The sequence below is a fragment of the Armigeres subalbatus genome, chromosome 2, assembly GCF_024139115.2.
Source record: "Armigeres subalbatus isolate Guangzhou_Male chromosome 2, GZ_Asu_2, whole genome shotgun sequence".
NCBI classification, from domain to species: domain Eukaryota; kingdom Metazoa; phylum Arthropoda; class Insecta; order Diptera; family Culicidae; genus Armigeres; species Armigeres subalbatus.
The window spans coordinates 420,906,179-420,978,267 of record NC_085140.1 but is presented as its reverse complement, the minus strand read 5'-3'; the positions used below and the strand labels follow the sequence as shown (position 1 = coordinate 420,978,267).

Sequence of the window (72,089 nt, the reverse complement as noted above, 5' to 3'; positions counted from 1 at the left end):
ACTGCCGAAAATGACACCAGCAGAGAAATTCGGAGACGCATAGTGGCTGGAAATCGTACGTACTTTGGACTCCGCAAGACGCTCCGATCGAATAGAGTTCGCCGCCGTACCAAACTGACAATCTACAAAACGCTAATTAGACCGGTAGTCCTCTACGGACACGAGACCTGGACGATGCTCGCGCACTTGGAGTTTTCGAAAGGAAAGTGCTGCGTACCATCTATGGTGGGGTGCAGATGGCGGACGGTACGTGGAGGAGGCGAATGAACCACGAATTGCATCAGCTGTTGGGAGAACCATCCATCGTTCACACCGCGAAAATCGGACGACTGCGATGGGCCGGGCACGTAGCCAGAATGTCGGACAGTAACCCGGTGAAAATGGTTCTCGACAACGATCCGACGGGCACAAGAAGGCGAGGTGCGCAGCGGGCAAGGTGGATCGATCAGGTGGAAGATGACTTGCGGACCCTCCGTAGACTGCGTGGTTGGCGACGTGTAGCCATGGACCGAGCCGAATGGAGAAGACTCTTATATACCGCACAGGCCACTTCGGCCTTAGTCTGAATAAATAATAATAATCAAATCGAGTAGACGCGGAATACTTGTAGTCGTCTTCTCCCAATTCCATATTACGGGTACGGCTTGATTTGGTTCTACGCGTTTGTACCTGTCGGTAGATTTCCAAAACCGACAGGTACAAACGCGGTTGTTGAATAAAGATCAAGGAAATGGTAGCTCCTGGCTTTTCAAGTTTATACCTAAGCATTAAGCGCATCAAGCGAGTAGAAATAAGCACCGTAGTAAGATAAGTACCTAGATAAATTATTATACCTACGCATAGTATAAATAGTGTAAGCTGCGATCATTTTCTTCAAGTCGAGTCAAGTACGAGACACTGAAGACGGCCTTACTTTTAAGGTCGAAATACGTATCTGTCAAGATACAATTAAGTGGTGGAATTCAATGGGATTGTATAAACTCGTCTTATAACAGGTGAAAACATTCCACTAAAAAAGCTCAAAATAATTTTCTTATCAATAGTGATTATTTTAATATATTTACGTATACTTACATTAAAATATTCCAGTTGCATTTTCTCAAAACTTTTTTTGTTGACTCGAATAGCAAAGTATTTTTTGACAGTTGAGCTTTACCGAAATTCAGTCAAGAAGTAAGTTTACCGGTTACTATGGCAAATTTTATTGCCGAATATTTGCAATCAATATGAAATACCAATTCTCGTCGATCATGTTCAAATTTTTAACGAGATTTCAGTAAACGTAAGCTTTGCTGACCGTTTCGTTATTTTATTTCACCGAAATAAAACCAGGCGTTTAAGTGTGTATGTAGCTGTAATTGATTCGATAATAATGTTCATATTAAGCAGAAATCGTAGAACCGCGAAAAAGCATAACAGATGCATTCGAACCACCCCCCCTACAGAGAGCTACGAGAAGATTAAAGTGCTGCGCTGCTAGGGATTAGAAAGACTAGAGAACAGAGATATCCAAAGTGAAAGCTATCAACAACTTTTTAAGGTTATTAATTTGCACAAGTTGTGAATGTAAGTAGGATGTACCCAAATTACTTAATGTATGTAATTATTGCCGGTGGAAACTAGTCTAGGTCTCAAAGCTGAAAAATTCCAAATAGAAATTTGGCAATTGATCACATATGAAAATGATTCTACTCAACATTAATCATGGGCAGACTGAAATCCATCATCCAAAAACTAATATTTTAAATTGATTTTTTTATTTAAAAATATAGTTTGATCAAATTGTGTGGGATAACTACCAATTGAGAAATACTATTTTTAGAAGAATGCCGGTCAGTTGCAGCCTGTTTCAATACCGCGTTTACTCAGCAGCATAAATGGTTAATGATAAGCAAACAATCGCGGCTGCGGGGTATATTCGCCGAACGGACTACAATAGGCTTGACGGGGGAAAATTTTAGTCGGCGGATTAGTGGAATGGTTTTGTGTTAGTTTAACCTTGGGGATGTGATTGTTGGCTTTTAGCGCAAATATTGAGCCAGTGCAGAGGGATCATATCGCAATGTTTGTGTTTCCTCAGTTGTAATGTGTACTCACAATTCGCATTGACGGTCTGCCAAATAGAAAGTTTATTATGTTTATTGTGGGTGTTGGCTTACTAATTTACAGCCTGATTTTTTGACAGGGTTGAGGTGATTGATAAGCTACTTTGCGATGTTTGTGGAAAACTGCATAATATTTACCTCGTTTGTTCAGTATGCTACGAGATGTAATACCATGGAAACTTATGATTTCAATCTGAAGGTGGGAATCATTAGGCTCACAATCTTTTTTACTTTGCATTCTTTTCAGCAATAGTTAATTCATATTTGCTAATAGTTCTCTCTGCTCTTCCTATTTAAATATCGGTTACACTTGGAAATTTAGCCACTGGAGTAATCATTAATTATCTTCGTAACATTGCTGTATCAAATGAACTTGTGGAAATAATACTTTATTGGCGATTCAAATCAATTAGTTTCGAATTAACTCATTTTCCCCGAAGTGCATCATCGCATCTGATTCCGTTTAAGCTATTATGATGATGCTAAACAAGTTACATTATTGGCTACTTACGCTAATATTGCAACTAATTGCAACAATACCGGTTCATTAGTCGCTCTGCTGAATCATCATCATGTTTGCTCACCCAATTTCCTACGCATGACTAGGTCGATGAATAACGCGTACACTAAATATGTGTTCTAATACAAACATGCGATTCAGTGCCCATTTCCCACCGTGGGGAAGATGCATTTTCAGTCTGTATCATCGTTTAAATTAGATCCGCTCCGGAAATTATCCGTACCTATGGAAAAATGCGGGAAATTTTGTTTGGTCATCTGCAGTAGGAGTCATGAACAGATGGTAATCTGGTTTCTAATGTTTTAGTATGAATGTCCGATTTTGGGTTTCTAGACTGCCGTTCTGCGCATACTTTAATGCCATTCAAAATAGGGAATTGATAAAATGGCATTTGAAATTAACCCCAAAAATAGGAACATTATTTCACAGTAATACTGGTAATAGCTATGGAAATGTCAATATACTAAGCTGAAACAGAACAAGTTCCAGTTCGAATCTAGAGCCATTGAAGAAGATAAAGAAAATGACTTACAGGACCATTCAGAAAACACATTTTCGTTGAAATCATTCTAATTTTCTATTCACTAATAGAATTGGCTATTTAAGACCTGGAAAATAGTGGTGCGTTAATGAATAAAGCTTCAAATGAATAATTAAATTTCTTATGATTAAATCATTCAACTCTATGATTAAACATCACAGTTAAAGAATAACTCTTTTTAGAGAATGCTTTATGATTATGATTAATGAATAAATTTATTTAGAAAAAGCTATTTTCTTCAGATCTGTGCTGAAAAATCCAATGATAATGTTAATATGGCTTTGTAATAATCGAAAGAGAAAGTAAACAAAGAGAGGCTCTCTTTTGGACATACGACGTTTTCAAAAATCATATTATGTGTATGATTAATGATTATTAAAAATTATTAAGGAATGAAATTTATATGAATATGATATAAAATAATGAATAAAAGCGATGTATGCAATGAAATGAAATGCAGTAAGTACAAATATTGAGTTCTTTGCAAAATAATATTGATCGTTGAACAGTCGATAACAGAACACTGAACAAGTTTTCAAGTAGGAAACGAACTAGGGGAACTGTTCCGTTTTCCATCTTACTGAACATAAATATTATATATTCATCTCATCGCAAAACAAAGAAATGCAGCGCCAATCTCATCGCTTCTGTTTGCTAACATGCGTGCTCACTGCTGCAAAAAATCACAAAAATAAGAAACAAATCAAATTCCATTTTCATTGCTTTGTTTTTGATGGGAAGAACATGGGAGCTATGAGATGAAATGCCGAACAGTTCCCCTACGTATGATATAAACTTTTGATACCATGTATAATGGAAGCGTATAATAATCTTGTAGATTTGTAAAGACGCTTTAAAGTAATTAATTATGTTTGCAATATATTTATATTTACTAATGACGCAAGTTACAGTCAGTACATGGGAAATAATTGTTTGAATAATTATAATAATTACTTGAACAGTTAAAATAATTGCTTGAGCAGTTATTTCATTTTATTGAAATCAACTAATCTGAAATTCATATTTCAAGCAAATGGATCGTAAAGTTAAACCACAGATAACAGACATTGAAGCTAGAACAAATTTTATTGAAAATCCTGTGTAAACTTTTGAATTGATATACGTTAGCCCACTACTGCCATCTACTCAACTGATTGCGGCAGTACCTAAGGATGCAGCTGATTAACAACCGTCGAACGCAGCCAATGCATTTGACAGCCGCAATCGGGCTGCGTTTTCAATAACAATGATCCTTGCGCCATCTCCAATCGATTGCCAAACGCGGTCCCAATTTAAAATACATTTGAATTAACGGTTGCGGATGTTTACACACGTATAGGATGCCAGCCTCAACATCTGTTATCTGTGGTTAAACAAATGTTGAGCGCGTTTGGGATTTTTTTTCATGATAGCGCTGCTAGTGACATAAGCTATTCACTATCTTAGGGTCTACGCATACATAATTATCGCTGTTATTTTCATATGAATAGTAAAATGAACTCTCAACATAGATATGTTCCAGAGAGAAAGGTCGCAACAGTACTTTAGCTAGATGGATGCAATCATTTACATCAATTTACATTTGAACCATTTGTTTGAGAAACTGCAGCATATGTGACATTTTTAACCAAAATGAGAATTTTATTTATTCTAAATCCTCGTCTAAAAATACGTATTCTGACGAAAGATACGAAATTTTATTTTTGTTCAGGGATGTATGGAATTTGTTTCGTTCGTTTGAGAAACTGCATATGTGCTCGTACTGCTTGCAGTTTTTGCACTGGTAGTGTCCCAAGGTGTTGAGAAACTATTGATCTTTTTCGAAAAAATTGGAAGATTCGGTGCCAATTTGTTCAGAAACAGTTTTTTGTTGTTTTCTCGAAATTGTGTAAAATGGATATATCCAGTTTCTCAAACAAATAATTCATTTATGTGCATTAAAGCAATTTCTGTGAAAATCAAACATTTTCTCATGATATTTGCCTTTCTCGTATACATACAAACTATATGTTCGCTCCAAAAACGAACTTTTTATAGGAGGCCCATAGTGTTATATACCGATCGACTCAGCTCGACGAATTGAAGTGATGTCTGTGTGTGTATGTGTGTGCGTAAAACCAGCCAAAAAACTCACTAATCTTTAGGCAGTTATCCTTAATCGATTTGCTCGCAACAAGTGGCATTCAACGCAGAATCCAGTCCTATTGAAAATTGGCCAGATCGGACTATGGGCTCATTTTTTTGGCATTTATTCTTAACCGGTTTGCTCGTAATAGAATCGGAATTCTTTCCCATTGTTTCCTATTAAAAATCAGCCATATCGGACTATGGGCTCAAATGTTATGGCCTATTTACTATTTTCATAACACACGAGAAAGGCTCCATCATCGCTAGGTGGATTAATCTCGTCTTTTTTTTGTGTTGCTTTTAATACGTTGTTTATGAAATTCTACAGAAATGAAAAATGAGTTAAGGTTTTCTTTCTTTATTACTTTACACTTTACAGGCTACTACTAGACCTTTTTGGTTTTCCAACATGTCCTGAAGCTCAGAACATACGATCTACCTGACCAATCAAGTTCTGAATGTTAATTCCGAACTTCGCATCGCTAAACATACTAGAAGCCCCATCGATTTTGATCCAGTCTGCGGTCAAGACTGAAATATCGGCGCTCAGATATGGATCTGGATTCTCCGAGCACAACATCTGAATTGTTTGTTCTGGGAAGGCTAACCACATAACGCCCAGTATTGTTCCGTTCGGTAGTAGTGTTGTGCACGTTGTACACTTCTTCGCAACGCTTTTCAGTCTCAGAGTAGAAAATTTCGTATGGGATGGTCTCAATTTTCCAAAACCTTTGGATTCGGTGGTAGATATCATACAGGTTCTGGGAGTGGAGGCAAGGTCGTGGGGTGTCGTACCAGTAGCTGTCCAACCGAAACACGTTTCGACTGATTGTGGCAGACCTTCACCGAGTGACATCTTATTTCCCGTGTGGAATTCCCAATACGCTTCGGCCCCGATCACCAAATCATTTTTCCTGGGTTTTAGAAACTGCGGATCGGCGGATCGTAGCAGTGAAGGTTTGCTTCAACTTCTTGAGGGGCTGACCGATACCAGCAACATCAACATTTGGCTTGAGGATAGATGAGGAGCTTGACAAAATTCGTAGACATAAAATTTGTCATGGACCCTGAGTCTAACAAGACCCGAGCTTGGAAAACCTTTCCATCATCTTTGACGACATTGAGAGCTACTGTCTCTAGAAGCACCTTGCTTACTTGCGTTTGGGCCGACAAACTAACCAGGTGGGAAGACGTTGATGGCCCATGATGGGGAACTGCGGTCGTCACAGCAGGTGGTCTTGACGGAGGTTCTTGGAAATTCGAGAAGATGGCTGGAGTTGACGAACTTGGCGTTGATTGATATTGGAAAATGTTTCACACTGGAAAGGAAATGTTTCTCGGAGCACGCATAACAGGACGGTTTGCTGGAATTGCTTTCGGATACAGCTGCATTGACTGCTAATCTCGGTGGAAACTGCTTCTTTGAACTTATGCCGGCCACCTTTGATAGGGCCTATTGGAAATGATGGACATTAGACGCCACTGACTTAAGTATTCACGTGTGCGAACAAGAACTCTTCATATTTGACTTCCTCTTCATAGGCACGTAGAGTCAGCGAGACAAACTTATAGGACAGTAAGTTGAAGAGTGCGGTATCCCAGTACTCGATGGAATCATCCAATTTACCTAATGCTCTTACATGACGTTGGAACTCACCAACAAGGTCGTTCTTGTGCCGACTCTTTCTCAATCGCTGGCAGGTCGTACCGTTTTGGCTCAAATTCCAAATCAGACTCATATTCCGAACACTCGCTTTTAAACGGCCATTTTGACTTTATTGGTGTAATTTTCTCCACAGGGGCTTGAATTCGTTTGTAATCTTGATCCTCAGTACGGAAAACCAATGAAAGTTACTGTTTTACGGCGCTAAAACGCCGGTGTTCGAAATATGAGTCTGCTTAAGCTAGTCTTTTTCGGCTGTATGTCGCTTTCGGCCAAACTACATTTGCGGACAAACCAATTTCGACCTGATAACAGTTTCGGATATACGTTCAATTCGGTTTGATGGGATTTAGTTTCATGGCTTTTGGCTTAAATTGACTTACAAAGTAGAGAGGTTACGAAATTACGTTCAATGATTGTTTGACAATAAGGCCATTTCGCCGTAAATGTCATTCGGCCAAACGGGTGGATATTTTTGACCATATTATCCGTTCAGTAATTGATATTTACCATACCCGTTTGGCCAAATAACATTTTCGGCCAAATGGCCAATTCTGTCAAACGACCATTTCGGCCAAAGACCTGTTAGAGAAAACAACTTTTTCGGCCTAACTACCAGTTCGGCCGTATTTTTCTTTCAGTCAATGGAATTTCTCAAGTATTTCTTATGGACAATACAATAGTCGTTTGATAACTGCAGCATGTTTACGTTTCAGTTAGCGAATGCCGTTCTAGACATCGAACGGTTGTCAGTCGACGTCAGATGCAATAGAAATGAACCTGATTGTGCAATGCAATGAAACTATCATCGACTTTGACATCGTTTTGAAGGTCAGCTGTTGCAAAACTGTTGCAACTATCGAATTGCAGTTAAGTGACTTGCAGTTATCGAACGTCTACTGTACAAATAATCTCTTTTAGAAATTTAAAGAAATTCTTTAAAAATTCCGAGCAATTTTCCGTCCAAAGATTCCATAATTGAAATCTACATTTTGAACAACCTTCGGCGGAAATTTTAAAGAATTTTTGGTTGAAATTTTAGAGAATTTCCCTCCATAGAGTCTCCCACGGATATTCTGAAAAAGAAAATCTGTTTTAACGCTGGCCATGGCAAACTAGCTGTCTTAATTATTCTAGAATGAGCAAGCCAAAGTTGAAACACCCATTCTACTAGCCACTCGTCTACACAAGCTCTCAAAACTGCAAAGTAGTTTCCGTGGAAAATCCGAAAATGATTTCCAAATGAATGTTTCAGAAAAACATTAGATTTTTCAGGAGAAATTCGAAAGATTATTCCGTTAATTTCTTGAAAATATCCCGAAAAAAACAGCAACAAAAATAAAGGTTAAAGAAATGTAGTAAAAAAATCGTCGCCGTCGGCTAAAATGGCTTCCAGTGTGACGCTGAAAACGCCGCTGCTGCCGCCGAATATCGGACCAACGCACGCCTCTAGTTGCGGTTATTTGCATGCTCCAAATATGTGCATGAAAACACATTTAAAATCATAACATATTTTTATCTGTGTACGTTTCAGTGAAACGGAATGAATCATGGCAACTTATGCTAGAACATGGTTTTCCGACGAAACTGATACGGCTGATTCGTGTAACATTCAACGGATGGAAATCAAGTGTAAGGGTTGCGGATGAAATATGGGTACCGCACTCTCGAATCTACTGTTCAATATAGCGCTCGAAGGAGCAATTAGGAGAGCTGGTGTGCAAAGCGGTACCATTATCACAAGATCGCATATACTCCTGGCCTTTGCGGACGATATCGATATTATCGGGATTGATCGCCGTGCCGTGTAGAGGCTTTTGTACCTCTTAAGAGGAAGACAGCCAAACAGCCACCATCGGAAAGATTCGGTTTTAAGCTAGCGAATGCACAGTGTTTTGTTTTGTTCCGCCTTGTTCCACTATTAGTTTGGATCAATTTAAAATAGTCCTCAATGTTCGTTTTTCAGTACAAATGTTACGTAAACAATTAAAAAGTGGCTAACTTGATTGGTTATTTATTGCATAGTAACAATCCCGATCAAGACAAACAGCTTCCACATTTAAGACGAACGGCAGTCATTTGAAGAAGAAGAAGAAGAACATCAACATTTCTTTTCCTATCCCTAGTTACGGTAAAGATGGGCGTGGCCGGGAGTAGTAATCCTCAAGCTTATGCCATTTTTATCTTAGTTTTTAATCAAGGGTAACTCCCCACCTTGATTTCCGATAGCAATCTGGATAAGGATTCAAGGTGTTCAATCTACGAAGTATACCGTAACAACGTAACAAGTGACAGCTGCGGTAGTTTAAAAATTCAACCGGAGATTCAACATTGTGATTTATATACATAGGGGGAAAGACGGCTTTGGCAGGTTTTGTTCTATTATTGGCAGGGGGGTTTTTGTCGACCGAATTTTATGAAATTTGGTTACAATATTCTTTGATATGCAAAGAATGTTTAGGCCAAATTTGAGCCTAGTCAGTCATAAAAAATCCCCCTGCCAATAATAGAACAAAACCTGCCAAAGCCGTCATTCCCCCTAGATAGATAACATTATTTTGCGATATTTATTGTATTTTCATACACATATGTGGAACATGAAAATAAACACAACTTCAAGAGAATTTTCTGCTATTTGAATCGAAATTAATTTAAATTATGCGAGCTTGTAAAATTCATTCTCAGCAAGTTAACTATAAAATGTTTATTTGTTTGGATTCCCAGTTACTTTTTTACATGTTGTTGAATTTCGATTTTTTTCTGAAATAATGATATCCCAAGCAGCACAAGTTGAGCAAATCTGGTTGCAATATCCATATTGTGACGGAATCATATATAAGTTATTGTGATCGATGTGCAATATGTGTGTTACTCGGGATGTCATATGCATAATTACCAGTAAAAGTTAAATACGCCATAATATTTTACTCTATATCAATTGATGTAGCTCATAGTCTATTAAGCATGTCATTCTTATTTGTAGGAAGTTAGGTATGTAGAAAGGAACCTCGTTGTATTATGAGATCTGGAATACAAAAGCGAATGCAAAATTTTATACAAGGGAGGAGAGTCGATATTTGCATAGGAAGGCTATGCTCCGTTGATTTTGAACCGGTTCGCTCGAAATCTCAATTTGTTTCACCAGTTCAGCTATAAATATTGTGCTGTGAAAAAGGAATAAAAAGTTTTCGGGCAAAACAGCTGAGATCTGGTGGTGCAAAATTGCCGAAACAACATTGCTCAAAAGATCATAACTGTCACATATAGAATGGGTTCATGCAGAGAGAAGACAGTTAGGACATGATGAAGATAAGATATTTGTCCCCCCCGTTTAATGAAGGTCAATCCCTGACTTGTGAGTAAATGAGGCTCATAAACTGCTTTTCAGAGGCTCACAATCATTTGGACTAAATCGTGGTGTGTCAAGAATATCGAAATAGTTAGCAAAATTGGAAGATGTTATTCGCTGTTATTTTAGAAAACCTTGACATATTTTGGTGCAATACGAATATAATTTGACCCAGCAATAAAGGGTGTAACTGGCACGTTGTTCGTTGTTTCTAAGCTAGGTATGTTTAGTTTCATAATGGAATATTTCGTTGGATAAGAATGGAACATATTCTATAATCCAGATAAATAGACGATCAATCGCAGGTTATTATCATTTTCCATAACGGGGGAGATCATTTATCAGCACCACATAGACTGTGTAGTTCTAAATCATTGACCTGTTGGAGTTTTTTGTGTGCATTTCGAATGATGTGATTCAGAAGGATGGGAATATTTTCGACTGTCGACCGGTTGCAAGCTATCTGAGCGTGACCACCACAATGTGAAGATGCTAATGAAGACATGCCGCGCAAATTCGCGTGGTGCTAGATCAGTGGGTGTTGTCCATATTTTTGGAGATGTAATGATTGTGTATAAGGGGGTGAGTGATGGTACAGTGGCCTATAGGAAATCAATCGCTTATGCCTTTTAGCGTTCAAACATGAATTTTATGCAGAATAATTGTAATTCACTGATCTGAAAAATAGGTGTGAAGAAATAATCATGTTTGTTTGATTAATTCCATCTAAAGACCGTCTGAAAACATTACCCGTAAATAACTTTCCATGAGTGATAATTTACATTGAGTCACTTCACGTTCTGTGTAGGAAAATTCTACTCAACAACCCTTAGCGAGTTGTACTCGAATGGAACCTAGGATATGCAAAAATCGTTTTTCTGAGCAATCGCGCGTCAATAGCACAACGATTTACCTCTACTGGTAGTGAATTTCGAGAATTCGCGTTGCGTCGCGATCACATCTACGTATAGGTACTGACGGTTGCGACCAGCGGGCTGTGGGAGGCTGCAACAGCGGAGACAAACAAAACGATAACAACGCCGACAGCGAGGGAGAGTGAGAAAAACGAATCCACCGATGGCGTTTTCGTGGCGGCGTTGTTTATCTCGGAACAAAGACGTGTCTAGGAGGGGGCTTGACTTATTCGGTTTATTTTAAGCATAGATATGCAATATGATCATCAAAATTTTCATTTTGAAAAAATAATCTATGAATCTATGAATTTCTTACACACATGATTGGGACAAAATATTGAGAAAAATGTTTAGAAACGAAATTGAGATCACTACATGTTCCACAGGTTTCACATTGCCGCCTCGCTGCTTAGTGTTCATTTAGCACTTCCACAGTTGTTAATCGCGAGGTTTCCATTTTTGCATTCGTATACCATGAGGCTAACACGATGATACTTTTATGCCTAGGGAAGTCGGGACAATTTCCAAATCGAAAATTGCCTAGACCGGCACCGGGAATCGAACCCAGCCACCCTCAGCATGGTCTCGCTTTATAGCCGCGCATCTTACCGCTAGGCTAAGGAGGGCCCCAATGGGTAGTTCTTTGATTTATCCACAGTTTTGCTTCGTTTAGTTCTCTAGTCTATGTCTACAGTAAAACCTCCATGAGTCGATATTGAAGGGACCATCGACTCAAGGAAATATCGAGATGTGGAATACACAAACCATGTGATGCTGTTTGAAGGGACCATCGTAGTAACCCAGAAAATATTTTTTAATATGGAATATTTTGCTTCTATGAGTCGATATCGAGTCATAGAACATCGACTCATGGAGGTTTAACTGTATAAATTTTTACAGAAGTTTTATATTTTTCTCAGAGCCTTTCCACCATCTGTCTCCTTTACATTTTGTACTTTTCGACATTTTGTTATTCGGCTTTTAGTCGCCTTGAATGCTCGTATTTTTGACAAGGAATATTCGCACCCCGTAAAGATTACAGTCGGGGGTTGCCATGCCGGTAACTAAACCTGCCTACGCCAGTGTTTCTGGTGCGGGTCCTGACGATCGACGTCGGCGGGCGACCCGGGCAAGGGCCATGCCCTAGTGAGAGCGGACCGATTAAACAGCGCGACAGAGAGCGAGAAATGTTGGGAAACTTTCCGGCCGAAGCGCACCGGAGCCGGAGCGGTTTTTTAATGCATATATAAGCTCCGCGCCGATTCGGTGCTAATCACAGTTTGTCGCTTGCTCTTGCGTTAAGTTCGACACCGAGTGGGTTCGATCCGAGAGTTCTGTTGTCGAGGAAATTGTAACACCAATCACATAACCGGTAAGTGCTGAAAAGTTTCAGAACTCGATAAGTGGAACGTGGATTGATTAGGAAATCCTATGGTGATAACTGCCTCGTGTTGTGAAAGCCAGTGCGTGGGGATCGGTTCAGTGGCCGGGTGAAGATTGCGATCTGGCTTGAAGTGGAAATTCCTTGTGATGCTGAAAGAGTTTTAAGTGATTTAAGAAGTCGCGGTTGGGACATGTTTTGTTCTAGGAATTTGAATATTTGGTAAAATATATTTTTCTAATATTCAACATTGCTTCCAAATACACATTCGAACATTTGCCAGTGATTCAAGATCGCAAATATTGAAGGTAAATTTTTTAACATAGTTACCATACACCAAAACATGTGTCAATATACTTCTGCAAAGCTTCGAAGTTTAAGAACCAATGAGCAATGCTTAATGAGCATGCCTTATAACATTTTCAACGTAAGCTTTACATGAGAGGTATGCGTAAGCCTCTGTGCAAATCAAATTCCAATCAGCAAACGAAGACTTCAATGATAAAAAAATGTCGGCTGGAAAAATAAATATTAACATCAACCAAATTGAAACTCATATATGTATGCTTTTTGTTTAATGATAATGAAGAACGTTGAATTTAAGGTCTAGAAAATTTGCTTGCAATTTTCTCTTAGCTCGTCTAAAATTTGCGAAGAAACAACAACCCAAACGATTGGATTAGAATGGCCCCAAAAAATGAAAAAATGGCCTTATATCTTTTGGATTTGAGTGAATCCATGGAAAGTGCTGGGTTCGTCTCTCTCTTGATTTTACTTCCAAACCTCAATAGATGATATAAAACAATTGAACCCGTGTGGGGTTGTTGCTCTAGCCTTCTATTCAATTAGATGATGAATAAGTATCTTAATGCAAAGTGCATGTTAAACGAGATGCTAGAAAAAAATATCACTGGAGTAACAGTTTGTATGGAATAGTGAGTCTAAACATAGGGGAAGGTGGGTGACTTGATCCCCCCTGTTCTACCGAGAACTAAAGTAGCTTTGTTGTAGAGTATTTTTTTAGAATAGATCATCTAGACAAATGATCGTTATATGGTGAGTTATATTTTGGATTGACAAATGTATTGATTCTGCGAGACGATTTGATTGATTTGACCCTTTAAAAGATTTTTTAGTGGCCACGTAAAATTCGAACAACTTATCCTAACAATGCCCAAATGCTATATTTTTTCACAGCTCAAAGCCATAAATATGCTAAAAGATCTGTATTGGTCAAAATATCAACATTCCATTACAATATTAGGAAATGTGGAATTCAAATTGCTGTGTCAATATGGGGACACTTGATCCCTCATTTGTCACCCATACAAAAAATTGACAAAAAAAAAATAAAAAAAAAATATTTTTTTTTCTCTGGCGACTATTTTTGTGTAGATTTGACAGATTTAATGGAGGGTTGGCTCGAAAAAATATTTATTTAGTAGATATCATTTTTTTATTCCTTATTACAGTGATTTTTTCAATGTGAGAAGTTCATCACTAGTAGATATCATAGAAAGGGGATCAAGTCTCCCCAAATTCTAAGATTGCATGCGCTGTCGACATCCATTTCAATAATCGTTAATGAATATGCACAGCAAGTCATTAAATCTGCGCACTTTGGAGGAAAATTATTTTTTTTTAAATTAGAGAGCACCTTTCTACTCTCTCAAAGGAAGTTCTTGAAGAGGGATCAATTCCTTCCGAATATTTTTGAATTCGTTTTTTGACACCACTTAAACATACGATTGTGTATCAATAACAACAACAATTTACAGACTGTCACACATCAGCGAAGTTAAATTATACATTTCTTGAAGAGTCTGTGCGACAACCGCGTAAGTTTATTTATTTTTGGCTGTGATATATCGGAAATCAGAAAAGGGGATCAAGTCTCTCTAGTCTCCTCTATAGGCTTAAGAATTAGTAAATGGTTTGATGATAATGAAATTGACGTGATGTGGTGGTTATCAGAAAAACTCGATTTCAATCCTTTCGAAAACCACTAAGAACCACCAAGAAAACCAAACCAAGAAAAAACGAACAGTGGTTATTGTCTGTGACATAATCGCGAACAGCCCAGCCCAATAATTATAATTACAATTTTTGTGACCAATTAGGTCCTAAAATGAAGAATCGTTATTCGATTTTCTTTCAGGGAACGATGAAGCTAATCATCCTGAATGCGTCAGTTTTTCTTCCGAATCAAAAGTTGAAAGGAACATTCTTCAATTTGAAATTTAAATATTGATGGAAAATGCTTTCTCGACAGTTTCGGTCTTGTTTGACGTACGGAATAATATGATTCAAACTCACTAGAAAAACACCGCAGGGCACTTGACTCAACCTTTGACAGTCACTTTTTCAGATTACGGCAGTTTAGGACCCAATTGGGTCCTAAAATGAAGAATCGATATTCGATTTTCTTTCAGGGAACGATGAAGGTAATCATTCTAAACGTGTCAGTTTTTCTTTAGACTCAAAAATCGAAAAGAACATTGTTTAATTTGAAATTGAAAAATAGATGTAAAATGCTTCCTCGACATTTTCGGTCTTGTTTGACGTACGGATTCAAACGCAGTAGCAAAACACCGCAGGGCACTTGACTCAACCTTTGATAGTTAATATATGGGGCTAACGTTTTGGGCTGATGGTTCATTCGTTCTGAAATGTTGCACAGCCCAAAATTTGCCTTAAAATGTCTTAAACACAAAAATATTATTTTTACTGATTTAGAATTTTACCAGAATTTTTATAACAACGGTACAAGTATTCTTGACCGATGCACTATTGTTTGCAACCATAAACGAAGTAGGGCTTTAGGACCCAATTAAAAAAAAAATAACTCTAAAAAAGTTATCAATCGATTTTCTTTCAAATGTTGGATTTTTTGTCATTGATAAAAAATTGGTAGAAAAACATTGTTTGATACTGGTCGTATAGAAAGCGAACGTGATTGAATGATCGTCCCAAGTTACCAATCCTTAATTTTTAACCCGAAATCCCATATCCCACCCTACTAACCTCGAGTCAACCGCGGGTGTTTCAGTCCCCCTACTACTAATTGTAATTCTTAGTTCGCCTGCCTTGCTTGTGGGCCTGTACCGAAAAGTCTCGTTAGGAAGTAGACGCCAGCAGCGAGCAACAAGAGTAAAAATGAAAAGACCATCACTAACGCGTCGATGATGATGACGCTTTGGATGACAAAGGAGTATTTGTAAAAGCATGGTCTGGTCAAGTAAAGTACTACGTCCGCTTCGCGGTTATGTCACAGACACTACTCATAGTTCGTTTTTTGAGGGATAATAACCCAGAAGGTCAAGGCAGGCACTGTTTCTTGTAGGAATGGGCGATACCGATACGATATATCGGGAATCGATATTTTCGCTCCGAATAATCGATATTTCGTATCGATTTTTTTAAGTTCGATATTTGACCGTATCGATTTTTTCTAGCGGATATCGGATTTCGATTTTTTAAATTCCAAAAATATAGCACATTAGGCTCAATCTGTTAAAAACAGCGAAACAGCGAAACTTTGATGTGCACATGCGGTTCGATGACCTGAAATGAAAAATCTAAACTATCCTTGGTTTTATTTTGCTCGTGATTTTAATTTTTCTGGCGTATCGATATATCAGAATATCGATGTTTCAACGCCGATATTTTTCGGCATCGATATTTCGACAATAAAAACATCGATTCGGCAGTATCGATATTTTCCCGTAAAACGCCCATTCCTAGTTTCTTGTAGTGGACACTCGAAAGCCCGTGACTTACATCATTCTGATGTCCGTGTTAGGGATACATGAACGGCATTGGCTACATCTGAAATTTTTACTGGCTTTGACAAGAATTGAAAATTTTAATAGCTTATCGTTAATAATCTTAAGTTTCAATTAAATTGAACGAGTCGATTGATATATACATTTTTTAAATCCATTGAAAGATAAAGGCGCTAGTAACGTTCGAAATCTTCCCTTTCAGCGTAACGCTCTCGATTTCCAAAAATTTAAATGACACACGAGGAATTTTGGCGTTGAATCCAGGAAGCCTTGGTATCAGTCGGTCAATAGCACTTAGAGTTCGAGAAGTAATTGAAAGTGAAATAATGATAGCTGAAGCTGGTGGAACCGATTTTCTCAATATTTGGATGGGGGATCAATTTTATTGGCGCTGAGTATTTGAACTTCAAAACATTTGAAGGATAGATTAAAATTTTAAAATGTTTTCGTATCTTCAACAATGCAGAATTTCTCCGAATATGATACTAAGCTTCATTTTAAGTGAAAAAAGCACATTTTCCGATGCATCTTTTCCTCGATATGACAACCGAATTCAATTCAAAACACGCTGTTCTTATTGCTATTTTTGTCACGGTAACACTTACATACTATCACAGCCAAACAGACATAACACATAGAAGATTTACTCATTAAATTCATCATCGTCCAGAAACTAGTGATATCTGTTGACAATGATATCTACTTGGGCAAACCATGAACCAGATGGCGGAACTGAGTGAACGTCGAAAAAACTGTCGTAGTACACAAGTGATCGTTTGACTAACTAATGATTATTTAAATTGATTGGTAAACCACCCGAGCAGATCAAAATAGCTTAATATTATCAAATCTTGATAAGATAACAAAAAGAGATATGAGATAAAAGATCAGGCAACAATATCAATATTTTGTACAAAAATATCAGGAGGAAATCAAGTTATGTTATTTGTAAGAAGTGATATTGGCTTGTTCTTATACATAACATATTTTGATATTTGAATCATATTTCGGTGCAAATTTTTGATATTGTTGTCTGTGCTTTTATCTCTTATATCAGTGGTCCCCAGCATGCTTCCTATCAAGGGCCGCACAGCAGTTTTGAGCTGTTGAAGCGGGCCGCCGTATATACAACATTGGTTTATCGATTCATATCGCATATAACAGAATATTTTATATTTAAACAAAATATTTTCTTCCGTTGAATCTTTTTCACACGTACTTTTATAAGGACATTTTATTCTATAGATTTTATCGCCGTAATTGACTTTTAGTCAATAGTACCGTTTTTAGTACCGTTTTTCGCCATAGCATATTTTCAGCAATGTTGGCAGAAAATATTCTAAGCGATTTCACTTAAATTATCATACGATTCTGAACAAAATTCGTTCGAGATTCTAAACAGAATCCGCCTGGAATTTGGATCATAATTTGTTTGGGATTCTAGACACAAGTCATTCAAGATTCTGAAATGAATCCGTTCGAAATTTCAAACAGAATCCGTTTGTGATTCTGAACAGAATTCCGACTGTTATATGCAACAGAATCTTTTCGGAATTCGTTTGAAATTTCGAATAGAGTCCTTTTAGAATTCTGTTTGAGATTCTGGACAGAATCCGTTTGAAGTTTGAACTGTCTGTGTTTCTGAAAAGAATTCGAATAATATTCTGAACAAAACATATTGTTGGCAGGGTTGTAAATTTTCGGCAGCACTGGATGAAGGTGATGTTTTTTTATATCATGTTTTTATTTTCTTCCTGCTTTGAAATCAACCTCACATTCCCGGAGAGGCAGAAAAGTAAACAACAGAACTCACATCACCCACTGCGCCGCGAAGATGAAATTTACCACAGCAAAATATACACATTCACCAAGCAAATTGAAAAAAATCACCACGCGTTTAAATGGGCCACTCACAGTAAGGCGCGAACTGAGCAGCCAGTCAAAGTGACTTGTGAGTGGCTGAATGCGAAATTGAACAATCGGTGTTGGAAATGATTTTTCGGCTGCACCCAGTCGCACTCACCACGGCGGCGATGAAGGCGACTGCAGATTATACTGAGATCCATGTTTTTCACTGCATTGACTGTGAAATATTTCTACCCTGATTGTTGGTCAACGTATTTTCTGGAGGTTGTAATCCAGCAAAATTTCAGTTCAATTTCGCCGAGACCTAACTTATTTTGAAAAATTAAAGTATTCTCATTACAGAGCTGGGATTAAATACAAATTTGTTATTATCATAGTCCGGGGCGATATCATCAAAGTACATTTGCCTTTCGGCCTGCATAACATCTATGTATGAAGTTATGAATTTCATGAATATAATGATGACACTATTCACGATAAATAAATCGTGCTTCAACATCATTGTGATATGAATTTGACAAACTCGGGAGCATACCGAGATATTGGAAGTGATGAAAAATATTTCCTTTAATATAATATATAATGCTTATTAATGGGCCACGTGTAGTGTATTCTCAGAAAACCTTCGCGGGCCGCAGGAAGAGGCTTAGAGGGCCGAACTTTGGGGATCACTGTCTTATATCAATCAAGTCCATATCATGTTTTGTTATGCTGTTCATGGCTTCTGCTCAGGCAGTGTAAACGATGAAAAAAATCCTTATTGTTTTGTCCATTTGTCTGTGATACTCTTCTTACTTTTAATCGTAGATGTCGGCTAAACAATAAATGAGAAGCGATTAATCATTGCGAATTGATGCTCACATGCATGTCAATAGATTTAGTTGATGAATATTCCATATAATATGTAATGGAACGTACACACGGTCAAGCAGTTTGACTAACATTGACTTCACCTCTCGTTTATCCAAACATCCATCAAGTTTTACCAACAGCGACACGAACAATCAATTTATTCGACCAACAATATCACACACGAACGACCGAAGCACGAACTCGAGCACCAACCATCAAAAAAATATATGGGGGTTTGTGCAACTTCACTACAAATGCTCAAACATGTTCGGCGAACCTTGACTCCACCCCCGACAACTCAAACCAAAATCAAACCGTTTTAATTTTTTTCCAACCGAGCCGGCAACTGTCAAATGGTTATTCGAACAACTTCACACACGTTCAAACAAAGCAGCAACCGAAGCGTTTACGTGGGGGCGGAGTCAATGTTCGTCGAACTGGTTGACTGGTGTGTACGTTGCATAAAGGGTGTCTAGACCACAGTTAATCTGCATTACTTTTGGAGTTGTGCGTCGATGTCATAATTTTTGTTGGCGTTTCAGCCGGCGCTTATAGGGGTATTTCACCATTCTAGCCGGAATAAAGTTAAATTTTCAAAATTGTCCTAGAGCAGTCCAAATATGCCTCAAACTTCTCTGAATAGTAGACGAGTGACTCCTAGTACTAGATTTTCTATTTAGATTTAAAGTTTTACCACTACACGTCTAGAAAGTTAGAGGTTTTTCGTTGAGGAAATTAACGGTTTTCTCTGTTGAATTTGATTACGTTCGGTATGTTCTATTGTGGTCAAATATTTGTCACAGCAATCCACAGTTCAGTACATACCATGAAAAAGTAGACAAAATAGTATCCTGTAAACATATTTTTGACAAGAATGAATGGTTCTAAACAGAAATACAAAAGAGTAATTCGAAGTCCATTTTCGAGCTGAAACTAGTTAATGTTACTCATATTTTCAATAAGCATAAAACACTTATTCGATGATATTCGGTAATATTTCGGTATAGAGAGGACGCATTTATGTATATATTTTAGGATCCCGAAGAAAACTCTTGCGCAAATTTGCGCCATTCTGAAAGCGGATGTTTTTAGTTTGGTACAGTATTTAAGGCATTTACCGTGCACGCACCCAACTTTGCGCTGCTCCTAACTTTGCGCATTTTGCGATAATTTTTGTAATAGAATGCGTTTAAATCGAATTTCGAAATATAATTATTACTTGTCAGCACAATATACATGTTATCATAACAGTGCATGCATTTTTTCGCTGTTAAATGACATATTTTTCATTTTAATAGTCGAAACTTGTACTGAAAACAGTGAAAATGACCAAAATGGCGTGTTCTTAGCACAAATAACAAGTGACGGTTTACCCGAAAAACTGTATTTTTTGTAAATTTTTACAATCGCTGACAACTGATTACACATGGACCCAATAATTATAATATTGTAGATGCCATCTCATGAGAATTTAGTTAGTTATTTACATTTTTCTTTAAAATATATGATGCGCAATGTTAGGAACAATTTTTCAATACAGTGTACCTAATTTTGCGCACAACTCGTATTTCTTCGATATTTTCAACATTTATTATATACCTCGTCGGAATAGAGTTTACGCAAAAAAGTACTTTTGTTAGCTGTGGCCAATGTACATAAATGAGGCTGTACATACACCAACAGACGTGTAAACATACTAAGTATGTCTAATCATAAGAAAATAATTCCGGGCATCCTCATATTCTCAAATATGCTCAAATATGCCTGCAAATGGAATGAACATAAATTGTAATAGTAGTTTTAGCTGAAAAAATAAAATTTGGTCGAAAAATTGTATGATAGACGCTTGCTTTGTGTTAGAAATTTTCCAAGTTATGTGGGCAAAGTTAGGCATATAATAAGGGGTCTGCTTTGAAGTTCAATTTACTATTTATTTTAAATTTTTGTACCAAATTTAGTTCTCAAACAATAATATAATAATAATACTACAGCATGGAAACTATTTCAGGCAGATAGCTACTTTCTGTAAGTTGTACAAGTTGATTCAATTTTGCATTTCCTTAACTGCGCAAAGTATGGTGCGTGCACGGTATGGCCTATACCATACATTCAACCTCCCTATGAAAAGAGGAAGAGTCATAGAGCAATTTCCATGACACCATCTTTCAGCTCTATGTTTCTCCTTGCAAACACATAGAGTTGAACTGATTTCGGAAGAAGGGATGACGAGAACGAATTAATTGAAATTATCAAAGTTTTTTAAGGTTTTAAAGGGTATAGCACATGGGTCAAAAAGTGAAAATTAAGAAAACTGATATTTCAGCTAAATTATCATCACAGTATCATAAAATAAGGTGAAATATAGCATTTTGAGAGATGAAATAATTTATTCCGGCTAGATTGCTAAAATACCCCTATGTGCGGCGGCAGCGTGAATCGGCCTGGTAATTATTTATTGCGTTCGTTTCTGAAAATTTTAACTTTGGACTTTTTCGGAATATTTCCCAAAATATTCATTTAAAAATTTATTTTGGATTATCCACAATTTTTTTTTAAATTTTCATGGGAATTTTAAAGCAAAGCTCTTCCAAATACCTAAGGAAAAATGTTTGAATTTTCCGAATGGAAACGTTTGGATTTTTCATGATTCCCAGTTTGTTTTTTTCCAAGGATTTACAGATTCTTCGGAATTTCAAAGGGGTTGTTCAAATTCAAATTGTTCCAAATTTTTAGTGGAATTTGTTAATGTTCTGCAGAAAATCCACGGGAAACTCTTAGGAGCTTTCACGGGAAACTGTCTAAAATTTTTCGCGGGATGTTTCTCGGGATTTCTGAAGAAAATCTATGGGGAATGTGGCTTTTATGTTGTGGACGGGAACATTTTTGAACTTCAACGGGGAATATCCCAGATTGCTAAGGACATTTTTGGTTTGCACGAGATTTTTATTAATTACTGTGGGAAATTCTTCGGAATTTTCACAAAATTTCTATAAAATTCCACAGAACTGTTCGAAGTTTCAATGGAACTTTTTTTTCGAAATATTAAAGGAATTTATTTTGATTTTTATGCGAAATTCTTTGTATTATTCAAAAAGTCCACGAGAAATTGTTCAAAAATGGGAAGGGTCGTTAGACGAAAGTCATCTAGTCGAATTCCATTTGGACGAATTAAACGTTTGGCTTCAAACGGATATTAGGTCGAAAATGGTTCGGCCTATGTCATTTGGCCAAAAACGACATACGGTCGACCTGGTAATTTGACCGAACAAGTCGATTGCCCTAACAGGTCGATAGGCTGAATAGGTCATGTGACTGAAATGATCGTTTGGTCGAAAATGTCGTTTGGCCGAACAGTTCCTCTTTGGCTGAAAAAGTCGAACGGGTAATATGCCCGACAATGGCATTTGCTGAACGGATCAAATGGCCAAAAATATCGACCCGTTCGGCCAAACGGCCTTTTCTTCTAAACAAATATTTCGAGAATGATTTTTGGCGAGCAGTTCTGGTGACAATTTAAGGTGATGACAATATGACTGTACGCAAAGTTCGATAGAATCTATTCTATTTTTCAATCACAATGTATTGAATTCTTTGCATTGATTTCACATTTTCGTTGTGAATGTTTTGTGCACATTTTTAGAGATATGAGTGATGCGCAATACAGCCAATCCGGAGAGGCGAGTTAATTCTTGATGAAATTTATATACTCGATACCCTGTGCATAGTGTATCTATTGTGCTTGCCACATATTTATTCAACGGCAGACATAGATCAGCTGTCAGTTAATGACTAAAATACAAACTTCCCCCAAAAAAATTGAAATTCTTCATAAAAAACTAAAAAAATTCCATACAAAATTTGAGAAGTTGTCAATAAAGTTAATTTGGGTTCAAGCAACAAATAAATATAAAGTTTTAATGAATAAAATGCAAAATTTTCATAAACAATGAGAAACTTCCAATGAAACGAAAATTTATTGGCACATCTTCAAACGCATAAATTGCAATTATAAAAGGCGAATTTTCCATAACTAAATCAAAATGGTCAATTGAATAAAAAAACAACAAAATTTCCACGAATAGATCAATATTAGCAATAAATACTTTGTATACGAGAAAGGCAAAAATTACAAAATTTGATTTTTTGTGAGATATTTTCGATTTTATGTGGAATAATAAAATATTTTGTGGAAAATTTTGTAATTGTTTATTGCTAATATTGATTTATTTATGTAAATTTTGTATTTTTTTCAATTATTGCAATTTTTGCTTTCAAAAATGTTAATAAATTCTTGTTTCGTGAAAAATTATTTATTATCCATGGAAATTTTGCATTATCCATGGAAGTTTTATATTTAATTGATGCTTATACCCTTATTTCATTATTGACAATTTTCTTTTTTCATGGAAATTTTCTACTGCTGCCGTCAGCTTATAACCAGTTCCGGTTGGAATGTAGAACCGTTGAAGAGAAAAAGATCGAATACAAAGGTTTTTTAGGGCACCCTAAATGGAAAAATGTTTGTGAATGTACCACGTGGAGGGTGGGATTGTACAATTCGACAACTCACTATCTAAACACATAACTCTTTACAGAACGAATAGATTCTGGCCATTAATACAACATTCTGCGGAATTATCGTGAATAGTTCCCATTATGTGAAGTTTGTTCGCTTCAAAAGATGCAAATGATCTTAACATTGAAGATATTTTGAACGCTCAAGTAACACAGCTGCCACGTATGAGTCATGAGTGTCTCCTCATGGCCGGTTGTGGTCATTTAAACGCTTTTCCCACGCCCCACCAACGTTGCAATGTTCCATGCATGTAAGTGTAGTTGCGGTGGCGTTCACCTCGCCACCTACTGAAAATGTTGCTGTTCTATGCTGCAGTTTCAAATTTATCTGATTGAGTTCATTGCGCCCCCGATGGTCATTGTGGCTGTCCTGTGTTAAATTGCATTCACTAAGAAGTAGCATTTCAGCATACCACATCTATACCACACTCGGGCAGCTGGGGACTGTGCTATTACTATTATGCGTAAATTTTCTTGAAAGTCGAAATCCACTCCTTGCCACTTTTATTAAAAAGAGGGGAAGTCGGCGAAGAGAATTCTCTCTTGCGACATTCACCCTTATTCCAGATTGAGCTTAAAATAAGCTTCTTCAGCTGGAAAACAGCTTTTTCAGCTTGAATTGTTTGATGGGGACATTTCGTCAAAAGGTCGTTTAGTCAAAGAAACATTTAGTCGAATGGATGTTTAATCGAAAGTAAAGTGCAGCATAGGTTTTATTATTCTTTTTATGGAAACGCTTTCTTTCACTTAATATTCATACAATAATTATAAACTGAAAGTAAATTTGAAGAAACAAATGAAAAAAGTTGAAAAATATAATAATTAGTTCAGCATAAAATTCACTTCCGAACATAATTCGGTAATGGTTAGCCGAAAACTTAATTTCGACCAAATGGCCATACGACCTATTGTCTATGCGACGAAATGTCATTTCAATCAAGTGTTATTCGACTCAATGTCTTTGACCAGGTGGTATAGATCTATCGTAGTTGGTTCGCCGAAGTCATATTCTGTTTTCCTATTATTTATTCTTTTTATGAACCCATCGCAAAAAATCATTTGGCTTTTAATTATTCTAAATTAATGATTTCGTGTGTGTTACTTCTACGTGAAGTTAAACGAGAGCCAGTGGAGATGTATCAGCTTCCACACTGATATTCTTCCCTCCCCCTTCATACGGGAGCTTGGCAGAAGGAAGGTCGTGTGATATGTGCCATCACAAATATTGCCCTCCGTTCGCTTTCAAATCGACTTCTATAAAAAACATTCTTCATGCCTGCCGTATCCTAACGGAATCAATTCTATACTTTCGCCTCTAATTCTATCATGAACATGTACGTCCAAGTTTGGAAGATGGTATTAGCATTTCCATATCATTTTTAATTATTATTGACTGAAGTTTCTTTCTTTCAAATATCCATTCGACGAAACGTCAAACGTCAAACGTTTCAGTATTATTCATTGGAAAATCTGTTTTCAACTAATTGTCCGTTCGACCAAAGGGGTTTGGACTAAATGTCTTTCGACGAAATGGTATAGATTCAGGTTCAGAACTAATTTTCTTTCTCGAAAAGTTTACGCCCGCAATCAATTTGTAGCTGCTACCAGATCGTCAAAAAATCAATCGTTTTTGGTGAAGCCTTCTTGCTTCGTAACATATTCAGCTATGCAATTACCGAAATTATCAGTGAGTGCCCAACAAACAATTTAAGCTGAATGAGCTAGTTTTTCTGCCGAAAAAGCATATTTTTGGCTGTATAAGCGCTTCATTTGTCACCAATGTTTGTGTGAGTGTTTAGATAGATTTCGTAAACTAATTTATTTCTGTAAAACTGAATATTTTCTGCTCCGGTTATTGCACTCTGAGCTACAGGACATCATAGTGACATGATCGCGGTGGTGTTGTATGCATAATCGTAGCTCGTAAAGTAGAGCCGATTATCACCCTAATCACTGCTTGCGGCAACCCATACCGGTTGTGCGTAACTTCTACCTCCGTCTTCTAGTGAGCTAATGCCAGCTGTTTGAGCTAGTTTTTTACTGTGCTTGTTATTTATGTTGTTTCTAGGTTTATCTCCTAGATCAGTTGCATGTTGACGTCAAACTCGCACAACATCTTCTTTCTTAAAGTATGAGTTTGACGTCAGATCTCTTTTAGTCACAATTGATCCTAGAATCAAGTCTCCCATGGAAAAAAAAATTATTGATTAATTTATTGAAGATTTCACCAATTTTCGTGCAGATTTTATTTGGTCTGTTTTTTTTCACACACTCACTTTTATTTCGGATGGTTTCATTTTTGTTAATCAAATATACTTAATTATAATTAATTACTTGACGTTACACGTGAACGTGTACACTGATTTTAGCATTGAATTCGAATTTTTAATCTTAAACATGTTGAAAGTCTCTGTTTCCTCATTTCCTCCGGAATATCAAACTTGGTGAAGGAGCGTAGCTCCGGCAGCTGTTGGAAGTCTGCCTTGACCTAAGTCTCATCATCCATGATGAGACAGAGAGGTTTCGTCAGCATCTGGGTGTACAGATTCCGGGCTCGTGACTTACGACACCGTATTTTGCCGTTCGTCTTCTGCACTTTGTACATATGCAGTCCCTCCCGAATCTTAGCTGGTAGGAAACCAGCCACTGTATTTGATTCATTTGAAATTAACGTGGTTTCAAAATATTCACCATGCGGGAAGAGAAACGAAAAATAATTACGCACAGTCCTACAAAATCCATCTGTGTCAAAAGCCGGATTCTACTCTTCATTCAGTCCCATTGATTCACGTTTTGGGCTGTGTTTGAATATAAAAAAGCAATAAATTTTCCCGGGGATAGTTGAAAAATCATCAAAATGCATAAAGTTGTTTAATAGTAAAGAAATTCAGGAGATTGAACATAAATCGAAGTAGAGTGCGGTGCTGCACTATTTGACATTTAAAAAGAAAAAGTGCCGATCCCGTGCAATGTCGAGTCCGATCTGCTAGTTTATTATCAAATCATGAATATAAAGTAGCCTTAGCTACGCGAGATAAATGGGCCGGGAAATATATCTGTTTTAAATCAAAAATGTGTAGAAGAAACAACATGAGCTCCATTTGCCATATGAGCAGAACCCATTGCCAAATGATGAATTTCTTCGCAAACTTTGAAAGTCTCTGTTTCCTCATTTCCTCCGGAATATCAAACTTAGTGAAGGAGCGTAGCTCCGATAGCTGTTGGAAGTCTGCCTTGACCTAAGTCTCATCATCCATGATGAGACAGAGAGGTTTCGTCAGCATCTGGGTGTACAGTTTCCGGGCCCGTGACATACGGCACCGTATTTTACCGTTCGTCTTCTGCACTTTGTACATATGCAGTCCCTCCCGAATCTTAGCTCTCTGACCGAAACACTTGGACACATTTGAAAATCAAGTCGTTTTCGGCCGTTGCAGTCTTGTAAAGCAGCAAAAACAGGTTTACTTCTGCATCCGACGGTTTCGGTAATTTATTTTACCTTTTTCAAGGATTCTAAAAATGTTTGCAATTAGTTTTAATTTAACAGTTTGTTTTTAGCCCATCCCTAGTTTTACTCACTGAAGCTTGTTTCGTTGTTAGAATGGTAGTGTTACACACTAATGTAGTCCATTCAATAGAAAAATGGCGCCCGCTTCGGCTACAAACAGTTGAAAATTTTAAATAATGTTAACAAATATTAACTATTCTACTCACTGCATAGGCTGCAGTTATTTTGCGCGGCACTGTATCGTGGGTGGCTTTTTTTGCTATAAACCTACCGAAACCGTCGGATGCAGAAGTAAACCTGTTTTTGCTGCTTTACAAGACTGCAACGGCCGAAAACGACTTGATTTTCAAATAAGTTTTCCACAGTCGCCAAGAGTTATTTCACTTGGACACAGATTCAACTTTTTGGCCACATCCCTGGCCAAAGCATTAAGGACGAACTTTTCGGAATTCAATGTTGTTATACCTCGCGTTTTCAAGGACACAACTTTGAATACTGAAGCAACGAGCAGCTGTCATCTTTTTATTCTGCGACGCATCAAAGCTAAAATAAAAAGATGACAGTAATGCGTTACTTCTTCGTTGAGACCTCCGGTGCCTCGGAAGACGCAAGAAGAAAATTATTTGGATTCTGGACAGTTTCACCTTAAGATTCCACATTCCACTTAAACACTTCGACACGCTCAATATGGAGGCTCAATAAGAATGTTCAATATGCGCCTCCTAAGTAAATCTTTGAATTTAATAGTGATTTTATGGGAAACAATGTAGTTTCGAAGCATACTACAAGAGAATGATTTTATCCCAAAATAGTGTATGTCCATTTAGGATTAACGACGCTGGGCAATAGCTTAGCTTAGACCGACTGTACATATCAATGGTTGGTACTCCGTGATTGATCAGAACTGGTGCAACTTGCACTTCGATCCACGTGAATAGTGGTTGGGATTTACCATATATTCTCGAAGTGCACGTTTCAGCAGCTCGCAAATGTTGATCAATAACAGCGCCGGCCAAGTCCTTACAGTCAGTTGAGAAAGGAAGGGAATGTTAATGTGTGGTTATTGTTGCTACTAGAAACCGAGAATACCTCTGCATCTCCACAATTACCACGGGAAGGAAGTTTTGTTAGTTGGGTGGGGTAATCAGTAACATAGATCGGGATTCACCATGGAAAGTGATGTGACCTATGCAACTTCTATACAACAGTATCAGCATTTCTTTATCTTGTTCAATTGTTCATCCTGCGCGAGGATAAACAATCAATCGCTCAAAGTGAGCGATTGTTCATTTGAGTTTTGGAGTAAGCGCCCGCATCATCATTAACGTAAGGAAAGTAGAAAAGAAGCGGGATTGAAATTAAAAATAAGGAAATATTCACGGCTGTTCAACCACATTGAAAGTAATCGGAAAGCTAATGTCATTCAGCAACCCTTATTTTATCTCAATTTGAGCTTAAATAAGAATGCACAGCCAGACAAATTTTGTTAATTTACGTTTATTTTACATGTAGTTTATTTTTCATTGTTTTCTTTGGTGTGGGTTATGAGTATGTTTTTATTTAGTTTTTTTTAACTATTGTTCACTCTTATGGGTTCCATTATTGCAGTTGTCTAAAAATCATGAACAAGATTTATTTCCGTTTACATAAAAGTAGAAGTGTGTTGAAGCAAAAACATGACTACAGCAACAGAAAGTTTTGTAAAGACAGCAGTTCGTAGATTGCTAAAAAAAACTATACGAATTGAGTGGCACAATTTGAGTAAAAATGGATTGAAAATTACTGTCAGGCCAAAAGTTTAATGTTGTGACTGGTCACCATAATGGCTTAAGGTTCGAGTTTGATGTTTTCGTGGAAAGTCGTTTGGAAAAAGAAATTGAGTTGTCAACTGACAGTGACACCGAAGTTGTACAGGGATGAATGTTGCAAGATACGGGCTTTGTATAATATTCGTAAGCTCGCTTTGTATAATATTATTAGCTGCAAACCAAAAACTATCCAAAAATATAGAGCAGCTGAAGCGAGCCACAACAAAACCTTACTTCTTGCTCGCTTCAGCTGCCCCATATCTCTAGCTATTCCAGTCCTAGCTAGTTTCCCAGTTTGCAGCTAATAACACCGTCCTAATGGTTTAAAAGCATTTGAAGCTGATAATTGTCTTGGATTTTTTAATTGAAATATTTTCGGTAATTTTGGTGAAGAGAGTAATCCAAATAAATAAAAAAAAAATTAGATACAGTATCATATAAAACAATAATTGCGCGACAATAATTGCTACGGCATTCCAAACAGTGACATGTATATTACATGAGTAAAAGCTGAACTCCTTTAAATTGAAATCAATCAAAAATTGTGCCTCGTGTTGAATTAGTTATATGTGGTGGAAAATAATTGTAATGGTTATATTGGATGGACCTTACTTGTATAAGACTTGAACGAAGGTGTTTAGAAATGGGGAATCTGGCCGTTCGCTTCACGATGGTTCAAATGTGAGGCGTTCTTGAAAAAAGCCAATTCTAATCCAGATCGCAAAACTCCGGCACTTCCTCTCCATCTCCTCTTATATATCTGTAGCTTCTTCAATATCGTCGAGCTCGGTTTTGAGTAAGGGCCTGCGGAATGGAATTATACTGGGACGATCCTTGAGATTTTGAGACAATATGTGGGTTTACAACCACGCAAACGTGGTGGCGCATTTAACAGAACCGGCGCATTTTACACTTATTTCCCCAAGAACATCCGTTCTGACTGCATTCTTGACTGCATCGAACGGAAGATGCTCAGAATTTCGAAGTAACGTTTATCACACGATTCACCATTGACTCCACGATTCCGGTTTGTTTTCCGATGTCCCGATGAGAGAGTTGAGGATTTTGCAGGTGCTTGCGAAAAATCAATTTGCGACGTAGCTTTTCGGGTGATGCCATTCAATTATCGAGAAACTGACTGCGATAAAAATACAGTGTAAACAATACACTCTAAGTTATTTCTATCCAAATTTTTAAGAGAAAACACCCAATGGGTAAGCGTTTTTCCGTGATGCAAATCGATGTGGTACACCCTTCAGCACATTATTAGACGTCAATTTTGTCGTCAACGTCAAAATCTTATCTTTGAAAAACATTTGTGCTTTGCTTTGACATTATTTTTTTTTAATTTATTTGCATAGATATATGCAAGAACCAATAACTTTTCGATAAACTAATAATTTTTACTCAAATTATATAGTTTCAGTTGTAAAAACTTGTAAGTTAAAATAATAAACCTTCCATGTCCTATCATGAAATAAAAATTGTTGAGAGTTTTGTGGAAAAACACGTTTTTGAAAAGAATGGAAGGATGTCAACATCGCGTTACATCTTTTATTGAAATGCAGAAATTCCAGTACTGCTTAAGATTCTGCAGAAAAAATGTTGGGCTCGTTTTTAATGCACAATATCGCCTATTTCACTCAGTCATCGTGAAAATCTTTCGCTCCAATAGACTATCGACTTTTCACCAGCCCGGTGGCATCCCTATCTCACACAATAGGTTTGTTTTGCAGCCAACATTGCGCGACCGTATCCCACTGACAGTTCTGTATCCTAATGAGAATCATATGTGATGTTTGTAAACAAAACACATACTATCATGAATTTTACACTGAGATGTTGGCTGCAAGAACATGGCGTCGTGCCACCCACCTGCTTTTCACAGTGTATATCACAAAGCCCTATTTATGAGGCCCTGCACTTACGAGTTTTATCCTTTTCTCACTGCATAGAAAGTAGATAATAACAAGGCATCTCACTGTCAAAGTTGTTATTTACTCGCCTTGTTGTTTTCTTACTTTAAAAGAACAAAAAAAATCGTTCGGTGCCCTATTACCGAAGATACCAAAGCCGTCGGACACACCGCTTCTTAGTAATATTTTTTTGAAAGTTTTCAAGTTATTTTTGCTTAGGCCCTTCGCGAAAGTAAGGCCAATGTTAAAATGTCGAGCGAATGATGCAAATTATGTGTTTTTGGTCAAATGTATAATTTTACTTTTTTGCTTACTTATGGATCCTGTACACCTCTGGTGGTGCAAAGAGCCGACTTAAAAGATCTCCACCATGAAAATACCAAATTAAATATTGAAAAAAAAAAAAACATTGTTTCCGGGAGAACCACTCAATAACTTGGGGAAAATGGTCAAACACATCGCATACGAGGAAAAATTGTCATGGTTATACCTGCTGTTAGAATTTTTAATATTTATATGCTGCAGTCATGAAACGGCTGACTTTGAAAAAGCCTCTGGCTGTATAACTGAAAAAGGCTGGATATAAAAATAACTTTTGAAAATTTTGGAAGCTAGAAGATGGTTTTGATATGAAATAAATCATTTTCCATTAACGAGGCAGAAAAGACAATCCGATTTCTTTTTGAGAAAAAAATTTCATAAACGATCGCATGTGATGGCACGTTTCAACGAATCGAGAATGAACTCGTCAAATGATCTTTGATTTGAAATTTAAAGCATTACTAATCTTCAATACAATCAATTGTTTTGGAAGAACTTCATACAAAACTGCAACTTCCAATATCTTACGTATTTCAACACACTCAACCCACCAGATACACCAGATATCAATATATTGCCGCAAAGCTCTAAAACCAAAGCATTTTTTTTGCTGTACACAGAGACTGAGTGAAATTGTATTGCCGTCTTTTTTTTCTCACGGAAATCTTACTCATTTTTCGTAAAAAGTGGAACTACGAAAAATGAGTAAAATTTCCGTGAGAACAAAAGAGACGGCAATACAATTTCACTCAGTCTCTGAGTGATTTGAATTAGGCGTGTAGTTCATTCAATTTTGTTCAAAATGTCACTTACACTTCTCTCCTTCTCACCTCAAATATATGAATAGCAGAAATATCTATCCTATTCATAAAGATGGAATATTTGAATTGTCCCAACATAAGTTCGTATTTCATGACCTGAAAAAAGATGGTTTCAGTTCAACACGACTGTATAGAAATCCTTTACAGTTTGCAAGAGGCTGTTTTCTATATTCTCAGTGGAGAACTCATTTTGACGCAAAATGATCGGCACCCAGATCGGTACCACACAAATCTGACCTTATCGGCCATCAAGGAAATGATTCCACATTCATTTGCTCACCAGTTTCAACGTTGTTTCTCATGCATGCTACTACACAAATAAAGCGGATTGTTCTCTTATCAAACACAACCAGCGCGAAGCATCTCGCATTGCATTCGGTATCTCGGAAAACGTTTAAACTCGTTCTGACGCAAAAAGATCGAAATGGTCCCCACACTCAAGGTGGAATGCAATTAATATGGGCCTTAATGGATTCCAGTGGTCCTTGTCGAGGGCCTTCACCTTTATCACGTCACCCCGTCGGTGTATCAAGTCGTAGCCGTTGACTGTGAATTGCACTTGAGTGAAGACAATTTCCACTCTCTCATTTAGCATCGTCATGCTAATCACGTTGTAACACTGTCGCCAAATCGACTTCAACTGTAATTTGATGAATCACGCGTTTGATGACAGTTTCAAACAGTTACTTTAGTTGATGATCGGCAACTCGTGAGCAGGTTGTTTGCGCCCTGTCAGCGCATCTTCCCTACTTGTACGCCTAGATCGCAATCTCGATTACTATCGACAGGCATAGTGATTAGACTCAATGGCCCGCCTCTGCGCCAGCACGTGGCTCATAGCTCGGTTTTCCCGGTTCCCACGAAACTAATCGAGTCGATTGTGTTTTTGATTCGCATAGCAAGGTTATTTATCGAGTCGAGTGACCTTTTTTCCTTCTCTTCACAGATATCAAGATGAAATTGTTCGTCGTTGTCGCTCTTGCCCTGTTCGCTGTGGCTGCCGCCCAGGACAAATACACCACCAAGTACGATGGTGTCGACCTGGACGAGATCCTCAAGTCGGATCGTCTGTTCAACAACTACTACAAGTGTCTGATGGATCAGGGCCGTTGCACTCCCGATGGCAATGAGCTGAAGCGCGTCCTACCCGATGCCCTCAAGACCGACTGTGCCAAGTGCAGCTCCAAGCAACGGGACGGCACCCAGAAGGTGGTCAACTATCTGATCGATAACCGCCCTTCGCAGTGGAAGAACCTGCAGGCCAAGTACGACCCGCAGAACATCTACGTCGAGAAGTACCGCACCGACGCCAAGAAGGCTGGCATCAAGCTGTAAGCGGTGCGAGTGATCGCCCCTTGGCCACAGCTGGACTGAGACTGAGACGCACCCGAAAAACCTCAACAAATAACTAAAGCGGAAAAAGTACATCCTACATACTAACTAAGAACTGTCATCCCTCCGTATCCAGTTTCAAGCACAACTCAAAGTCGATTTTGGCAACCCGACAACCCATCTTAACTTAAAAGGCATTTTAAAAAAAATATTTTCCTCTATCTGTGATCGAACCTGTGGAAGTGTGTAAGTGTTTTGGGGTTTACCAAAGGGGTGGTGGTATTGTTACGAAGTAACGGTGGCATGCCTCATAAGGTTGCCCGAATCGGTTTTGAAATTACTGTTACTGTGAAAACTATTATTTTTTTAAGTTTTAAATAATAAAAACTCTTGATAATATATTTTTGGTTGTGTATTTTTAAAGCATCCCGAAATGCTGTAGCTGTTTTCTGTTTCTTAAAATATTTAAAATGTTTTACAAGATTTTAAAATACACTGGATTCTGTTTTTACACGATTCCCATTTTCTTAATTTTGCACTCATCCTAAATATCTAAACGCATATTAATTACCTATTATTCTTTGAATTATTTAGGATTTTTTAAATAATATTGCAAGGTTTTTGGTGGCAAATTGAAGTCACACGATCAAAAGTACGAGCGAAAAAAAAATCGTGTAAAAGCAGAATAGACAGTGTATGTAAAACATCAGATTAGTCCCACTAGTGGCGTTTTGCTTCGAGGATGTGGGAGCAGGGTCTTGTCTCCTAATTTGAATTAGAATCATCGCAGAAACTGTGGAAGCGTTCGATGAACACTAAGCTGCGAGGTGAAAATAGAAACGAAGAAGAAGAAGTTGATCAGTTTCATTAGTGAAAGATTGTTTAAAGTTATATATTTTTTGATTTTGAAATGCTTATAGGGATGCATCGTCAAACTATTAGTGATTAATGAAGGTCGATGTCGTTCGCAAATCGCAGGAGCATGATAGTACCGTTGTTGTCTGCACGCCATGTCTCATGCCACACTCAAGTGCCATTTATAACGGTTATTTTGACAGCACTTCTCTGCTTCAAGCCATTTAAGGTAATAAACGAGACTTACCCCTTCGCATGAAAGCTGAGAACTTGATATTCAAGCATTCGTTCGAGTAGTTAGTATTTTCGCGACCAAAATTTTAATGCGCTGCTTCTCTTGTTTCTATGCCATTTCGAGAAAACGCGAAATCAAAACAGAAGCATAGGGAAGAACGATTTGATTATAGACAGCAGGCTCATTCTTTAACGACAAAGTTGACCACGGTTTTTAGTTGGATATAGCGGCCTTAGTAGTGGGTGTTAGTTTTGTGATTATGCCTGAACATCAACTTGCTGGTGAGAGTTAGGTCAAGACAGTTAGCCTGTTAGCGTGTGTTCGATTCCCATCCAAGGGAAAGTGGTTACCTTCAATACATTTTTCAAATCATTTCTTCCACATAATGTACATATTCACATATGAGTTTTCACAACATTGTAAAATAATGCAATTGGTAAGCGGGCAAACTTTCAATGTGATTTCGGACATGTTTAAGGTTTTCGTCAGGAGTTTTGTTTGATGGAAAACGATGTCCTCGTTTTTCTTTGAAGAGTTGTAAACTCCTCTCCAGAATTCCACTTTCTTTTCTGAATATCATCCAGTGTTTCATATTTGGGTCGTTTCCTTCCTCTTCTAATGGTTTCGCAACTGTAATCAGCTACCAACAAAAGGAAAAATCAATATATTTGTTGTTACATGGAAATCGGTTCATTTTTATGATTTCTACCTTCCTCCACCTGGGCTTGAGTGGAAAAACAATCTGAATCTCCAGTATCACTGTCGGAATATCCGTAAGTACGGATAAGCTCCATTGTTACTAATATGTTTATAAAACTTGCGTCTGCCCAGCAGCCGTCTGCACGCGGTGACTGTCAGAGTAGTACCAGAAATTAAAATATGTATATTACCCGTGTTTAGGGCAGCAGGGACTATGTCCAAGGGCTTGACGATCCCTCCACAGGCCATCTGCGAGTTGTGTAGCTTGCCTAGAATGTGGTGAGGTTTGACAGTGGGCCCTGTGAAATTCCTATAAAAAGTTGCATGTATCCGCAAGTAGGCTCCACCAAAGCGACCGTGTGCCGCTCAAAGCGCAGGCGACGAATAAAGGATCACGATTGGAAGCTTGGAACATGGAACTGCAAGTCGCTAGGTTTCGCAGGATGCGACAGGCTCGGCGACAGGATGATCTACGATGAACTACATCCCTGCAATTTCGACATCGTGGCGCTGCAGGAGATTTGCTGGACAGAACAGAAAGTGTGGAAAAGCGGGCATCGAGCGGCTACCTTCTACCAAAGCTGTGGCACCACCAACGAGCTGGGAACCGACTTCATAGTGCTGGATGAGATGCGCCATCGTGTGATTGGGTGGCAGCCAATCAACGCAAGGATTTGCAACCTGATGAGGATTAAAGGCCGTTTCTTCAACTATAGCATCTTCAACGTGCACTGCCCACACGAAGGGAGACCCGACGATGAGAAAGAAGCGTTCTACGCACAGCTGGAGCAGACATACGAAGGATGCCCGTTGCGGGACGTCAAAATCGTCATCGGTGATATGAACGCACAGGTAGGAAGCGAGGAAATATATAGATCGGTCATCGGACCGGATAGTCTGCACATCGTATCGAATGACAACGGCAAACGAAGCATAAACTTCGCAGCCTCCCGCGGAATGGTACTCCGAAGCACCTTCTTTCCCCGCAAAAATACCCAAGCAGCACGCGCAACATCTTTCAAATAGGTGTTTGTTCCTAATAAATTGCATTGAAGACACTGGCAATACATCGAGTCACATTAAAGCCACGTCCCAGTTTCAGAAAATCACAATGTTTCATTTCCGTTTAAGTGGCGTCGCAATATTCTACCCACCTGACTTCTTGGGTGGCTTAAAATTCGATGTGTTTCATATCAGAAACAAAACACATAAGTTTCAGAATTAATAACATTTCGGTTTATTGCTGTTACGACAATGTTTCTGATATGTTGCAAAACACTTTGAGTTCAGCTGAGCAGTATTTTATTTTTGACAGTCCCCTGCATGTTCCGTATAAGGTACAATGAAGTTACAAATGACTTTGTTGTTTATGTAGTGCACTTGTAGCATAACCTCCAAATAGAATTGTTGGTGTGATGGTTATAGTAGAAGGTTGCAAATCTCAAGGTCCAGAGTTCGATTCCCGGTTGATTTTTGTGTTTTTATTTTCATTGTAGCCGCAAGATGTTGCAAATAGGCTCCACCTCTTGCGCTTTTTGTGTCACAAAGGAGTTTCAAATACGACGCGTTGTGCATAAGTCAGACCTTTAGTAAGTCACACCACAGTTGTTGTTACTCACTGAGAAACAAGAGGTGTTGCTTGGGTATCCACAAGGCCACATGGAGATCACCTAACCAAGCAACGGAAAACCAAATCGACCACGTTCTAATCGACGGTAAATTCTTCTCCGACATCACGAACGTACGCACTTACCGCAGTGCGAATATTGAATCCGACCACTACCTCGTTGCAGCCTGCGCTCAAAACTCTCGACGGTGTACAACACGCGTCGAAGTCGGACGCCGCGGCTTAACATTGGGCGGCTACAAGACGGTAGACTAGCCCAAGAATACGCGCAGCATCTGGAAGTGGCACTCCCAACGGAAGAGCAGCTAGGCGCAGCGTCTCTTGAAGATGGCTGGAGAGATATTCGATCCGCCATTGGTAGCACCGCAACCGCTGCACTTGGAACGGTGCACGATATAAACGAAACGAGGCACGATATAAACGAAACAGAACAGACAAAACTCGATTTTCCGGAGGAAAAAGCGCCAGCAGGAAGATCGAGACCGTGAAGAGGCGGAGCAATTGTACCGCGCTAATAACACACGAAAGTTCTATGAAAAGTTGAACCGTTCACGTAAGGGCCACGTGCCACCGCCTGATATGTATAAGGACATAAACGGGAACCTTCTTACGAACGAGCGTGAGGTGATCAAAATGTGGCGGTAGCACTACGAAGAACACCTGAATGGCGATGTGGCAGACAAAGATGGCGGTAGGGTGATGGACCTGCTGGGAGAACGCACGCAGGAATTTTACCGGCTCCAGATCTCCAGGAAATCCAAGAGGATATTGGCCGGCTGAAGAACAACAAAGGGTTGACCAACTACCAAGAGAGCTATTTAAACACGGTGGTGAGGCACTGGCTAGAGCGCTGCACTGGGTCATTACCAAGATTTGGGAGGAGGAAGTTTTGCCGCGCAATCACATTGCTGAACGCCACCTACAAGGTACTCTCCCAAATTTTATGCCGTCGACTAGCACCAATTGCAAGGGAGTTCGTGGGGCAGTACCAGGCGGGTTTTATGGGCGAACGCTCCAACACAGACCAGGTGTTCGCCGTTCGCCAAGTACTGCAGGAATGCCACGAATACAACGTGCTCACACATCATCTATTCATCGACTTCAAAGCCGCATATGATACAATCGATCGGGACCAGCTATGGCAGCTAATGTAAGAACACGGATTTCCGGTTAAACTGACACGGTTGATCAAAGCGACGATGGATCGGGTGATGTGCGTAGTTCGAGTTTCAGAGGCATTCTCGAGTCCCTTCGAAACTCGCAGAGGTCTTTCGTGTCTGCTATTCAACATCGCTTTGGAAGGGGTAATACGAAGAGCAGGGATTAACACGAGTGGTACAATTTTCAATAAGTCCGTCCAGTTATTTGGCTTCGCCGACGACATAGATATTATGGCACGTAACTTTGAGAATATGGAGGAAGCCTGCATCAGACTGAAGAGGGAAGCCAAGCGGATCGGACACGTCGAAGACAAAGTACATGATAGGAAGGGGTTCAAAAGAAGACAATGTGAGCCACCCACCGCGAGTTTGCATCGGTGGTGACGAAATCGAGGTGGTAGAAGAATTTGTGTACTTGGGCTCACTGGTGACTGCCGAAAATGATACCAGCAAAGAAATTCGGAGACGCATAGTGGCTGGAAATCGTACGTACTTTGGACTCCGCAAGACGCTCCGATCGAATAGAGTTCGCCGCCGTACCAAACTGACAATCTACAAAACGCTCATTAGACCGGTAGTCCTCTACGGACACGAGACCTGGACGATGCTCGTGGAGGACCAACGTGCACTTGGAGTTTTCGAAAGGAAAGTGCTGCGTACCATCTATGGTGGGGTGCAGATGGCGGACGGTACGTGGAGGAGGTGAATGAACCACGAGTTGCATGAGCTGCTGGGAGAACCATCCATCGTTCACACCGCGAAAATCGGACGACTGCGGTGGGCCGGGCACGTAGCCAGAATGTCGGACAGTAACCCGGTGAAAATGGTTCTCGACAACGATCCGACGGGCACAAGAAGGCGAGGTGCACAGCGGGCAAGGTGGATCGATCAGGTGGAAGATGACTTGCGGACCCTTCGTAGACTGCGTGGTTGGCGACGTGTAGCCATGGACCGAGCCGAATGGAGAAGATTCTTATATACCGCTTCGGCCTTAGTCTGAATAAATAATAAATAACAGTTATGCCGTGCCGTGCAGGTGCCGTTTTGGTTATCAAAAACATTTTTTTCTTGGTTTTCCCACTAGTTCCTTGAAATTAGGTGCCGTTTATGTAGAAAACACAAAATTGACAAAAATGGCTTATGTACAGGGAATCAATTTTGTTTGGAATGCGCTTGCGAAACAAGCGACAAAAGAAAACCAACGACAAAGCTTTGTTTTTGTCGGAGATAATAATGACAAAGATCCGAAAAATTTTGTCAGCAACAAAAAAGAAGACAATCTTGTTGCTAACTTTTCATCCCGTTATTTTGCATTATTTCTAGTGAAAATTTCGGTTTTATGCTATCATAGTTTCTTCTTTTATGGAAATATTCGAGAATCGAGCAATGATTACAAAATTAGCAGCGTATTTTCGGAGATATCAGAGCATGAAATGCCATATTGTGTTCGGGTTCTGATAAAGGTTTGTCGCTAGGTGCGTTTGTCAGTAACAAACTCTGTTGATGACAAAGAGTATATTGTTAGGCATTGCTCGAATATTGATTACCTGCTTATGTACCATTTTATCTGGCAACGGTTCAGTTGTTGTCGGCATCGACATTCTTGCCGTAATATCAGCCGTCCAAGTCTTGCCTTCGCCGCTCTCGCCAGCGTTTCCCAACCTAATGGTCGTCATTGCCAAACTTGCCAGTTCAGTTGGCGATTACACCGTGGCTCCCAGCCGTAGCGATTCCATTCATCACAGTTCAATATCCGAGTGAGTATTAAAGTTCGTAAAATTAACCTCCAATACCGTTGCTAACCAAACCCGAACGCTGTTTCAAAATGACCCTGGGACTCCCCTTCTGGGCTCAAGACTGAAATCATCGAGGGCTAAGAGCCGTATCAGTAGAATTTTTTGCCAACAGCCAACAGCCAAGATCAATAAACAATAAAGAATATGAATTTCTCTTTCAAATGCCGTATAAACGTATTTTTTTGTCTGCCCTAACCGGAGATATCGACTTATGAAAATAATGTTATTTTGACAGAAAAACGATTATAACTTTTGATCGGAATTAGATTAAAAATACTGTTTTTTTTTTTGGTACACCCTAATCCAATTAGGTGAAATTGTTCTAAATCAGCCAACTTAAGAGCTACAGAAAAAGTTTTTTTTTGCAAAATTGATTGGAATAAGCTGCGTTACAACTTTGTGGACATAACATGTCAATATTCCGAGAAATAAAAAAAATATTTTCTAATTTTTTTTTATGATGTGCCCCCTATTTTTTGGTTGCATCATAATGATTGCCTTACTATTTCGAACAATTTTGTAGAACAACAGTTGTTTCTAAAAAATATGGATTTGGCGTAAAATTCATCTTTCCGCGTAAATTTGTATCTTGGACCATAGTGCAATGTCTCGGTAGAATTTCCGAAATTCTTAGTGAATCCTTCTGTGAGATTCATCGAAAACATTGCCGAAATCTCAGCTGTTGAGTTTTCGGTACTAGTAAAATTTGGAACACTATTTGGAGCATGAAAATAACAAAATTCAATTATGCGTGCTGTAACTTCAAAATGGAATTAAACAAAATTTGCAAGATGATGTAAAAATGAAACTGATTCCGCAAATTTTAAAATTAACATTGATTCAAATTTGCATAATTGAAAAATACATAACATTTGTTTATATTTGCATTAGGGTAAATGTTCCAATAGTGGAGGAACTAAGCACGTTCCAACACTATTAATTTTCCCAGAATGATATCGAGTCTAATTTCGCTCACCTTTAATATGCATTTGAAAGATCTCCGCTTCTGTTTTAATAATAAAGTGCTTCTGATGTAAGAGAATTCATTTTCCAGGCCTAAAGTTATAACTCCAATTACTGGTACAATGTTCCAATAGTTGCGATATTTTTCAATTTGCGTTCCTATTGTTGCGAGTCCCATTGTTTTCTAATGGGACTCGCAACTGTAGGAACGCTACAGCAACTATTTGTGTAGACGGACAAATGTTAAGGTATTTTGATGATATTTACCAGTTTACAAGGGCTACTAAAGATATTGTGACTCGGTTCGGAAACTGACAGATATACTAATTGTTTGACAGTGTGGGTTGCTGCGATTGATTTGTAAGTTTTAAGTATACCATACTACCGCAACTATAGGAACACCCACGACTATCGGAACTTTTACCCTACATACTAAGTTTAAATTTCTTGATTTCGGCAAAGTCGGGCACCGCCGTATTTCCGTAAATTTCAAATCTGAAAAGTACCGATTATCAGTTTAATATCACCAAGCAACATGCCTCTGATTTAATCTGATCCCCACAAAATCATTTTTGTTGAAACTCGGCGGTGGTCACTTTGGGAAAATAAACATAAAATGTTAATATATAATATAAAATAATAAGTTTGTAGTTTCATTTTTACGTGTCGTTTGTTTTTATTATTTTTTCTTGAGCAGCCTTACAGTTTGTTTAAAGTTTTGCTGTTTTGCACCTTAAGCAACTGAAAAGGGTTATTTTAACCAACTCTTTAATAATTAAAGAGATGAGTGTGTTACTTCTGCGTGAAGTAATCATAGTAAAGCAGTATTAAACTAATAAAAACATTAATGTATGTCATCATTATGTCGATTCTGCTAATCAATATGAAGATGCACGAACCTAAAGCATAAAGGATCATCTAACCTACACAAGCTATATCTTAAGAATTATCCAACTCACGAAGACGAATCAATTCTCGTTCCTGAACATTTCTCTTAAATCACATCGTTCTAAAGAATAAGCTTAAGGTCTCCATTACAGCGATATGTTTTCATTCCATTAGTCATACCTTCTGTGGTCCAGCCCCAACACTTGGATACCGGGTGTGTAAGCTGACAAAGTTGTTCATGTAACTGCCAATCAATCGACGACGGCTATCATTAATTGCGATACGGTTGATCCGTTAAACAATAAGTCGCCCTACTTTCCGGCGAGCATAAACTCACGATCTAGGTACGAACCCTGTCGCACCCTGCCCTGGTTCACTTACATCCCAACTCAACATTGTTGGTAAATTGCGTAACACACCTCCATTACCAAATCGGCAAACCGCACCACCAATGGCGGCGATCTTGCGCTGGATCACGTGAGGGCCTAAAAGAGGAAAAAAAGCATTGCCGATTCGGTTCTTGTGATCAATGATCAGTATGGTCGTTAATCAGTTGGGACCACAATGCAGGACAAGGACCGAGAAGTGATCATGCAGCTTCGAGTGCACAGAAGAGAACCTTAAACCGGCTTGTTGTTGCATTGTTGAACCAAGCCGGGACCGGTTTAGTACGGCTCGTGAATACTCATTGGGGACATCGAACCAGTTCTACCGAATTGGAGTTCGAAGTTCAGACGCATAGTGCCCGCACCAAGGCATTTTTTTTGTGGGAAAGTGGGTGCACCCACGGCAGAAGGAATCAACTCGCAGCAGCATGATACACGGTTGAGATTCTTTGTATGATGCTGTGCACGGATGGGCTATAGTGCAGACGATGGTCATCGGAACAGAAAATCAGTTCTATTAGCATAACTGGTAAAATGTGAATATTTTTGGTCGTTACCGGCTCTCTAATTCCTTCCAACTGATTTTTTTTCCAAATGGACGGATATAAATAAATATAGCCGGCTTTTATCTTATTTTCTGGTTCTCGCTGTAGCAACAGTTTTTTTTTATTGACGGTAGTTAACGGCTTTTCACTAGGTTACCGAGAATGGGGTCAATAGAACGGGATGTTTGTGGGTCAAACAAGAAAAATAAATTAAAACTTCAAATATCTTTTTTATCTGTTGCATTATTCCAAATTTTTTACTGCTTGCTCATCTGATGCGCTTGATATTTAAGTGAATTTTTGTTGATGTCTGTTGGCTTTTCTCCTGAAGATACGTCAACTTCTGTTAAATTTTCCACGTAAGCGAATTGCAAATTTTGTTTACACCTATTGGCTTTCGTTAGCGCAATTGATGCAGCTCAACACGGAAAATTCTGTGCGTTGACTACTTGCGTTGGTTATTTTAAATCAAAACCAGAGGGATCCCTATGTCTTTAGAACTCGCATGATTTTTGATAGAACAGGAATAGCCATTCAGATCATCCAGCTCACCCAAATAGTTGAGAGAATATCATTATTATTGTTTACCGAAATCACATTCACTTAGTTATGAAATTATAACATGTCTGGCCTAAAGGTACATATTGCACTTCTCTATTTCATCAGAGTCATAATCACTTGAACAATTTTGCAACAAATGCATCTCTCCTGGATGACTCCTTACCGGATTACAATTTTTACAATTAATTGAATTACATCTTATCCCAGCAATTTGTTTCTCAACACGCATAGAAACTAACTTTCAGATGATGCGCCAAATTGATTATCATCACGAAACAATCATTTACTGGCAAAGTGCTCCCTGTGTGCCTATAAAATAAACTTGTTGCGATCACATTGTTCCAGTATGTTTTTCCACTTTATTTAAAATAAATCTACTCCCGCCATGTGTGCTACAGTCTACTGGATACTTCTCGTAGCCAGCACAGTCTGGCTCGGCGAAATCAACTGCTACGACGCCAAATACGATAACGTCAACCTGGATGAAATCTTCAAGAGCACTCGTCTGCTCAACAATTATATCAACTGTCTGAAGAACGTGGGACCGTGCACTCCGGATGCCAAGGAACTGAAAGGTCTATAGTCGTCACCACCTAACCAATTTCGTTGGACATCCATTTTTCGTAATTTGCAGAACTCCTACCGGACGCCCTGGAAAGTGACTGTGCGCACTGTACCGAGAAGCAAAAGATTGGCGCCGATCGGGTGATCCACTTCGTCGTCGACAAACGCCCGGACGATTTCAAGGTTCTGGAATCGATGTACGATCCGGCGGGAGAGTATCGACGCAAGTACCTGCGCGATCACCCAAAGTTTCATGAGCTAGGTGAAACAGAGGCCGCCGGTGACGCCTCAACGGAAACACCATCGGCGGACGGCAACGATCAAGCGAAGACCGAAGAAGCATAACAAGATCAAGGGCAAGCGGACGATGGCCGTTGCTGTTAGAAATTGAAATTTCATCCTTCTATGTTCGTGAGTGGATTTGAATGGCTCCATCACAAATTATGTGTAGTGAATAAATATGTACAACACAGAAACGGATGCGGTGTTATTCGTTCATACGTATTTATTTACATTTTTACTTTACAATGGAGTTGCAACAGAACAGAACATGACAGTGAATTGAATGGCAAACACTATGAGAATAGATTCGAACGGGGTTGTAAATAGACTAATTACCAAGTGATGGAACAACACGCATGTGAAACGATGTCGAATCAATCGGGCCAAAGTGATGTGCATTTGAAATGATTTTACGTGTGTTGCTATTTCTCCGATCAGATATACTTCCATCAAAGCTTAGTTTTTGGTGAGAATGGACTTCACAGCGTTTCATCAGTGTTGACAAGCTTCAAGAGAGTGGGAGATTCATTGACCTATTTCCGTGATTCTGTGGCGCGATAGACATAAATACTTTATGAGAGTCATCATGTAGTATATTGCTTTTTCAACCGTCGTTGAACCAACGAAAAAACGAGTTTGGAATAGTCATACCAAACTCGTGGAAACGCGAAAAAAACATCGTCCGAATTATGAGAAGGAAACTAGCCGAGTTCAAAGAAGCAAATTGGCCAACTTCCGTGAAGCGATTTCTCCACGTTTCGATAAAAATTCTTCCAAGGTTCCAAGGAAAACATTTTCGAGTTCCAAGAAGTAATTTTTTTTTTCGAGTTTCAAGAGATTTCGAGAGAGAATTAGAGGTGTGCGCCGCCGCCGCCGACAGTTTTTGGCACGCCGCCGCCGTCGATATTTTTGCGTCGGCGCGCCGCCGATATTTTTACGCCGTTGATCTATAATTTTCCACGCCTATTCAAATTTGAAGAAATTCGCAAAATTATCAGTGGAAATTCCGAAGATTCAGTGGAATTTCCGTATGATTTACTGATAGATTTCTACAACATTACGTTGAAACTCCAGAGGCTTTTTTGTGAAGATACCAATGCTTTTCATGAAAATTCCATACAATTTTCTTGTTAAAATTTCGAAAGGCTCTCCGCAAAAACTAAGCAAAGCTTCGTGTGACCCTCGCAGTTCATATCCATAAAAAAACTCATTGAAATTGAATTTGGCCGAAGACTGAAAGTTGTTTGGCCGAATATGTCGTTTAACCGAAAAGACTATTTGGTAAAAGCCTACCCGCGCAAAGCTTGATAGCAAATCGATAACTTGTTTTAAATCATCGATTATGTTCACTTAATTTGATACCTTGTAACGGTTAAAATAACACAAAACGGATAGGATAAAAATCTTACTGTGAAACCAAATTAAAAACTATTCCTGCTGTCGATAAAAAGAAATCGAAACTAATTTTGATATTGGTTTCCGACATCAAAATAAGTACACAGTTTGATATAAGTCATATCGTTCAATTTAGTAATATACAGCAATATGAGATGAAAATATGTTCTCATTATGTTTTCCGACTTTGCTAGGGTATGTAGCCTAAAGTTATTTGGCCATAAATGTCATTTGGTTGAGCAGTTCCATTGGCTGAAAAAATCGGTTGGCCAAATAGCTCAATAGCCGAATATGCCCTTTGGCCGAAATAGTCGTTTGGTCAAAAGGATATTCGGTCGAACATTTTGGGACATTTTCGAGCACGCTCGGGACATTTTGGATATTTTGAAGCTATTGACAGGAGAATTTTTTGAATTTCACCTCGAAAATTTGATGAACTTCTCCAGAAAATTTTTCAAGTTTTTACTGAATATTCATTTGGATTTTTTTTTCAAATTTTCCACGGGAACTACTTTAAAGTTTTGAGAACGCTTTGGAATTACCAAGAGTAGCTCTATAGTAGTAGCAGGTCAATGAATTCCAAGAGTCCCTTTACTTGGTATTCATTGACTACGAAAAAGCTTTCGACCGTCTCAATCACGAGAATATGTGGGGCGCCCTGAGACGCAAGGGAGTTCCTGAGAAAATCATCGGCCTCATCGAAGCACAGTACGAGGCCTTTTCGTGTAGAGTGCTGCACAATGGGGTCCTGTCCGACCCTATCCGGGTCGTAGCTGGTGTGAGGCAAGGATGTATCCTATCACCGTTACTGTTCCTCATCGTAATCGATGAGATTCTGGTAGATGCGATTGACCGTGAACCAAACCGCGGGCTGTTATGGCAGCCTATAACCATGGAGCACCTAAACGACTTCGAATTGGCTGATGACGTTGCACTCCTCGCGGAACGGCGCTCTGATATGCAGAGTAAGCTCAACGACCTTGCCGAGCGCTCCTCTTCGGCAGGTTTAGTCATCAACGTCAACAAAACCAAATCGTTGGATGTAAACACGGCGACTCCTTCCAGTTTCACAGTAGCCGGGCAACCAGTGGAGAATGTTGAAAGCTTCCAATATCTTGGTAGCCAAATGGCGTCGGACGGCGGTACCAAGATCGACATAGGCGCACGGATCAAGAAAGCAAGGGCTGCCTTTGCGAGTTTAAGAAATATCTGGAAAAACAGGCAGATAAGTGAACGCACCAAAATACGAATTTTCAACTCTAACGTGAAATCTGTGCTGTTATACGCTAGCGAAACATGGTGTGTATCAGTGGAGAACACTCAACGGCTGCAGGTGTTCATTAACAGATGCCTGCGGTATATAATTCGGGCCTGGTGGCCTCACAACTGGATCTCAAACAATGAGCTCCATCGTAGTTGTCACCAGAGGCCGATAGCAACAGAAATTCGGGATCGGAAGTGGGGCTGGTTCGGCCACACTCTACGTAGGGGCGGAAACGAAATCTGTAAACAAGCATTAGACTGGAACCCAGTGGGACATCGCAGCAGAGGCAGACCCAGAGGTTCATGGCGGCGAAGCCTCAATTAAGAAATAAAAGAAGTCGACCGAAATCTAACCTGGCAACAGGTTAAAGCGATAGCCGGGCAACGCTCAGGATGGAGATCTTTCAAGTCGGCCCTTTGCACCACCGGAGGTGTACAGGATCCGTAAGTAAAGTAAGTAGCTGTAGTAGCTCTTTGGATTTGGCCACTCGATTGGCTAAATGGCCTTTTTGTCAATTGACCATTGAACAAAATTTCGTAGTGCCTTTTTACTTTCAAGTCGTTACCCGAGCAGCACAAGTCAGACAAAAATGGTTGCAGCAACTTAATTGTGACTGAATCCGGTTACATATGAGTTGCAGTAACCTTTGTGGAATAAGTGTGTTGCTAGGGTACTGGCCTTTAGACCAAAAGCCATCTATTTAGCCAAGTACCACTTAGCAAAACTAAACTTTTAATGGAAACTGTTGTGAGGTCAAAACTGATTTGACCGAAAATGTAGTTTGGTCGAAAGCGACGAACAGCCAAAAAGAACATTTGGCCGGACTTGTAGAAAGTTGTTTGCCCTAACAGGTAATTTGGCTGAAAATGCCGTTCCGCCGAAAAAGTCGTTTGTACGAATAAATCATTTGACCAAAAATGTCTTTTGGTAAGAATTGTCATTTGGCAGAAAGAGCCATTTGGCCCAAAAATGTTCTTTTTGCAACCTTTTTTGAAAAGTGTCGTTTGGCTGAATTGATCATTTTGCCAAAATGATGTTTATCCTAATAGGTTATTTGGCAGAAAATGCCGTTTGGCCGAAAGGGTTGTTTTGCAGAAAGGATATTTGTGAGCCAAATAACCATTCCTACCAAAGGGCATGATTTATTCGGCCAAATTACCAATTCGACTGAATGTCCATTTCATCTGTATGTCGCTTTCGGTCAAACTACATTCTTGGTCAAACCATTTTCGACATGATAACAGTTTCGCTCAGTTCGGCTTAAAGGGATTTGGTTAGATGACTTTTGGCTCAAAAGCCAGTATCGACTTAAATAGTAGAGAAGTTACGAAATTTCATTCAACGGTCATTTGACAAAAAGGCCTTTAGCCGTAAATGGTCAAACGGATGGACATTTTTGACTAAATTACACAAATGGCCCATTCTGTCAAACGATCATTTCGACCAAACGGCATTTTCGGGCTGATGACCTATTCGGCCAAACGTTAGGGCAATTGACTTTTTCGGCCAAATTACCAGTTCAGCCGTATGTCGCTTTCGGTCAATGAAATTTCCTAAGATTTTTTTTTGGACAATACACTAGTCGTTCGTTTCAGACTGTCAGATTGTCAGACGACGTCAAATGAAATGCACCGGATTGTGCAGCGCAATGCAGCTATCATCGACTTTTAAATCGTTTCTGTCTGTCTGAGCTGTCCGAGAACTGCAAAACTGATGTAACTATTGAATTGCAGTTAAAAGCATAGCATTTAAATGACTTTCAGTTATCGAACGTCTACTGTCCAAAGAATTTCCCGTTAGAAACCCAATAAATCTGAACAATTTTCCATTGAAATCCAAAGATTTTTTTTTTGTTGAAATCTACATTTTGAGCAATCCTTCGCACACCACTCTAAGGAAATTTCCGTTCAAATTCCATGCATATTTCAAAGAATTTTCCTTAAAACTTCTTGGAGTGTCTCGTGGAACAAAATTATCCGTCTTAATTATTCTAGACTGAGAAAGCAAACGTTCAAACACCCAGGCTACTAGCCGTACTTTTCTACAAATATGAAGAATTCTCTGAGTGAATTTCGAAGAATCTTCTTCTTATTGGCATTACATCCCCACACTGGGACAGAGCCGCCTCGCAGCTTAGTGTTCATTAAGCACTTCCACAGTTATTAACTGCGAGATTTTTAAGCCAGGTTACCATTTTTGCATTCGTATATCATGAGGCTAGCACGATGATACTTTTATGCCCAGGGAAGTCGAGACAATTTCCAATCCGAAAATTGCCGGCACCGGGAATCGAACCCAGCCACCCTCAGCATGGTCTTGCTTTGTAGCCGCGCGTCTTACCGCACGGCTAAGGAGGGCCCCATACTCACGCATACATCACGAGGTCTCACGCATACTTTTGTTGAAAATCCCACGTGATCATTAGTTCTTACAGGCTTCTGCGCTCTGAGATTTTGAAAATATTGATAATAAAAGTAGGATTAACTATCAAGTCATGTTATGTCTAGTCGCAATGGATAATTTCGGGAGAGGATTTTATTTGATTCCTTGCTTCGAATTTTCCAAACTTACTCTGTAAAAATAATATGAGTTTTTCACATGAATCGTAATATCAAGTAACAACTTGCGGTTCTACAGCTTTACTTCGTTTAGGGACGAAACAAAATCTATTCCATATGTTTACAATTTCAAACAATAAAATAAATTTTTTCGTTAGCACACCCGAGCAGAAGGAAATAACTTATGAATAACTTGACGAGGTATTAATTTTAAATACCACAATACCACTATTAGTTATTCGTATGGTGGGAATAAGAGTTAAAATAACAAAAAATAATAACTGATTTTTGTATGAATAACACCTGAGAAATAACAACTGGTAGTATTTCAATAATAAATGGATAACTCAAATTGAAAAATTGTATGAAGGACATACATTGTTATTGTATAGGTATTCAATGACAAACGAATAACAAACTGTGACATTACAATTTAATCAAAATGAACGGCTTAGCTTGTTATCGGATTGTTATTAATAACTTAAGAATAATATAGTACAATCTTTATGCTGATGTTTCATGCTGTGCATTTTATTGGATTCTTTAAAGTAATAATTACAGTTACTTATATACTTTTGGAAAATCATGTATTACAGGTAAACATCAAAGAATCTTGCTTAACAACATTAGAGCTCGTGCAACAAGTCGAATCCTTCAACGGGTAAAACTCACCTTAAGCATCTACTTGATTACCGATGGCGAGTTGTTATCTATACGCTCGATCCGAGACATTTCACCTACAAAAATAAAGTTTTAATTTATATATTACTTGGTTACTTATAAGTAAAAAATATACACGTCCATGTGAAGTGTTCTGCATTTGAATATGCACTACTTTGGAATCAAATCAATATCAATAACTGAGCTCATCGCATTCAAAGACCACCACTTCCATTTGACGTGCACAATATTTTGAATATAAAGCAACAAAATAAAAAAATAGAATTGCCTCAACTCAGATTTGAATAACATACCTTTTGATTGAAAGTCCTTCGTCTTACCATGACTCCATCTCACACTTCGAAATACCTCTTGAAATAAGCAGAACAGATGAAAGAACTGTCATCTATTTTTAGAACAACACCAATATCGCTCCACTCTTAAACCAATAGCCTTGAACCTGTGAATTCAATAGCATAGCACTTTCAATTCTAGTGGAGATATCATTGGTGCTGATCGAAGTTCTAATCATTTCAACATCCAGTGGGTAGCACTTTGATCAATCGTGTTGATGTTATGGAATTGTCTGCATTCAACACACTTGTGAAAGGTGTGACACCACTTCAAAATCAAAGGAATATCATTTTCAATAATAAGGCTTGCTAACGTTAATCATCTTTCTCTTGCACGTGCACGGAGGGGATAGGATTTGTTTTCATCGGGAAACGCTTCCGAAGCGTTTCCCGATGAAAACAAATCCTATCCATTCTGTGCGCGTACAAGAGAAAGATGATCAAACGTCAGCAAGCTCTATAGTGATTGTAAAGTTGATCATTCAATAGATGGAACAGTTAAATTGAGCGTGTTGATTTTTTACCGTGTACATAACGTATTCAGATTTTGAATAACAATGTAAAAACTAAAATCTTGATTCATTTAAAATTAATAATAATAAAATTAAAAATTGTTCTGTAAGTTCTGGTTATTTTTGGTAAGTTAGGTCTAAAATCAATAAACTCAATTAAGTTCGTTCATTCAAGTCTATATGTCTATGTTACTCAGCCACATTGCAATCGAACTATGTGCCCAGTGGCGTAGCCACGGGGGTGGTTTTGGACATAAACCAACCCCCCCCTCCTCCCCAGAGATGGCTACGCTACTGTATGTGCCTATTTTGTTTTTAGTATATATTCGGCAGTCTAAAGTATCTAGCGATGTACAAAAACACCGTGGCCGAGTAGAAAACTATGGGGACCGGAATACAGCTGCTGTTCAAATTCTGCAGTCATTCCTTCACTTTCTTTTTGGTCTTAAGAGGTTTGAGTGGCGGTAATAATAAGTCGGAAGTTTGAAAACAAGTTTCGTTAAGTTCAATTATTGTCATTCAGTTTGCATTTTATATCCGACAAGAGCATTTAAGTCAATTTGATCAATTAAGGCAATTTGATACAATACGGTTGGTAAATAATACCGTTTTGACTCAAATCCCGAACAAGACTCATATTCCGAACACTCGCGTTTTAGTGCCCTCAAACCAATTTTTTCATAGGTTTCCCGCACTGAGTATCAATATTTCAAATGAATTCAAGATCATATGAAGAAGAATACACGAATAAAGCCAAAATGATTATTTAAACGTGAGTGTTTGGAATATGAGTTATGTTCGGAATTTGAGTGAAAACGGTATGTAATATAATGTTAATAAAAGCGGACTTACTTACTTACTCGTGGACTTCGTGGCCGTGCGGTTAGCGACGTCAATCGTCTAAGCACATGTGCTGTGGAGTGTGGGTTCGATTACTGCCCCGGTAAGGTGAAAACTTTTCGTAAAGCGAAAAGTTCTCCACTGGTCCACTGGGTGGTGTGAAAGTCTTGTCCGTTGTCTAATGCTAGATGTTACCGCCTTCTCCAAAGTGTTCAGTCTGTGCGACCTCTGGTCGAAGACGGTGATCCGGTCTTTTATCCATTGATCCAGCAGATTCTCCCATTCTGCGCCAATCCTTGGTTCAATCATCAAGCAAGACGATAAACCGTAAGTTTGGTTTGACCGTAGTCGAAAATTCCCTTGGCTCTGAAAAAAATTCGATACCACCGATAGCCGTTTGACCATTATCCGGAACTAACTATGGTGAAAATGTTCTTGATGAATACACAAACAATCTCCGGAAAGCGATGGAAAAGTAGCGATCGGGGATTCAGACTGGGTGGACTGCTTTTCTTGAGCGATTGGTTGTATTTCTGTTTAAGGAAAGCGTAAATAATATTGCAAATAGATCGTAGAGAAGACAATACTTACATTTGCGGGAAGGTAACCCAACCTTCGCCTCTTTCCCAGTTCCATAGAAGATATCCAGGAGGGTTCATTTTCGTTTCCAGCGCTGCCATACTTCCGCCGGATGGATTCCGAGCAGATTGAGAAAATACTCGACTACCGCTGCCAGGCGTAGAAATGACGAGAACTACAGAAATGAATACAATTATGTTTTGTTTCGGGTTTATTATTAACTTTTCTTACCTTTTCACGGAGTAGATTTGGTTTTATCATTTCTCGCTTAACTTTTCAAAAGGACCTAAGTAACATTTTTTTCATGAATTAATTTGAGTACTGCAATCAAAAGCTTTCATGTTGTTCTGTTGATTGCGCTATTCAAATTATAATTCATGAAAAAAATGTTACTTAGGTTACATGGTCTTCGTGGTCGTGAGACAACAGCTGAAGTGCGTAACACCATTCTGGGACACGACCTGCCAGCACACTACCATCTTCGGACCTGTTGCTTCATGAGACGAGGATACGACGGCAATCTACCGAAGTATATTCAAGAACATATTGTCCATGCACAGCAACAAAGAACGCGGTCACTCATTGTCCCAAGGCACACGACTTCGAGCGGCAAAAGTGTTCTAATCGCAGGAGTTTCATGTTGGAACAACTTGCCACTGGAAGTGAAGCAGAAACCATCAATCTCATCTTTCAAAAGTGCAGCTCAAAGATCAATAGCACTAAATTAGCATTTTAATTTGACATGTTTGTTATTAATTTAGTTAGTGTTCGTGTGTTTTAATTGTTTTCTATTTGTTTAGTTTTATCCTGGATCCATTGTATTATCCAAAATTTCTGCAAACTTATCCTTGACCTGATACAAAGTGTCACACTAACAGGTTTCCGTGTCCAATAAAAAATAAACAAATTACAAAATTACTTAGGTCCTTTTGAAAAGTTAAGCGAGATTTGATTGAACGGATTGAACACATTTTTGAAAATTTCTTTCTTCGTAACAAAACGGAACTGCAAAACGTATAAACAACAGTGGAAAACTTTGACACATCGTACACGGCAGAAATAAACTACTCAAATTTAAGTTCAGATCATCCAACTTCAATGTTGCAAAGATTAAATTAAAGATTTTTTTTTGTTTGTATTTGGATAAGTGTGGACTTTGGTTAGTTTATGTGTGCGAGCTGTGCGAGTGAAAAGGTGTATGTGTATGTTTTGAAAAGTATATGCGTGTGATTAGAAGAACAAATGTATACGTGTTTTATGGTGAGTGTAGGTGTGTGTTAAGAATTGTGTTTATGTGTGTTTCAGTTAGTGAATATGTGTGAGATTCTAAATGAGTGAATGTGTGAGTGTTTAGATGAGTGAATGTATGAGAGTTTACTGTTTAGGGAAGTGAATATGTGAGTGTTTAGATAAGTAAATGTGTGAGTGTTTAGATGAGTGAATATTTAAGTGTGTGAATGTGTGAGCGTTTAGATGAATGAACTCAAGTTTACGCGAGTATTAAAATTAACATTACTTTTATTACGCGATTTTAGAATTACCGCCGTTTTTTTTTTTCTAATTTTCGATATACGCACTGCATACCACTTGTGTAAAAATAGACGCAATTTCAAATATTTTTTTTGTTTGTCTTGCTAAAATTAAACGGATTTGTTGCTATAATCGTATGTTATTGTCTATCCGGAATAAATTTATACCGCTTTTTATACCGAAGTTGGGGTTTTCTCCAGATACAGGCAACTTTCCCAACTTCGGAAGTAGTGCGCTGGATTCGCCTAAAGATGCGCTAAAAAACGCATCAATTAGTTTGACAAATAAAACTTCGGAAGAAAGTTCGGTTCGGAAGTCCCGACTTCCGAATTCTAACTTGGTGCTACGCCGACAATACCAATACTGAATGTTTCCAAAATCTAACGGGATCTGTAGTTGTTCGAATGGTAGATTGAAACTTGGTCATAACTTATTACCTTTTTTTGGACTCGAGTGCAATGGATAAAATAACCAAAAAGAAATGATATAAAACTTAACTGAATTAATTTTTAATTTTTCATTCGGCATCAAACCGGATTCCGCCTTTATACTCTTAAAGTGAATTCAATTTTGAGTTTTCTACTGATTTATATTTATTTGTCCAACGGTCGCTCAACTTCATTAAACTCAGTCTTAGCTAATAAGTTGAGCTAAGACAACAGAAATTTATGTTCAAGCAGACAAGCATTACGCAAGGGTTAGAGAATGAAAAATAGAAGAAATAATCTATCTATCTTCTATCTTCTATCTATCTATCTATCTATCTATCTATCTATCTATCTACACGGATAAAATGAAAAAAGCTTATTAGCTTAATATTTATTACTTTTTATGCTTTTTCAAATTTTAATTGTTGCAAGGATTATTAATAAATTTAGCCTGGGTTGCTATTTAAGCATTGGTATGATTTTCTGAAATATAAACTTTTAAATGATTAACAAGCTCGCATTGCTACTCTTGAGACTTGAGAAAAATATTCATTATATATTTGTCGCTCATCAAGGTAGGTCGAATCGGTGCCAAATTTCTTCAGATTTTTTTTTCAGGTGGTTCCAGCCCATATTGATCGGATTACGTCAGTTCCGTCCGCTCCGAGTTCGGCTTTGCGCAGTCAGCGATAAGAATACGAAAAATCGTGTCAGAAACTAATTTCTCGCACTTGTTCTGGAGTTGCACCGAAACGACAAAGCAATCCCCAAGGGGAACGACACGTGTTTTTTTTTTTCAAGCCGAAAAAGACGGCATATTCTTGTGCGGGGTTTGCTGTCTTTCTTGGCTGCATGATATCTTTTCGGCATTGGCGAACGGCTTGGAAAAATATGTGTTGTTCTCCCTGACAATCCAACAATTACAATGTTTCTCCCATATGATCCCGCGATAAGGCTGAGAAAAATCGAACCACCATCACCCTCGTTCAAACCCACCATACTTAAAGGAGCTCACTTTTGGTTTTTGTTTTTTTTACGTTTTCATCAAGGTTTTAATCTCGGTTTTATTCCCATGCAGAACCCGGCAAAAATCATTTTCACCGGCGTGACGGCAAAAGCCACAGCTGAAACAACATTCCGTTCTACTTTTGAAAAGTCAGATGTCTTTGTTTTGGGATAAAAATCTACTGACTAAATTAATTAACTTTAATCATTATTAGATAAAAGAGGAATAATCCTTCCAATGATTAAATTTATGGTATTCATTCATAGGCTTATCGTAGAATTATACAAAGCAATGAGTGGATGGACCGAATATGGTTTTAGATTAGAATTTAATCTTTTTAGCTTTTTAATTTTTATCCGTGTATCTATCTATCTATCTATATATATAAAACTCAATGTTTGTATGTATTGTATGTTTGTATGTATGTCCCAGCATAACTTCTGAACCCATTGACCGATTTCAACCAAATTTGGAACACATATACTTTATCTTAAGGAGACGACGATAGGGGGGTGCTCTTTGGAAAAGGGGGATGGTGTGGGGTGGGGGGGAGGTGTGTTGCTTATTTATCGATCAACTCAGTGTAACTTCTGAACCCCGTGTAACTTCTGGTTGCCGATTTTAACCAAATTTGGAACACACATTCTTTATCTTAAAGAGACGACAAGAGCATGCTCTTTGAAAAAGGGGGAGGGTGTGGGGGGAGGGGTATTTCTTAGTTATCGATCAACTCAGCATAACTTCTGAACCCCTTGGCCGATTTCAACCAAATTTGGAACACACAGTCTTCATGTTAAGGAGACGACGATAGCATGCTCTTTGAAAAAGGGGGAGGGGTATTGCTTAGTTATTGATGAATTCAGCATAACTTCTGAACCCCTTGGCCGATTTCAACCAAATTTAGGAACACACATTCTTTATCTTAAGGAGACGAAAATGGCGGGTCAGACATGCTCTTTGGAAAAGGGGGAGGTTGTGGGGGGAGGGGTATTTCTTAGTTATTGATCAACCCAGTGTAACTTCTGGAAACCTTGGCCGATTTCAATCAAATTTGGAACACACATTCTTCATGTTAAGGAGACGACGATAGTGTGGTCTGGCCATTAACAAAACACTATTTGGCCTAAGGTCATTCGACATGAAGGCATTTGGGATAATTATGAACAGCATCAGTAAAATCTTTCATAGAAAGCATGTATTTGGGTATAAAGCAATGATAATTGTTACCCTTCATCGGAATCATGGTTTTCCCAGTGAAAAGCAATGATTAATGTATTTCCTTGTGGCTGGTGGATGTGACTGCTTCTTTAAATGTAGGCATTTGCCCGGAATAAGGCAATGGAGAGTGTGATCCCTTCTTTAAAAATATGCGTTTGCCCGGAATAATGCATCGGTTGAGGTTTATCCTTCTTAAGAAATAGACGTTTGTTCGGAATATAGCTATTCAAACCCACGATCCTTTCTTCAAAATCACTCAATGTTTCTAAATTTAATCAAATGATGAAGTATCAATAAGTAAACACAATTACAAAGTTGACCAATTGGTTTTATCATTTTCCGATTGTGAAAAAAAAACTGCGAACTAAACTGGCAATTCTGAGCAAGGCCGGGTACATAAAGCTAGTATTTTAATATAATGTGATATAAATAAAAAAATCATACAGCTCAAATTAAATTTAAGCAGTTTAAATAAAATTAAATTAAAATAAGTTTTAGATGAAATACTGGTATACCGGGGAGTCAAACTAGCAATTCCGGACAAGGTCAGGATATTAAAAGACAAACACAAATAAAGAAACATACATTTCTCGCTTAACTTTTCAAAAGGACCTAAGTAACATTTTTTTCATGAATTAATTTGAGTACTGCAATCAAAAGCTTTCATGTTGTTCCGTTGATTGCGCTATTCAAATTAATTCATGAAAAAAATGTTACTTAGGTCCTTTTGAAAAGTTAAGCGAGATTTATAACATGCTTAAAACAAAAGGTTTGATAGCAACGTAGATTTTCCGTTACACGAATTCATGAACAACAAAAGCAGCTCATAGTGTGGTATGTATACACACTTAAATCGAGAACTTCAGTTCGGTAATATTTTTTACTGATTTTACCCGGTAAAAATAATTTTCAACCGAGAGGTCAGTTAATTTTAATAAATTTACAAAGTTTTGTAAAACATTATACTGACCTCTCAGCAATGCATTAAAATTTACGACATATCGGTAAAATGGATAACCGAGCTACTCTGTTTAACAAATTCTGATTGAAGTTGTCAAAAAATATACCGAGTACTCAGTGAAACAAAATATACTTTGCTGAATTTACGGTAATACTTTTACCGAACCCAGTTTACACCAGAATCACTTGACGCTCGATTAGGCGCCATATTGTGTAATTATTTTTCTTCAGTTTTGCGTGTGTTTTGCTTGACTAAATAATACTTTCATTGTGGTTGAATTTTCGGTAAGTAGAAGTGATCCATTTTGAAGTCAGCAAAAATATATAACATCTACTTGAATTTCCAGGAATGTCCATTCATCGGGTTTGGTCCGATTGAGTACAGGACAGAGGAAGCCAGCATACCGCTAGGTCTGAAGCGGAAGTCGCCAACCACGCAGTACACGTATGGTTTGTTAATCAACTTCCTTCTGATGGATCCACCTGAGCACAGAAAACCCGTCGGAATTCCATTAAGGTAGCCTAACACATCGGACATCGAAAATTTCGACCCATTTAAATAAATATGTACATGGGAGAAATCCCGGCGAAGATTTTTTTTCGAGATACATATGAGACTACGTTTAAGAGCAATCTTCACCGGGTCGATCGGTTTTGTTTAAAACCGTTGGAAAAATTACTATTTTTTGAATAAATTATCACAATTCGATCAAAAATTTGTTTCTTTTATTTTGCTTATCCTAAGGAAAACCAATGCTCAATTACATTTGTTCGGTAATATTCTTAACAGAGGTCGGTATTCTTTTTACAAACTCATCCGCATTTTTTTACCGAGTGCTCAGTAGCTGTTACAGATCAACACGGTATTTTTTGACATTTCATCATTAAGAATGCAAACCGAGCACTCGGTAAATGGTTCAACTTTTACTGAGCAGACTGCCGAGAGCTCAGCTGTTGAGAAATCGGTAATTCGTTTACCGAGCCCGTCAAATTAAATTAGGGTAGTACACTTAATTTAATTTGACAGGCTATTCAACAATATTGACCTATAACAAAATTTACAACAGATTTCGTTCGATAACTGCAAAATGTTTACTTTTCAGTTAACGAATGCCGTTCGATAACTGCAACGCATTCTAGACGTCAAACGGTTGTCAATCGACGTCAGATGCAATAAAAGTGCATCTAAATGTGCAGCGCAATGCAGCTGTCATTGAGTTTGACACCAGTTTGAAGTTTAGCGGTCCGATAATTGCAAAACTGTTGCAATTATCGAATTGCAGTTAAAAAGCATTGCAGTTAAATGACTTGCAGTTATCGAACGTCTACTGTACCGAAAATTCAACCACAATGAAAGTATTATTTAGTCAAGCAAAACACACGCAAAACTGAAGAAAAATAATTACACAATATGGCGCCTAATCGAGCGTCAAGTGATTCTGGTGTAAACTGGGTTCGGTAAAAGTATTACCGTAAATTCAGCAAAGTATATTTTGTTTCACTGAGTACTCGGTATATTTTTTGACAACTTCAATCAGAATTTGTTAAACAGAGTAGCTCGGTTATCCATTTTACCGATATGTCGTAAATTTTAATGCATTGCTGAGAGGTCAGTATAATGTTTTACAAAACTTTGTAAATTTATTAAAATTAACTGACCTCTCGGTTGAAAATTATTTTTACCGGGTAAAATCAGTAAAAAATATTACCGAGCTGAAGTTCTCGATTTAAGTGTGTAGCTTTTCGGATTTTGACATTAGCAGAACATCAGAAAAACAATTTCTGTTATGATAACATAATTCAGCCTTCATATGTTCTTGATACCTTCTTACTCAATATCTGTACAATAACTTATAACGTTATTAGAACAGAGTTTGGTATTGGTATGTTATTTTTTTGTTCTTCGCCTCTGCTCGGGAGTAAATACCTGTGGAAATGATTTGATTAAATAGTGGTAACGGACAATTTTCGTGAAAAACGTCAATTTTTCTGTCAATAAATTTTTTATCCCAGATTTTTTTTTTTCAATTTGTGGATTTAAAATTGAATTTTAAATCTTTTACTGCACTGTCCATATGTTCTTATGGAAAAAGGCACGGCGATTTTTATAGATTTCCAGAGCACTCATTCTCGTGATCTGTTTTAAGATACAGTATGCTGTTAGCATTTGGAAGATTGATTTTGAGATTTATGATCTAACGTATTTAGGTCTGAAATCCACCAAAACAAATATGTGATATGAAAATATTTCATCAAATTCCCGATTTTTGATTACTTTTCAAAATTCTTTTGGAAAAGCTGCAACACCTATTTCTGAATTTCTAATGAGTTATCTGAAAGTTTTTGCTGTTATTTTGTTACAAAAGTTGCTTCTGTATCTCCACATTCCACACAAAGAGATTTTTTATATTTCAATTTAAGATAAAGTTTTTCTAAAATTTTAAATTTTATAAATAATAAGACTCTGCAAAATACTATGGTTGATTTTTTTTAACAGCATTTCAACATTTTTCGTAAACAAACTTTTCACGAAATTTTGAATATCCTTGAGCTGTCCAGAAATCTCAGAACACCAGACATCAGTATTTTTCTGAGAACATTGAGAATCTTTTTGTGTTTAGTAATCAAATGATGGGGCCCGCCTTAGCCGTGCGGTAAGACGCGCGGCTACAAAGCAAGACCTTGCTGAGGGTGGCTGGGTTCGATTCCCTGTGCCGGTCTAGGAAATTTTCGGATTGGAAGTTGTCTCGATTTCCCTGGGCATAAAAGTATCATCGTGTTAGCCTCATGATATACGAATGCAAAAATGGTAACTTGGCTTAGAAACCTTGCAGTTAATAACTGTGGAAGTGCTTAATGAACACTAAGCTGCGAGGCGGCTCTGTCCCAGTGTGGGGATGTAATGCCAATAAAAAAAAGAAGAATCAAATGATATGCTTTTTTTACACTTTTACCTAATATTAATTGTCGAGAATGTTTTGTTTCATCAAACATTGAAGTAATTCTTTTTCCACCATGTAGAACCACGTGGTTTTTGGGTGACCTCTAATATGAAGGATCGTTCAGAAGCAATTTTCATAGCTAATCAGTGGAGCGCCAAAGCCATAATTTGAATCACTTATAGTGTCGCAGTCTCGGCTAATTCATTTGAAAATGATCGATTCCGCATCGTTGATCAAATCGACTTCTGGTTACGGTAGTGGAACTTAATTAGAATAAGGGTTCTTTCTAAAATTACGTAACACTAAATTTGATGACTTTGGAGCCCAACCCTCCCCCTCGTAACACTTTTTGTATGAAAGGTTTAATTTTTTTGCATGGATCGTAACGCTCGGCTTGACCCCCTCCCTCCCCCTTCAGCTTTATGTAATTTGTGAAAGACCCCTAAGTACAGAAGTAAAAGGTGGTATAAATACGTTCTCAAACTTGTGTTCAAGATTCATCGTTCATGCACGGAAGCTTGTCTAATTTGTTCAACACTGAATTCGAATCAAAGAAAAGCCATGCAATGGAACTGTTTAGCTCGATCAGCTGCAAAAGCTTTCAATATCTTGCCTACATCGAGGAACACGGAGAGCTGCTAGTCGAACAACCATTAAATCGCGCAGCTGGTTGATTGTGTGGTCAGTGTTGTCGCATCGAGACGAGAAAGCTACGATCGTGAATTCCCCTCGCAATATAATGCGTGTTGCATTTTATCGACTGGCAACATAAACTACTTCAATCAGCTGGTTGAAATTGGAATGGTAAATTGGTATCGACATGGTGAAATAGCCTCATAAATCTCCTTCAATATCATAATGATGCTCCACTTCCATGATTAGCAAAATACTATCAGCAAAACTTTGTCATTGATAACTTTAAAAGATCTTTCAAGCAGATAACTTAATTCGACACAACGTTTTATCAATGTGATTGGTGCTGTTGAAAAGTGGACAATTAGGGCCTAAAATAACCAAATTTCTTTAAGGTGATTATACAATCAAGCCAAGAGTTGAATTTCACATTCACCACTCTGTTGCTACTCATATTATGAAAAATTCAAATCTAGCGTAATAATGTTCGTACAATGCTGAGATTAAAGTCGATTATTTAGCATTAGTAAGCAAACGATCTACGGATGTTTCATATCCATGGACGTTGTAGTTCTCTCAATTCGTGCTCTTGAAAAATCACTAGAAAAAGCACGTGGTTTCCAAGGTGGCCGATTTGTGGCTTTGTTGTATTACCACCTTAAAACGGGGTCCATCGGACGCAGGAATTCTTTCCGTACTCTGTCCTCATCCTGAATCTCAGATCGGTCCATGGGCACTGGAAATGTTCCAATAATCTATATAGAGTGGTTGAAAATTGTTGCAATCCATGTTTACTATCTCAAGGTCGTAAAAAAGCGTGTCGTTCGATCCCTTCTTGTGCGTCGGTGACTGATGCTTTTCAGCATGCGGAAGATCAGATGCCTGCCAATAGTAACGCCCAGACACTTGATGGTCTTTTTGGGTTTATGATGATGGGCTTGCTGCGGAGTTGGTGCTTCGACCCGCAGACATGTGTCCTGATGGATTTTTCAGCGGATATTTGGTATCAGGCTGCCTTTGCCGATTTGGCAGCTGCACTTACGGCCGGCACCTTTTCCTGACTGACCTGGAGTGTATCTCGGTTGCGGCTGTTTAAGTAAGAGCATGTCGTTAGCCCAAGATAAATATTCCCTTCCGTAGCTTAATGAATACTTCCTCCAATGTATGTATGTAGTTTGCCACCATCCTGGCTAGAGTCTTGCTCTGCATGCGGTTCCACTAGACAATAAGGTCAAATTTCAATATAATTTTGAATTCAACATATTGCTGTATGAAGGGCCAAAAATGGGGGATGGTGGACCTGTAAGCAGAGACACTCACACGAAACCCACGGGAAAATGAGAATCTCCTTCCGGCAGAATGAACCAACAAATTTAATAATGAAATTTGCAATACTTGTCAAGCTTTCTACGGGATGGTTTGTTTGAAGAAGGGCGCGTCAACAAGTTAACAACTGTTGGAGATAAAAGTAATAGACGCGAACGACTAATAATTCCCTCCCTTGACTCCAATTGGCTACCACTTCATTGTCCAATTGTAATTCCATTGATGCCCTGACCTGATGCACCCTCCCAACCCCATATCATATATTCACAGTCAAATCATTAATATTGTAAGGGAAATTAAGGCATGTGTAGGGAATATATGAAATACTTTACTCTTAAACATCATTTACATCGTAAATTTAGACTATAAATAACTACTTTCTGTAAGCACAATGTAAAACGGTGGTGTTTCTGTGGAAGAAAACCGCTATCACTGAACCTTGGGCGTGTATCGGAAGAATTATCCTTGACAACCTAAGAAGTAGTTAATCCAATGAGAAAATGATCAAAGATATATCTATCTATATATATAAAACTCAATGTTTGTATGTTTGTATGTAGTTTGTATGTATGTTCCAGCATAACTTCTGAACCCATTGACCGATTTCAACCAAATTTGGAACACACATTCTTTATCTTAAGGAGACGACGATAGGGTGGTTAGGGATGCTCTTTGGAAAAGGGGGAGGGTGTGGGGGGAGGGGTATTGCTAAGTTATTGATCAACTCAGTGTACCTTTTGAACCCCTTACCCGGTTTCAACCAAATTTGGAACACACATTCTTTATCTTAAGGAGACGACGATGAGGGGGTTGGGGATGCTCCTTGGATAAGGGGGAGACTGTGGGGGGAGGGTGTGGGGGGAGGTGTATAGCTAAGTTATTGATCAACTCAGTGTACCTTTTGAACCCCTTGGCCGATTTCAACCAAATTTGGAACACACATTTTTATCTTAAGGAGACGACGATAGGGGGTTAGGGATGCTGTTTCGAAATGGAGGAGGGTGTGGGGGAGGGGTATTGCTTAATTATGGATTAACTCAGTGTATCTTCTGAACCCTTTGGCCGATTTCATACAAATTTGGAACACACATTCTTTATCTTAAGGAGACGACGATAGGGGGGTTAAGCATGTTCTTTGGAAAGCGGGGAGGGTGTGAGGGGAGGGGTATTGCTTAGATATCGATCAACTTCTGAACCCATTGACCGTTTTCAACCAAATTTGAAACACACATTCTTCATATTAAGAAGACGACGATAGTGTGGTTAGGGATGTTCTTTGAAAAAGGGAGGGTATGGGGAGAGGGGTATTGTTCAGCAATCGATTAACTCAATGTTAGTCTTGAACCCAATGACCGATTTTTACCAAATTTGTATCAAATATTGTATTTCCTAAGGAAACAATTTTAGTGGATGTGGGTAGGTCATTTTAAAAGGGGGGGGGTGAAATAGGAGTATTGCTTAGTCAATTCAGTTTAACTTCTTAGCCCATTCACCGATGTCCACCAAATTTGGAATCCTTATTCTCTGTGTAAGGAAGACTATATCAGACTGGATAGGAGTGTCGTAGCTGAATGAGAGAGGGTATGTTTATTAAACAAACAGTTTAGTATACCTTTTTACCGCATGCGATAATTCAAACCAAATTTGTAAACACGTATTCTCTGCCCAAAGGAAACTATTATAGAAAGGCTGGGAAAAACTTTTGGAATGCGGGTATGAATGGGGTTGAGTATTGTTTAGAAAACAACTCAATATAAAATCCCTCTTATTTAGTTCATTCGAGGTTTCTTACATTGTACAATGCTTCGAAAACAAATTTCCCGAATTCCTCAAAAATAGCAAATCCTTGACAATAACATTTTCTCGGTAATAACATTTCCCCAAAAATAACTTGATGATGATATTTCCCAAAAATGATTCTTACCGATACACATATCCCAGAATATGACATTTCCCGGAAAATGACATATCCCTGAATGAAGCAGGACATTAAGGTGACACGGGAAGCACAAACAATCATCAAATCGTCATCATTTCATCATTGAATGCTTAATTTTTTTTCTACAACAAATATGAATTCGTAAAAGTATCACCAGCGCGTGCTTACTCGCAATCTACATGCTGATACATTTACAGTTACATCAAACAACTGAAAACTGAAATACACCGCTCCAAAGTTGCGAGGTGGCAATGCTAGAAAGAGACAAAAGATAGGAAAAATAACACGGTGTGTAGTGCCTCCCCGAGTCACCTTAACATAACACTATTTGACCTAAGGTCATTCGACTTGAAGGGCATTTGGGATAATTTTGAACAGCATCAGAATAATCTTTCATAGAAAGCATGCATTTACTGGGTATACAACAATGATAATTGTTACCCTTCATCGGAATCATGGTTTGCCCAGTGAAAAGCAATGATTAATGTGTTTTGTTCTGGATGGTGGATGTGATTGCTTCTTGAAAAGTAGGCATTTGCCCGGAATAAGGCAATGGTGAGTGTGATCCCTTCTTTGAAAATGGGCGTTTGCCCGAAATAAAGCATCGGTGTATTTTTTCCTTCTTTAGCAATTGACTTTTGCCCGGGATAAGGCTATTCAAACCAACGACCCCTCTTTCAGTCAATGCTTCCAAATGCCTTCAATGCCTTCTTCTAATCAAATGATGAAGTATCAATAAGTTAAAACAATTACTCTATTGACCAATTGGTTTTATCTTTTTCTTATTGTGAAAAAAAATTGAAAACCAAACTGGCAATTCCGAGCAAGGCCGGGTACATAAAGCTAGTACAATATATAATAAAGCATATGTATTATTACTGATATGAAATATATGCATGATAAGAAAGAATGTGATGATATACAATAATAGTAAAATGTACATATTTAGATGACAATGTATTCTATAGCTTTGCGAGCACAAACATTCGATGGCAATTCTAATGAGTTTGATAGGTCCTTTGATTTTACAATAAACTGTATGTCAAGAAAACCAATTAAAAATATGAATATTACAAATTATTTGATTTATTTAATAATATAAGCATAATTGATTTGGATTATGATAAATAGTAATAAGTCATAGGTGGTAATGAGAAAATGGCAAATATAATACATTTGACGATAAAAAACTACAATGAAAACATTCCTAGATCTACTGTAAATAATAAAATTGCAGTGAAAGAAAATGTAATGATTCTCTGAAATACCTGTAACCAAGAAACATGTTTTTAATGTAACAGAACGTCGGCTCAGGATGCACAATTTGGGATATTTGTACTAAAGTTCCTATTATGTACTTAAATTAGAAGAAATACGATAAATCTAATAAATTTACAGTACATATGAAGAATACCATGCTGTCATAATTCATTCGAGCAAAGCATCGCCAATCCGGAGATAAAAAGTTCATTCTAGGTCCTGCCCAGGGTGATTAAAATATGAATATCATGGATAGTGTAATTAAAATACGGTGAATATAAAGACAGATATTCCAAATTTTAAAGTAAACGGAAATAAAACGGTTTTAATGTAATGTAAACAGTTCATTTCTCCGAACAATAAATGTCTGCTTCAGTTACATATATGATGGATGTATGAAATAGAGTAATATAATATTGAAAATTATTCATAATTAGAATACTCTTCATTCATTTTTTTTTTTACCAGTTCATTTATTTGGTAGGCTCAGTCGTGTGTGACACTTTGCGGAGCCGCAATTCTCAAGTATGATATTTTTACATGGTATATCATCTTATCTTAACAGTTAGTTGGGAGGGGACATAGACCATAATACTCGTGGCGACTCAAGGTTAAAAAACTTAATACAGGACGGACGGGGTAGGGATTTGGGTTTAGGTTATTTCAGCTGCTCATCCGGGCGTTTGACGTTGAACGTTGAAAACGATTTTGCGTGGCGTCGTGCTCGATTTTGGTTCGTCAGGGAGCATCTTCCGGATGGCCAGAGCTTCGGGGTACATGATACAGAGAAACAGAATCGGACAAGAAAAAAACTGAGAAAGAGAAGAATATAGGCATTAAACTTTGATGTCAGCCAAGCAAAGGAAGGCATAGATGGCCTGCATATATATCACATCGCGATCTCCCAAAACACCTCTTATATCCCGGAAGGGTTGTTTACCTCGGGCCACAAGGGTATCCAATAGTTGCTCTCTGGAGGCGTCATTTTCCGAGCAATACCAAACTACGTGATCGATGTCATCGTAACCGGCTCCGCACCTACATAGGTTGCTCTCGACCAGGTTTATTCTGTAGAGATGTGTGTTTAGTGAATAGTGATTGGACATAAGCCTCGACATCGTGCGAATGAAGCCTCGACTTAAGTCCTCACCTCTGAACCACGCTCGCGCAGAAACTTTAGGAAATATGGAAAATAGCCACCGTCCAAGTTCATTGTGTGACCAAATCATTTGCCAATTTTGAAGAGTACTCTGACGGACTAATGGGAAAAACTCGTTATTCGAGATTTGTCTATCATAAACTTCACCTTCCTGTGCGCCCACCTTTGCTAGCGAGTCCGCCTTCTCATTGCCATAGATTAGGCAATGGGATGGGACCCATACAAAGGTAATCTTGAATGATCTTTCGACCAAATCACGCATCTGCTCTCTTATAGTTGTAAGAAAGTAAGATGCGTGCTTAACAGGTTTCATCGACCGGAGTGCCTCGATAGAACTAAGACTATCCGAGAAGATGAAATAATGGTCTACGGGCTGAATGGAAATTATCCCCAAAGCGAAATTAATTGCTGCCAGCTCAGCAACATAAACCGAACACGGTTCCTGAAGTTTTCGGAAGGTGGTTGAACTTACGTTGAAAACACCGAAGCCAGTGGATCCGTTAATGCGAGAACCATCAGTGAAATATCTGTTATTGCAATTGACATGTTCATATTTTTCAGAAAAATGGAAGGGATAGATATTTGTCGAAGATGATCTGGTATTCCTTGAATAGCGTGTTTCATGGACAGATCGTATTCAATTGAGGAACTGTCGTTGACGAAGTAAACTCGAGGTGGATTATAACATGGAAGACAGAGATCTGACGATATGTAGTTGAGATAGACTCGCAGATATCTTGAACGATGAGCCAGTTCAAGCATATTATCGAAGTTTTCTAATACAAGTGTGTTACTTGTTCCACATTTGATCAGTATTCTAAGTGAGAGCTCCCAGTAACGGTGCTTTAAAGGAGTGACTCCAGCAAGCACCTCCAGGCTCATGTTATGCGTTGAATGCATACAGCCAAGGGCAATACGCAAACAACGATATTGAATTCGTTCCAATTTGATCAGGTGGCAATCAGCTGCTGAGAGGAAGCAGAAAGAGCCATACTCTAAAACAGAGAGAATAGTCGTTTTATATAGTTTGATGAGGTCTTCCGGGTGAGCGCCCCACCAAGTTCCAGAGATAGAACGGAGAAAATGGATCCTTTTTCGGCATTTCTCTAACAAATAATCAATATGGGTTTTCCAGGTACACTTGGAATCAAACCAGACCCCAAGGTATTTAGAAGATAAAGATTGGTTTATGTCATCTTTCAACAGCTTTAGTTTCAGTTGAGCTGGGTACCGCTTCTTAGTAAACACTACCAATTGAGTTTTTTGCGGAGAGAACTCGATCCCTAAATGTCTGGCCCAAACAGTCAGGTTATTTAGGGAATTTTGCAATGGTCTTTGCAGGACATTTGCATCTGCAAGTTGTCTAAGCGTGCATTGTCCTTCCAAACAATTGTCAATATCTTTAACATAGAAATTGTAAAGCAAGGGACTTAAACATGAACCTTGGGGAAGGCCCATGTAGCTATTTCTGGAAGTTGTCAGAGTGCCGAGAGTAAAGTTCATATGTTTTACTGACAACAAATTGTACAAGAAATTATTCAAAATAACGGGTAATCCACTACTGTGCAAATTTTCCGACAGTACTTCTATGGAAACAGAATCAAAAGCGCCCTTAATATCCAAGAAAACTGAAGCCAGTTGCTCCTTGTGCGCATAGGCCAGCTGTATATCTGAAGAGAGCAACGCTAGACAGTCATTTGTTCCTTTACCTTTTCGAAAACCGAATTGAGTGTTTGACAGTAATGCATTTTGCTCGACCCAATGGTCAATTCTTGAAAGGATCATTTTCTCCAATAATTTCCTCATGCACGATAGCATGGCAATCGGTCGGTATGAATTGTGATCAGACACTGGTTTCCCAGGCTTTTGAATAGCTATTACTTTGACCTGTCTCCATTCTGGTGGCACAATGTTGTACTCCATGAAACAGTTGTACAGGTCAAGTAATCGTCTTTTAGCGATATCTGGGAGGTTTTTAAGAAGATTGAATTTGATATTATCGCATCCCGGAGAAGAATTGTTTGATGAAAGAAGAGACATAGAAAGTTCCAGCATTGAGAACTCTTCATTCATAATAACATCACAGAAATAGAAGTAAAGCATTGAATATAACGAATATAAAATTAATGAAATTCAATCTATACAAAAAATATAATAAATCATAAGCCTTACTTGTTTCTAAACCAATGTTTCTGCTTTTATATGAACCAGAATGTTCCAGGTTAAAAACAAACTATGCCCTGGAATATAATGAATGTATGTATTGAGTTAGTCATATGAATAAGATAAAGGACGTGTACAATACACATGTGGAAGTATTGGCTTGAGAAATGGATTGCGAGTGATTTGACTATGCGTCCAATTTGGGAATCTCGAGCTCGTTCAGTAGCCGCTAGGTTGCGAAGGCCGACGGAGGTCCTTCGTAGCTTAGTTGGTTAAAGCACCAGTCTAGCGTACTGTAGGGTCATGGGTTCGAGTCGCATCGAAGGGAAAGTGGTTACCTCCAATACATTTTCCAAATCAATATCTTCCACATAACGTACATATTCACATATGAGTTTTCATAACATTGTAAATTAACGTCCAAGTCGGGTGGTTTAATCCCCGGAAATAGGCAATTACCTTTGATTGAACTGAAAAAAATAGTTAGTACCTAACAAGTTTGTATAGACTGTGGTTTGTGATGTTTTTGCTGTTACAAACAACGACGCGCCGTGCTAAGAATAGTTGTTCCCATCGTGCTGGCGGTGACACATTGACCCCGGCAAGTTAGTTCTTAATCAGAATCTAGACTTGCAAGCAAACCATTCTAGTTTTTAAAATCACTAAAACTAAAACTGATATTGGACGGGACTAAACTGGTACGGGACGGCATTAAGGTGATTTGTAATAAAGGGAGCCATTAAAGGAAAAACTTACCGACATATTACTATTCCAGCAGAACATGGAAAACTGTTTACCTTCACGTTGAGATAATACCATCGATTGCTGCAGATTTCATCTCCAAAAGGATTTCCTTTATCGAAGACAAATTTGATGCATACTTGAGGATGCTTCTAAACCGTTGGCACATACCGTCGCCATATACCATTCAGGAACACGAAGATCCAGCATTTTATCACCCCTCGGTTTTGACTTCCGGTGTTCAGGAATAAATGGAAGAGCTACGAGTCGTTCACTGATTCACTTCCTCAGCTCAGAAGCTGCTCGGGTAAACACTTCTAGTTTGTATCCACTGATTCAATTTATTTTAAATAGGTATAAGTTATTAGTAATTAAACTTCAAAGTAGGAAAAAAATAATCTTTGACGTGAGAAAAGAAAAATGTTTTTGCAATCAACCCTTTCTGTCCAGAAAATGCTGGTCCTGAATGAACCAATTTTCTTTCCCCAATGCGCATTTCCAATATCTAAATGCAATCAAACGCTTATCGAAACCTTGCGTTGAAATTTCACTTTGGGAATACATTTTCAGCCACACAATGCGATGGTTTTCCGTTGAAACTTCTATACTAGAGCTTTCTTGCTGCTGTGTCCACTCCGCTGCGATCTCTCTGCGTGAAAGCTTATTCGACCGCTCTCTGCAGAATCTAGATCAAAATGGCTCGAGCGCGCCGGAAAGCAGCTTTCTTATATCCAATAAAGTAAGTTCGTTAGCCCCGCCCCTTTTTGATCGGTTACGGGTGCAAATAAAAAACACTCATAACGATTAACAAAGAGGCGTGGCTAAAAAGATTAATGCATTAGATACAAGAAGGCAGCTTTCCGGAGCGCGCGAAGCATTTTGATTGGGATTCTACATAGGGCGTTCCCAAAGCATGGAAGAGTCTGGAAATTCAGAGCATCCTGTGAAATTTTCTCGCAAGATTTTTAAATTGGTTATTGGTTAATATGGAAATTTTTCATAATACAAAATATAATCGTTTGAAGTCTGTCGGTCTGAGCGATAGTCGCCGGTGTGTGGTTGCTGTAGATTTTTTTTCTCTAAATTAGCGTCTTGTTTTCATTAGTCATTAGTTTTCATTAGTTCTTGCACAGGGAACCAACAGATGTTTTCTTGGGACTAGCACACAATGTACAAGTACTGGTGATCTCATTTGTAAGGTCATACTGGCCTGTAAGGCCTGTAATTTGTAAGATCATACTGGCGTAAGGTCGCCTGCCACGTCAGAATGCAAGTCAATGTAGGAAAGGGGGAGGTAATGTTGATGCAATCACTCACCAACTGCAAGCCGAATATACCTCTGCACTTGCCACGAGTTCATGCGGAATCTGTTGGAATTTTTGGGTTAGGTTCGAGAGGCAAAGGTCCGTCTTGGTTAACGAGCTGCCAATGTGATAGATAGGAGAAAGCAACTGATGGATTTTCTAATTGGATGTAGGAAACGAGCTTTTTTATAGTTCATTTCCAATTCTAGCAGATTACTGCTAGAATACTCAAGTTGAAGGTATAGGAATAGCAATGGAAACGGTATGGAAGTCCATTTCCAGTTCTAGCGATTGCTAGAACATGAGAAATATAAAGAAAGATACAAAGTAGGAGAATGGAACGGACCTGGGATTGAACCCACGACCTCCTGCGTATGAGGCAGAAGCAGTAGCCATATGACTACCAAGCCCGTTCATAAAATGCTGGTCCTGAGAAGAACCAAAACTTTCCCCAGTGCGCTTTTCCAATAACTAACTGCAACCAAACGCATGTCGGAACCTTGCGTCTAAATTTCACTTCGTGCTGTTCAGCATCGCCACTGCATTGCGCGGGATCACTACAGAAGCCTTTTTACCCTTCTTACATTCTAAGAAGGGTATGAAGATCGCTTGAAAAACCGACTTTTTATCCGAGACTCGGAGGCCCAAGTCGTATATACCAATCAACTCAGCTCGACGAACTGAGCATGTGTATGTATGTGTGTATGTGTGTGCGTGTGTGCGTGTGTGCGTATGTGTGTGCGTTACAAAAATGTCACATCAAGATCTCAGCCGCCCGTGGACCGATTTGCACGATTTTAACACTAAACGAAAGCTATGACTTTGTCATTGTACGAGTTTTTTTTTTTGCAATCGGACATTTGGTTCCAGAAATATGTGAGAAATACGAACATGAAGTGTATTTTCAGAAAACTTACAAAATAATGTCTGTAACCTTTGGGTTCCAGGTTTACCTTGCTGGCTCCTCCATCAATCCAAATAAAATTCCCTTTCCCGAAAAAAAATAAATAAAAGATAAAACAAAACAAAAGAAAAACAAATAAACAAAATCCACTAACATAATAATGGGACAGTGATGATACACAGTCCCGAATAAAAAATATTATAGAAAAACAATACAATTTATTGTAACATCACTATAAAACACAATAAATTTACAATAGTTTTTATTGTAGATGAAATAATAGAAATACATTAGAATGTATTGTTATGAACCATTCATTAAATTGTAAATGAAGTTTTCGCATTAGAACGTACGGGTTGTTAAGTATCGTAACTATACAAAATCTGAGTTTTTTTCATACACTTTTTTTTGTCAAACAATAGAGTGTATCGTAAATATATTGTTGAAATATCCGAAGAAAACCGTTCAAA

At 38.4% G+C, this 72,089-nt stretch overlaps 2 protein-coding genes and 1 long non-coding RNA gene across 3 annotated transcripts; 2 read left to right on the top strand and 1 right to left on the bottom strand.

Annotated features, from left to right (window-relative positions):
* The first annotated feature begins 12,470 nt into the window (after positions 1-12,470).
* LOC134213439 (ejaculatory bulb-specific protein 3-like) lies at positions 12,471-33,783 on the top strand. Its single transcript, XM_062692496.1, has 2 exons — positions 12,471-12,591; positions 32,999-33,783. The coding sequence occupies exon 2, from the start codon at positions 33,007-33,009 to the stop codon at positions 33,385-33,387; it is 381 nt and encodes a 126-aa protein (XP_062548480.1). The 5' UTR covers positions 12,471-12,591; positions 32,999-33,006; the 3' UTR covers positions 33,388-33,783.
* A 9,663-nt stretch (positions 33,784-43,446) lies between these two features.
* Positions 43,447-44,426, top strand: LOC134213438 (allergen Tha p 1-like). The gene is made up of 2 exons (XM_062692495.1): positions 43,447-43,674; positions 43,734-44,426. The coding sequence occupies exons 1-2, from the start codon at positions 43,485-43,487 to the stop codon at positions 44,006-44,008; spliced, it is 465 nt and encodes a 154-aa protein (XP_062548479.1). The 5' UTR covers positions 43,447-43,484; the 3' UTR covers positions 44,009-44,426.
* Positions 44,427-51,545: 7,119 nt separating this feature from the next.
* LOC134217743 (uncharacterized) lies at positions 51,546-52,386 on the bottom strand. Its single transcript, XR_009981151.1, has 3 exons — positions 52,338-52,386; positions 52,119-52,281; positions 51,546-52,060 (listed from the first exon to the last, which is right to left on the bottom strand). It is a non-coding gene; the product is annotated as an uncharacterized LOC134217743 (long non-coding RNA).
* Between the last annotated feature and the right edge of the window lie 19,703 nt (positions 52,387-72,089).

Excerpts from the sequence above, each read along its gene's own strand:
- LOC134213438 (XM_062692495.1), top strand. The coding sequence starts at position 43,485 with ATGTGTGCTACAGTCTACTGGATACTTCTCGTAGCCAGCACAGTCTGG. Across the intron at positions 43,675-43,733 it reads GGATGCCAAGGAACTGAAAG|AACTCCTACCGGACGCCCTG; the intron begins GTCTATAGTCGT and ends CGTAATTTGCAG.
- LOC134213439 (XM_062692496.1), top strand. The coding sequence starts at position 33,007 with ATGAAATTGTTCGTCGTTGTCGCTCTTGCCCTGTTCGCTGTGGCTGCC.